At 43.8% G+C, this 64,498-nt stretch overlaps 1 protein-coding gene across 2 annotated transcripts; it reads left to right on the plus strand.

The window, feature by feature from the left end:
- Positions 1 to 13,184: 13,184 nt before the first annotated feature.
- LOC311525613 (ovostatin-like) lies at positions 13,185 to 60,572 on the plus strand (the record flags this gene model as incomplete). 2 transcript variants are annotated; one of them, XM_084637923.1, is made up of 36 exons in its annotated part: positions 13,185 to 13,306; positions 15,282 to 15,465; positions 16,753 to 16,909; positions 19,240 to 19,292; positions 19,795 to 19,815; positions 23,575 to 23,743; positions 25,059 to 25,143; positions 28,076 to 28,190; positions 29,956 to 30,070; positions 30,346 to 30,455; positions 31,281 to 31,439; positions 32,786 to 33,010; positions 33,633 to 33,690; positions 34,707 to 34,852; positions 35,305 to 35,454; positions 36,910 to 37,080; positions 39,116 to 39,233; positions 40,498 to 40,588; positions 42,150 to 42,378; positions 43,151 to 43,277; positions 44,588 to 44,691; positions 45,885 to 45,936; positions 46,551 to 46,634; positions 47,718 to 47,894; positions 48,178 to 48,259; positions 50,430 to 50,586; positions 51,084 to 51,158; positions 53,628 to 53,793; positions 54,302 to 54,522; positions 55,135 to 55,350; positions 55,483 to 55,607; positions 55,886 to 55,976; positions 57,646 to 57,714; positions 58,815 to 58,917; positions 59,946 to 60,045; positions 60,473 to 60,572. In XM_084637923.1, the coding sequence occupies 35 exons, from the start codon at positions 13,185 to 13,187 to the stop codon at positions 60,023 to 60,025; spliced, it is 4,407 nt and encodes a 1,468-aa protein (XP_084494049.1). In that variant the 3' UTR covers positions 60,026 to 60,045; positions 60,473 to 60,572. The 2 variants fall into 2 exon arrangements, with proteins under 2 accessions (XP_084494049.1, XP_084494048.1); XM_084637922.1 differs by having other exon boundaries at positions 59,946 to 60,021.
- Between the last annotated feature and the right edge of the window lie 3,926 nt (positions 60,573 to 64,498).

The following is a 64,498-nucleotide window of genomic DNA, read 5'->3' on the forward strand; positions in this document are numbered from 1 at the left end:
CTCACCCTGTCGTGTCCCCCATCTAAAGGCATGTCTATGCTACAGCTAGGAATGAGCCTCCCAGCCAGGTAGCCAGACCCACACTAGTGGGACTCAAGCTAGCACCCTACAGCAATGTAGACAGTCTGGTTCAGAATAGATTTCAGTGTCTCAGCCCTACGGGTTTGCTTGAGAGCCTGAGCTCTTTTTTGAACCAGATCATCAACATAATGTGTAGCGTGCTAGCTGAAGCCTTGCTAACCTGGGTATGTCTACCCAAACTAGGAGGCTTGCTCGCAGCTGCAGTGTAGAAATACTCAGCAACTGCTCCATTACACCTTAGCAAGTCTGTCAAGTGACATCTCTCCTCTCCTTGGCTGACCCTGCAGCTCCTTAAACTAGGACAGGTTTCCTTACGACCCAGCAAGTTCTGCCACTCCCTATTTCAAGAAGAACTCTGTGCAAGCTTGAAAGCTTGTCTCTCTCACGAACAGAAGTAAAATAAAATATATTACCTCCTCCACCTTGACTCCCTATCTCAGGCAGTTCTGAACAGAGTTAAGCAGGTCACAATGGAAACTTTAATTACTAATTGCTTAATACTTAAACAGCAATCATCAGACAATGAAAACACAAATTATCTGACACAATTGTGTCATTTGGGCACAGCTCAGGGGAAGAGAAGATCTGAACTGCACTGGAAGAGGTCTAGGGGGAATATACGGGTGGCTACGTTCCCTTGTGGAGCACACTTTGCTGTTTCTGTGTACTAGGGAAGGCCCTACCTCCTTCTCACCCCTCCTTGCTTCTCTTGGGGCACTTTGTGACCTCAGAGGTGTATGGCAGGAGTGGTCTGGGTGCTCCCCCAAGTGATGATGATTGTAATTTGTCCTTACACAGGCTGTGCAAGAAGGGGAAGGCCACACATACATTCATGTACAGGCCAGGCATGTAATCCAGGACAATTAAAACCTTAAACACTATATGGAGAACCAGTCCATAACAACGGAAGTTCATAAACTCTTCTAGAACATAAGAATGGCTGTACTGAGTCAGACCAATGGTCCACCTAGTCCAATATCCTCTCTTCTGACAATGGCCAGTGCCAGGTGCTTCAGAGGGAGTGAACAGAACAGGGCAATTTATCAAGTGATCCATCCCCTGTCATCCGTTCCCAGTCCTAGCATTCTAGCAGTCCTAAAATATCCTACCTGTGAAAGCTCCCTATGTTAGTGTGCAGAGCCCTCTCATATAGGTGTATGTGTGAAGTTTGGAGTGCTTAAATTTATCCAGTATTCAGAAAGTCAGAAAAGAATCAAACTATTGTAAAATTTAAAATGCAGCCATCTTCCAGTTTCCACATTCTCAGGAAAAATTCTGCTAAATTACTCTGTGCAAATTTAAAATAGGCTTTCCATGAATACCCAGGTATGTGTGTATAAAGCTCAGTATTTGTGATTACTTGTGAGATTAAAAGGCACTCAAGTGAATATCTGCAGAGAACGCACATAAATGGGACATAAGCCAAGCTATAGAGGAACCATTCTAAAATTCAAACAAATAAACTAAATCCAAAGCCTAACTATAAACACGAACTCAAAAGGTTTGACGACTCTGTGTTTAGGGGATCTGAATTTAACGCTTGTTATTAATATTACTTCATCTTCTTTTTTATTTTATAGCTTTAAGAGGATCATAAGTTGATCTGTATAGAAAACAAGAACAACCATGTCCTCTTCTAACTGGAGAGCATAAGTTGTGGGAAAATCACTCTCCTTTTTATAGTGTCTCTTGTTTGGGTGTGGTTTGTTTGATTGTTTTTGTTCATGTTTTTTAGAGTTCTTTTGAGAAAAGAAGCATAAACAAGTACACTAAAGTGGGTGAACAAGGATCCCGTTGGCTGGATGGGATTAGCTAAGGGGAGATCAATTTGTTTGGACCCTAACTTCATTTTGGGATCCCCTCTGCTCATCCCAGTGGAAAATAATCTGTATTCTAAGCACCCAGTTTTGATGCAGTTCCTTCCTTTCATTTCCAAGTCTCACAGTAAGAAATCATTTTCTCGATCTCAGTTGAGCAAGAATGTCCTGTGGCCAACGTTACATCAGCTTTAGTGCTTATCTATGGCCTGGTCTACACTAGGGGGGCGGGATTGATCTAAAATACGCAACTTCAGCTACGAGAATAGCGTAGCTGAAGTCGACGCGTCTTAAATCTACTTAGAATCGCTTACTTTGCATCCTCACGGTGCAGGATCGATGGCTGCCGCTCCCCTGTCGACTCTGCTTCCGCCTCTCGCCGTGGTGGAATTCCAGAGTTGACGGCAGAGCGATCGGGGATCGATTTATCACATCTACACTAGACGCGATAAATCGATCCCCGATAGATCGGCGGGTAGTGATCGATCTGGCGGGTAATGTAGACATGGCCTTAGACTACTACAGAACAGGTAGTTAGCCTTGTTGCACCTGTGCCAATTTAAAAAAAAATAGCAAACTACTGAGCACAACTTTAGCAAGAGAGAAGCAGCTGATTTCCTTAAAATTACTGCATTTCTTCAGCTATTTCCTGGGCTTCTGATCTAGTTTCTGCTTCTGTATCCTAGTGAAGGTACATATAAATCAGAATTCTGGAGTCAAATGTGCCAAAATGTTGTAGGAGTTCGGATCTGAATGCAGACTCTGTCACTCAATCCTATCTCAAAGCCACTCTTTTTACTCCCTACATAGCCCAATAAGCCCAGAGAGTTTGAAGATAGATAAAAATTAAGTTTATTTGGGGTCAGGATGGCCACTTCTCTAGCCCCACAAAGTCCTACCACACTTCCATTTTCTACCCTCCTGGATTCTCTTCCTCAAAAGCCACCTCCCATCTCTACAATGCCCCGAAGAGCGTTTTAAGATTACTCCTTAATTTTCACACTTTGCCAGCTCCTGAGGTGCCTACTGAGAACAAAGCTTTGCCCCATCACACCCTTTCACTAGACAGATGGGGTGGGAGGGGGCCCACTTGTCCACAATGCTGCCACTGCACAGCAATGACTCAGCTCTGTGCTTCGCAGAAGTCTGGGCTGTACAACAGAGTTAGGTTGACATAAGGCAATTTACATCAGCCTAACTGTGTAAGCATCTACACTAAAATGTAGCTCTCACAGATGCAACTCTCCCACTACACCAACTTAATAACTTCACCTCTGCAAGAGGCGTGGTGCTTAAGTTGATGTAGTTAGGTTGATACGGTGTCAGTGTAGACAGTGCATTGCTTACATCAGCTGTTGCTGCCTTTCAGAAACTATCCCACAGTGCCCCACGGTGGCAGTTAAATTGGTGCAAACGGTCTTGGTGAGGACATGCGTCACCGACACAAGGAGCGCAGTATGAATATGTAAAACTGATTCAAATACTGTGGTGGATGTATGTTGACATAACTTAGGTTGACTTAATTTTGTAGTATAGACTTGCCCAGAGTGTCATCAGGGCCTGTCTTCAGAGCAGCTCAAGAAGTACAACTATAATTAAAGCATGAGACAGAGTCAGGCTTATGTTTTGTTCCTGGCTGTGACACACTCACTTTGTGGCCATGACATGGTCATTTCCCCTCACTGGGCCTTGGTTTCCCAATATGTAAAACAGGATATTTGCCTACCCCCCAGGAAGGGTTGTGAGCCTTAACTTATTTTTGAGAGCCTCAGATAGAAGGCATTGTAAAATTACAAAGTATTATGGAGCTCCTCTACCTCTCAACAAACTAGCACAAAAAATAGAATGTAGCTGTGGCAACTGGAGCAGTGGGAAGAGCTAGCTGCCCCAAAGACATACCTAGCATCTCTGATGGACACATATGTGGGGTAGCTAGCCCCTCCACCACTCGCACTTCTGGGTTCTTAAACTGTGGGTCAGGACCCCAAAGTGGGTCACAACCCCCTTTTAATGGGGTCGCCAAGGCTGGTGTTAGACATACTGGGGTCCAGGGCCCAAGCCCTACTGCCTGGGGCTGAAGCCAAAGCCCGAGGCCCTCCTCTTCCCCCACCTAGGGAAGAAGCCTTTGGGCTTCAGCTTTGCCCCCCGCACTCGGGGCGGTGGGGCTCAGGCGGGCTCTGGCTTGGGTCTCCCCTCCTGGGGTCATATAGTAATTTTTCTTGTCAGAAGGGAATCACGGTGCAATGAAGATTGAGAATCTCTGGTAGACATATCCTGTGTGCCTGTGCATTCTACTCAAGCTGTGACATCACAGACGGCGTCAGTGCTGGGTGTTGTGCCAGTCCTTGGGGTGGTTCTACTGGAATTTATCAGTCACTGACCACATGTTGTTGAAGCAGTAGTGGTAAAACTGAGTTCACACTGGGACATATATATCTTCCTTGTTCCAGATAAATATGCTGTCAAGGTTCCTCCCCCACTCTGAACTCTAGGGTACAGATGTGGGGACCTGCATGAAAACCTCCTGAGCTTACTTTTACCAGCTTAGGATAAAACTTCCAAGGTACAAATTAATTTTATCCTTTGTCCTTGGAATAACCACTGCCACCACCAAACTAACTGGGTTTACTGGGAAACGTAGTTTGGACACGTCTTTCCCCCCAAAATCCTCCCAAACCTTGCACCCCACTTCTTGGGAAAGGTTTGGCAAAAATCCTCACCAATTTGCATCAGTGACCACAGACCCAAACCCTTGGATCTGAGAACAATGAAAAAGCATTCAGTTTTCTTACAAGAAGACTTTTAATAGAAGTAAAGGAATCACCTCTGTAAAATCAGGATGGTAGATATCTTACAGGGGAATTAGATTCAAAACAGAGAGAATCCCTCTAGGCAAAATCTTACGTTACAAAAAAGACACACAGACAGGGATAGTCATTCTATTCAGCAGAGCTCTTTTCTCAGCCATTTAAAGAAATCATAATCTAACACATACCTAGCTAGATTACTTACTAAAAGTTCTAAGACTCCATTCCTGTTCTGTCCCCGGCAAAAGCATCACACAGACAGACACAGACCCTTTGTTTTTCCTCCCTCCTCCCAGCTTTTGAAAGTATCTTGTCTCCTCATTGGTCATTTTGATCAGGTGCCAGCGAGGTTACCTTTAGCTTCTGAACCCTTTACAGGTGAGAGGATTTTTCCTCTGGCCAGGAGGCATTTTAAAGGGGTTTACCCTTCCCTTTATATTTATGACATATGCCCTTTCTGAATACAGCACAGCCTGTAGTCAGGCTTCCTGCTGACACCAGTAGATAGCTGGAAAGGGTAACAGCGGGTGAAATGCTAGCTGGGGAAGGGGAAGGAAGTGGTAGGATAGAAGGGTGAATGGTGTAGAGAGAGAGTAAAGATGGATAGATAAGATGGTTGTAATACCCTGGGAAGATGTCCACCATAATATTCCCTCAAATTTTTTATATCCATTTGCGGAATTAATTTTGTTATGTGCACCAATATGGAGGTGATGAGTGGTAGAGGTGGGGCCGAGGGGTTCAGAGGGTGCGAGGGGGTTCAGGGCTGGGGCAGAGGGTTGGGGTTCAGGGGCATGTGGGCTCTGGGGTGGGGCCAGTGATGAGGGCTTTCGGGTGGGGGAGGGGGCTCAGGACTAGGGCAGAGGGTTGGGCTTGGGGTGTAGGGGGCTGAGGGCTCTGGCTGGGGGTGCAGGTTCTGGGGTGGGGCCCAGAATGAGGGGTTTGGGGTGCAGGCTGCCCTGCCCTCTCTCGCCACAGTCCTGCATGCCCCAAATTGCTCCCCGCACACCCCTACCTCTCTCCTCTCCAGGCCCCTGTGGCTGTACACCTGAGTGGCCCTTGATAGCCTGCTGTGTAGCCATGCAGCTTATGCAACTTCAAGGGAACTTAGGTCCACCCTCTCCTTTAGACTGCTAACCAGAGCTTTACATTCCAGGTCTTTCTCTGGGTAGGCTGTGACAGAAGTTTAATCAGTACTGCCAGGGTACCTGTGTAATGCAATAAAGCCCAGAATGTGATAAATAAATGTCATATCTCAGTGCTGGACTGCAATGCCATTCTGTTAATCAGAAACAAGCTATGGAGAAGAGCAGAAGGAGTGATATGAGCTCAGTGCGTTTTGTTCAGATAACTCTCACATCTGCAGGAATATCTTGCTTTTCTAAGAGAAAGGGAGGGCATAAAGTCATCCTCTCAGCCCCACTGACAGAAGAGTGGCCCTAAAATCACTGATGTTTCCCAAACTAACTCATCCTGCTAATAAATTGAGACTCTGAGATCAGCTCCTGAAGTGCTGGCCTTCCCAGAGCCACACTGGGTACCATAGCTAGGGTTGATAGCAAAGCAGCAGGTGTTGTACAGCTATTTCACTGGCTAATCAGGAAGGAGAGATTTTCATTCTTTCAAAACTAATTATAATTTCTGGTATCAAAATAATTTTTATGGGTGCTAACACACCTTGCAATTGTGTAACTGAGGTAGTGGCAGAAGGTGTGGCCATTACCCCAGGCATTGATCAGATAAATAATATTTGCATGATAACAGGGGATAATCCACTGTCCAGTTACAGCAGAAGAAAGTGACTATATACAAATGGAACCATCTTATTCACTATATTGTCTCTATGCCTGAGATGTCCGATTTTACTCTACTTGGTGCTTACAAAGCAATCTGTGGGAGAGCAAGCTGGATGCTTTCCTGGCTCATGCACCACCCTCAGGTACCTGCTGAGCTCAGCTTGCAGAATCTCTGTTTGCAGACATTGTCATGAAGCTAGAAAAGTATAGATGGATTTTCAGATCTCTGGCTCATTTTCTCTTGACTTTTAAATGGAGTTACACCAGGGCTGAATGTTCCTGAGGGAGGGTAAAGGTGAGACTCCATAATGTGAAATGGGGGCCCAGGGGTGCTGTGTGCTTGTGGGCTGGGTCTTTTGTTGGTTGGTTGGATTCTTTACAGAATGTTGCCCAGAATTAGAGATGGACTAACAATAGATTCCTGAATCCAAACACATCTGAAGTTTGGATGATACACAAAATCTGAACCTAGATGCAAATTATACACATTACTTAGTTTTATAACAGATTGAACCCAACACTCTTAACACACTTGTGTTTGTGTTGTGTGTTTGAAAGCAAGCTCCAGATCTTAATCCTGTGTTTTAACCCCATCTCAAATCAGAATATAGCCTCACTATAAAATCAGATATTTCAATTTGCTCATCTCTATGGCCTGTGATAAACAGGAGGTCAGACTAGATGATCACAATGGTCCCTTCTGGCCTTGGAATCTATGAAATGTATTATGAAAGAATCACATGGGCACTGTGTTTATTAACTATATGCAAGCCTTCTGGAGCATTAAAGACGATTAGAGGACTCACAAACTATTTGAAGGGATAGTACCCTATTTTTAAAAATTACAGCCTGTGTTTTTGAGTGCCCAATTTGAGAAACCTGATTTTTCAGAGGGGCTCAGTACCTGAAGCTTCTGTTGAGGTAAGCAGAATTGAGTGTTCAACATCTCTTGAAATCAGGTTTGTAGTCTCAAGTCGGACACCCAGAATGATTGGCCACTCTTGACAATTTTGGCCTTAGAATGAATGAGGCAAAAATTATCCAGCCAGGGTATCTATTTTGGCACCTAAATGAAGTGGCCTGCTTTTTTTAGGTGCTGAGCACCTTCAGATGTCTTTGATTCTGCAAATCTACTTGTCGGCACCAGCAGCTCTCCAAGCAACCTTCTATTTGGGACACAGCCTAAACAATTCTGGAGCTGCCAGTTATGGTAAGTAGATTTCTTTTCCACACCCCAGCAAAGAAAACAGGATTGTGCTTCAACAGACTGAGACTCCACAATGTGTATGAGTCCCAGGTCATAGCCATTTCATCACAGGCAGAGAACAGACCGATGGATTTTTGGACTCATTGACACATGATTCACATAAAGCAATCCATTAGAAGGGTGTAGACAATTATTTTCTGAGGTATGAAGGGTGCCATGTAGCAGCTCTTCCAACAGATCTCCCTGACTGAGTCAGAAAAGTTTTGCCTTGAGGTGTACAAAGTGTTTGCAAGAAAGAGGTCTGGATAAGGCAAGAGTAGGGGGACTTCATTTTTTCCAAGGAAAATTAGGTTTAATCAGTGACCTTCAAAGGCATATCGTCACAAGGAAAAAAGTGTGTTCTTAATTTGAATTAGCTAACATGAGGTTAAAAGTTTAGTGAAGACAAGGCAATCTCTAGTTTTTACACGCGTTAGCTGGTTAAGTTAAAAACTTTTAGGGAGTCTAGAATCATAGAATATCAGGGTTGGAAGGGACCTCAGGAGGTCATCTAGTCCAACCCCCTGCTCAAAGCAGGACCAATCCCCAACTAAATCATCCCAGCCAGGGCTTTGTCAAGCCTGACCTTAAAAATATCTAAGGAAGGAGATTCCACCACCTCCCTAGGTAACACATTCCAGTGTTTCACCACCCTCCGAGAGAAAAAGTTTTTCCTAATATCCAACCTAAACCTCCCGCACTGCAACTTGAGACCATTACTCCTTGTTCTGTCATCAGCTACCACTGAGAACAGTCCAGATCCATCCTCTTTGGAACCCCCTTTCAGGTAGTTGAAAGCAGTTATCAAATCCCCCCTCATTCTTCTCTTCTGCAGACTAAACAATCCCAGTTCCCTCAGCCTCTCCTCATAAGTCATGTGTTCCAGTCCCCTAATCATTTTTGTTGCCCTCCACTGGACTCTCTCCAATTTTTCCACATCCTTCTTGTAGTGTGGGGCCCAAAACTAGACACAGTACTCCAGATGAGGCCTCACCAATGTCGAATAGAGGGGAACGATCACGTCCCTTGATCTGCTGGCAATGCATCTACATAATGCCATTGGTCTTCTAGGCAACAAGGGCACACTGTTGACTCAGAGAGTTTACCTTGACCTGCTAACTCATATGAAAACTACAAATTGCCTTGTTTTCACTCGGATTTTACTTCATGTTAATGAATTCTAATTAAGACACACCTTTTCCCTAAAAAAAAAAAAAGAAAGAACAAACAAGGAGTCCTTTTGGCATCTTAGAGACTAACAAATTTATTTGGTCAAATTTTCGTGGCTAAAACCCACTTCATCAGATGCATGGAGTGAAAAATACAGTAAGCAGAATATATATTATAGCACATAAAAAGATGGGAATTGCCTTACCAAGTGTGGTGTTAGTGCTAATGAGCCAATTCAATTAAGGTGGAAGTGGACTATTATCAACAGTTGACAAGAAGGGGTGAATACCAAGGGAGGGAAAATTACTTTTATAGTGCTAACGAGGCCAATGCAATCAAGGTGGCCCATTTCCAACAGTTGACAAGAAGGTGTGAGTATCAGCACAGGGAAAATTACTTTTTGTCCTGACCCATCCACTCCCAGTCTTTATTCAGGCCTAATTTGATGGTGTCCAGTTTGCAAATTACTTCCAGTTCTGCAGTTTCTCATCCCAGCGCTCTAAAAAACCCACTTCGACGAGGGGCGTAGCTACCAGCACAGGGAGTGCGGCTCCCAGTTCTGGTGCACTGTCTACACTGTCGCTTTACAGCGCTGAAACTTGCTGCACTTGAGGGGGGGTGTTTTTTCACACCCCTGAGCGAGAAAGTTGTAGCACTGTAAATTGCCAGTGTAGACAAGCCCTTAGAGGATTCCTTCCTCTCCTTTTCTTTTTCTAATGAGAAACAGTGAATGAGCAAATTCTGCTACTTTTGAAATAAATTGTTGTGAAAAAGCAACACATGAATTTCTCAGATGAGGTCTTTGTATTTTAGATATATGAAAGCAGCAAGTGGAGAAAGCACAAATATAAAATCCATTGGAAGAACGAGCAAAAGCTATGAATGACTTGGTAACATTCTGCATCTGAACTGAAACAGAAGAGGGCAGCTTGCCTCCCACCTGCCCCACAGCAACAAGGTAACTCTTCAACAGCAAAAGGTGTAGCACACAGACAACATAATGACAGCTTCTCCCTTCAGTTACATAGCTTCATGCACCACGCTCTTTTCCTGCAATTCATTAACCTATACATGTTTAGTCTTTTGGGAGGTTTGCATTTCTATTCTGTCTGAAGATATCAGTCACGAAGGGCATTTGACACTTGTTCCTCAGCTCTACCCTTAGGTTCACCCATTAGAGTAACTATTAAATACAAGGGCCATTTTATGTCAGTAAACATATTTGCAACATCTTCAATCTCAGGGCCTTTTCTGGACCTCTGCATTTTAATATCAGGACAATACGTTTCATCCTTAGTGCTCCCTTTTTTGAGCCCAGTTTCCATATTTTCTTAATGACCCTAACTTTGGGTTGATGAATTCTGATACATTTGGGAAGAGTCTTCCACAGTCAGTAGTTTAATATTGCCACCAAAGAACTCAAGCTTTTAAAAATTTTGGGGGACAGCTACATCCTGAATGTCTTGTCTTTTCTTTTTAAGGGATGGAACTGCCTCTGCATCTGTGTTATGCCCCCTCTCCCCACATCAAATCATCCTGGGTCTGGAAGAAAGCATACTTTTTCGTACTTCCTTTTTACCCCCATAGTTTTGTAGCCTTTTTCAGTACTTCTCTGTGGTTTCTTACCCATTCCTCTGTATCTCTCCCTAGTATCGATAGACCGTCCACCTAACTGATGGCACCATTTAACCCCGGGCATGCCAGACCCATGTTTTCCATACCCATGCAGGTGCACTGGCAATGCAATGGGAAAACCTTTCTTACCGGAACATAGATCAGAGAGCAGAGTGGCCCTGAGTGTTGCCACCTTAGGCCACAGTGTAAGGTTCACAGACCTTCCTTCAGTGCTGGCAGCTGAAGAATGGTCAGTAGCATCTCCCCTGGAGGACACATCATCAGCACTCAACAGATACTGTAATAGTAAGACAATCTCCAAGAATGATCCCACTTAGGAAACTGGTGCAATGTGATGGGGGGGGGAGGGGAGAGAAGAGGAAAGTTTGGTCCTTTTTCAGACAAATGATGATTTTTTTACTAATATATGTGGTGTCCAGGTATTGTGGTGATGGAAACATTTAGAAAATGCTCTAAACAAATTGGATAAAAAGAAGTTTAATGAAGGGACTTAAGCAGAGCACAGAAGTAAAAAAATGTGCATAATTGTTTCCCACTATTCCACAGTCTACGCTGGCTTCCAGTTTATTTCTGGGTGAAGCTGAATGAGTTGGTTTCTTTTCATCTACAAAACCCTCATTGCTTTGTAACTTGGCTACCTTAGAAACGCTTTCTCCCCATGTGATACTCTGGCAGTTGCAGTCAGCTGGGGAGCTTGAGCGAGGAACCCCCGTTCCCCCCAGTTATAAACTAGAGGGGGCTGGCTGCAGGGCATATTCAATGAGGGATCCTTTGCACTAGAATTTACTCCCCCCTTGGTCAGAGAGTCAAGATGTGCTGAATATTAGAGCCGGTTGGAAAATGGGGAAAATGTTCTGTGGGGAATTCTGATATTTTGAAGTTGGTTTTTGTTCTGAATTAAAATGAAAAGGCCAAATTTAGTAATTTTTTGAAGAAGGGAAATTCTGAACAATTTCACTTTGGAAACATTGATAATGTCAAATAATTTTGTTTCAATGATGTCAAAATATTATAATATAAATTATATATAATACATTTAAAATTAACATTTAATTATACTATAAAAATTGAAAAAATTAATTGAAGTGGTAACGTTAAAACAAAACATTTTATCTCATCAAAATGAGACACTAATATTATCAAACGAAATAAGAAAGTCAACAATTTGTTTTCACTTTTTCCCACTGAAAATTCTCAACATTGAATCATTTTGCAGGAATGAGTCAATCAAAACTGCATTTTCCAACAGAAAACTGTTGTGTTGAAATTTTTCCAACCAGTTTTATTGAATGTGCTCTCAGGCTTCTCCCAGGAGGTTTTCCCAGAGGGTGTGGTTGGAAGAGGGTGTGACACTGCCAAACCAGGTGCCAGCTCATGCCAATGCCCTGGCCTCACTGAATGCTTGCAAATGCATAGCAGGGCAATTCACTTGTGTATTAGTCTAGATCAAAATTATGATTAAATGTATGAGAGTGTATTTTGTGTTTAATCTTCAAGAAAGCTAAAGGGATATAACTTGTATTGTTTTCACTTTTCTGTATCCCATTATAATGTAATACCAAACATTTACTCCTGTAAATTAATAACCCATTGGATGAGAAAGAAGCCTTCTGGAATGCAAATGAAGAACTTGAACAACAAAGTGCTAATTTCAAAGCAGATGGTCATTGTGTGGGACGACTGGAGGTCAAACACTCCAAATTCATCCCTCACTCTCCATCAGAGGAAAAGCCCACATGGGTAGTGGCCCTGTCAGTTTGTTTTCAGTGAGAAGAAGCTATAAGTATGGATTCAGGGAAAGATCCTTCATCTCTGGACTGTTTGGACTCTTACAGGGAAGTGCACCAGATGCAAAGCAGAGATCCCCAGAAACACAGGCCATGGGCACTGGTGCATGTTGATCCCGCCTATTCTCTGACTGTGGCACATAATAGTTTAGACCCGATGGCTGTAATACTTTGGTGTCATTTCATTTGTTGGGTTCAGCGTGTGGGTGCTGAGTTGTACTGGTGGCCTGTGATGTACAGAAGATCAGACTAGATGATCTGGTGCTCCTTTCTGACCTTAAACTCTATGAAACACCACGATTACAAACTCAGTTTGTAGGGCCTTAATAAGTAAATGAAGAGTTGCCTTTCTTTCATCCTTATGTGTTTGAACCTCTTTTAAAAAAAAAAAAAAAAAAGAAGGATGTTTGGGATTTTCTTCCCCTTCCTTGTTGAATTTAACCACACCCTTTGTGCATGTTATCATCATCCAACATTCCAGGCCTACGACACAGCAGTGTTGTGGGAGCTTTGTGTCCTGACACAAGCACTTCAGCAATGATACATGTTAACAAGCTGGAGCATCAAGGAATCTTCAGCTGATGACAAGCCCTACTGCAGAGAAAATCAGAGAGGCAAGCACAAGTGAGACATTAAGAGAATCAGGAAGTGGCTTGGCCTGTAAAAATGAATTAATTGGCAACACTGGAACTCCCCTAAACTATATTTATGAAGCAACACCTGAAAGGGTGTGAAGAAAGGCAGGACAGAGGGAAATTATTCTATGCAAATTTTTTCTGTGTCTTTTCATTGGAATATGAGTGAGGAGGAGGAAACAGCCGTGGGCATTTAAAAAGCCAGAAGATATGCTCTCTGTGAGAGGTTCCACCTTCAACTTTCCCTTTTCATCTCCGTGGACGACAATGTGGTCAAAGATTTTTCTGAGTGTTCTTGTCTTTCATTTGACTTCGGCAAAATCTTATGGGCCGTAAGAGATCACATATTATTTGCTTTTACTATATAATATTGCATTATTTTTCCATCATTTAATTTGTACTGGGGGCATTGTTGTATGATGCACTAAGACTTTTGTTTCTGGAAATTTGGGTTCAGATTGTAGTTAAAGGTGTGGCTGAAATGAATTTGGTGGATGTTTCAGTGTAGAGTGAATCTCTCTCATTTTCACAAAATTGGTATGAAATGTGATTTGTTTAGTAGAGATCCAGGGCTAATAACAGGCACTAATGCAGATGAGGATTGAGGTGCAGCAGCAGAAATGAGGAGGAGGCCTAGGACTAGATAAGCAGACAGTGCTGATGGTCAGGAGTAAGGTGTATTGGCAAGACTGGGTGAGTGGTAGGACTGGAATAGCAAGGGGCACTGTAGGGGCCTCTCAGAGCTGTGCTGGAGTCTGATGGTATCATGTGTTGCTTATGCAGCACCATAACAGTGCTCAGGGTTTTACAGAAATAGAAGACTTGGGGTAAAAATTTAAAAATCACTTCAGTGATTTAGGAGTCTAAGTTTCATTTTCCTGAGGGACGTATGGGTATAACACCCTATGAATGTTCATGGGACTTGGGCTCCTAAGCACTTAAGCATTTTTGAAAATTTTACTCCTGGTCTGTTCTCTGAGGATTGTGCAATCTAAGCCAAGCAAGATCAGTTAAAGATGAAAACAATAAAATAAGTGGGAGGGAAGGGTGGGGCCAGGATTACAACAAAAATATGATGTGATTCATTTTAGGTTGCATGTCCAGTTTCTCAGTTCTGACTTTTATTTTAATGAAAGAACCAGGGGAGCAGGGGGAAGGCTAGCAGCAGAAGCCTAACCAAACAGAGGAAGGGCTTGGAGGGTGAGAGTGAGGATGCCCTGGGAGTGGGAGCCTGTTCTAACCATAACAGGCAACATTTTTAAAAAAGGCATAATGGCAGGAGACAAAGGGAGCAACAAAGTGAGAGGGGTGGGAAGAGGATAGAGTGATAGAAACAAAAGCTGAGTTGGGTAGTCTCTCCTCCTGGAATAATCAAGCGTTGCATGCCAAGACTGAAGTGCATTTCCTGTGTATTATGGCAAATAAGTTGTGACATTTCAGTTCCTTTCTTGATGGAAATGTGCCCAGATCTACCACCACAATTAGCATTAACTGGTACTTTTGTCGATAGTCTCAGAAAATAAGCTCATGGCTGACTAGGCCACAGAAACAGAATTCTCTACCTGGGGATGGTCTGGTGGTTAGGGCACTAGTTGGGGACATGGGTTCATTTTCTTGCTCTGCCACAGATTTCCCGTGTGACCTTGGGCAAGTAATTTACCTTCCCTGTGATTCAGTTCCTCATTTGTAAAATGGGGATAACAGCACTTCCTTCCCTCACAGAGGTATATACATCCATTAGACAACATGAGATGCTCAGATACTATGGTGATGAGGGCCTGATAAGTATGATACATACCACCCCTCAAGCTTGTCCCTCCAGTTCAAGTTTGAGGTGAGGGGGTGTGGAGAATCATCTAATAGTGGAATAGCTTGAGGGACAACACACTGTGCTCACTTAGGGCCTGATCCAAAGCCCATTAAACTGGAGTCTTTCCGCTGATTTCAACAAGCTTTTGATCAGGATTCCCAGTAGCCACCTAGAGCTAGTCTACACTGGCAACGTTAAAGCACTGCCATGGCAGCACTTTAATGTGGCTTGTGTAGTCAGGTCAGAGCGCTGGGAGAGAGCTCTCCTAGCACTCTTTAAAAAAAAAAAAAAGAACCTCTCCACGAGGGGCGTAGCTACCAGTGCTGGAGACTTCCTGCGCTCAACGGTGTGTTTTTTCACACCCCTGAGCGAGGAAGTTGCAGTGCTGTAAATTGCGAGTGTAGACAAGCCCTAAGTTTTTCTCCAAATGTATTTTTTGTTGTGCGTCCCGTCCTTTCTGCTGACTGACCTGGCTGTTTGGCTTTGTTTATCTGTAGTCAGTATGTCCTGGTGGTCCCTTCGGTGCTGCAGAGCATCTCTCCGCAGAGCCTGTGTGTACAGCTCTACAACCTCAGTGAGCCACTGTCCCTGAATGTTCACTTGAACTATCATGACATCAAGACCACGCTATTTGAGGAATCTGTGACAGAAAAAAATTTCTTCCAATGCAGAGAGTTCAAGGTATTTCATATTTTAATTCAACTAAAGAGAGACAAAGGGGGACACATCCCTCCTGTGGTCCAAACGGATCCTACTCTTGAAGAACAAGAGGAGAAAGGCTCAAGGAGAATGGGGATGGGAAATGAAAAACAAGACACAAGGTATGTCTACACTGGAGCTGGGGGCGTACATTGCAGCTCAAGGAGACATACACTAGTTCTGATCAAGCTAACACACTCAAAATAGAAGTGTAGCCACAGCGGCACAAGTCACAGGAGGGTATAGCAGCCCAGAGCACAATCTTGTCTGAACTCCCAGGTATATACTCAGGTGGCTAGCCCCTCCTGCTGTTCATGCAGCTGCAGCTAAACGGCTATTTTTAGCATGCGAGAGCTGGAAGTTATGCCTCCAGTCTCCGTGTAGATGTGCGCAAAGACAGACTGCAGGGAAAGGAAAAAAAAAGATTAGAAAACGAGTCTGAAGAAGAAAAAAAAAAATCTATCAGAGTGTGTGGGGAGAGGGGGAGAGAGATCAGGGAGTGTGTCAGGGAAAGACATTTGACTTTCACCCCAGGGTGTAGGCGGATTTGACTCGATCTAGCTCATAACCCAGTTGGAACACAGAAGTCTCCTTTCTCATTACAGTGCAGGGCCAAAAGCCACAGAAGAGCCCATAGTTAGGTGATCCCATACGCAGCAGGAGAAGCACTTTAGAACTTGCTAATAGCCTGACAGTCCTGCACATCAATAGGGTCAATACACAGTAGTCCGGAGAGATTAGGAAACATTTATGCTAGCTGTTCTGTGTGTGGATTTGAACTGCGTGTGGAGGCCACAGCCTGGGGATAAAACTAGTGCCAATCCATAGCGTAGACTGTAAGGGGACATAGAGCTGGAGGTGTAATTTCCAGCTTCACTAAACACACACGCACTAGCTGTGATTGCGTTAGCACACTAAAAAACAGCGGTGAGGCTGCAATGGCACAGGCAACAGCTTGGACTAGCTGCCTGAGTACAACCCCAGCTGAGATTCTCGGTCACCCACTGCTAGTATTGCTGTGGCTACGTTATTTTTATTATAGTAGCTCAATCAAAGCTAGTGTGTGTGTATATGTTTGCCAGAGCTGGAAATTACACCTCCAACTGCAGTGTAGACATACTCTTAGAACTTGTTTTGGTGGCTGGCAGACAGACAATCTATCACCAGACTCAGCATGATTCACTTAGGGGTCATCACCCTCACTTGGGAACCCATCACATAGACGGACCCTAAAACATTTTCTGTCTTCGTTTTTTTGTTCCCTCCCAGGCTCCTCTTGCCACCTCTGACCCTTTGGCTTTCATCACTTTCTCTGCCAGAGGCCACACAGTCCACCTGTCAGAGAAAAGGTCGGTGGCAATTCAGAACGTCGACAGCATTGTCTTCATCCAGACGGACAAACCCATTTACAAACCTGGACAGACAGGTGAATGGGGGGGGGGGCGGCATGAGTTAATTATTGAACTGGGAGTGTGGATGTCAGGGGGCAGGGAGGTTAGGATGGAGTCTCATTGCTAAGGAGGAGAAGAACTGGAGCAGGATGTCCATAATCAGTCCCGGAGGTGGTCTCTGGCTGCAGCCCCAGATAGGGATCATCAAAAGACAGCGGGGAAAGTAGCTTATTCATAGAATTTTAATGCATAAATAGCATTTATATGTTCCTAATTGAATGAATTTCCTCAGAGATCTTATGGCTTTCTGGATTTACAGAAATCCATCACTTCAGGAATATCCAGATCTTTCGTTGTTTATGCTTATCTGAGTCTGAGATTCGGATTCAGTCATCATTTCTACAGGGCGTACAATACAAAAAATAAAGAATAAAGACAGTGAGATGTGTCCAGAAGAGAAAATCAATTCTTCTTCCTACTCTGTGGTTTCTATCATTGAACACATGACTGGGTTTTCTTCTACTCTTTTCTTTTGGGGAATGCTCTGATGAAGAGGTGAGTCTTGGAGCATAACCTGAAGACAGCAAGCAGTGATGGATAGGTTTTTCCTGATTCATTTAGGACAGTGATACCGAGCTGTGTTGGTGCTAGAGAGGAAGGATGGTCTACTGGTTAGAGTGCTAGTCCTGGATTTGTGACATGCAGGTTCAGCTCCCTGCCCTACAACAGACCTCCTGTGTGACCTTGGGCAAGTCACTCAGTCTATCTGTGCCTCAGTTTCCCATCAACGGGGATAACAGCACTGCCCTATCTCACAGGGGTGTTGTGAGGATGAATACATTAAAGATTGTAAGGTGCTCTACTACTATGGTGATTGGGGCCATATAAGTTCCTAAGATAGAGAGGGCCCTGCCAGTCCTTCTACATTTCTACTTGGGCTATTCTCATGGTGATGAAGTTGCTCCCCTCTTTTCGGATGCTTCATATTTTCTGGAAAATACCTTTGGAGCAGAAACCTGTGGTGCTTCTTAATACAAGCAACATTTGTTTTGTTAGTTTGAAATAACCTCATTCAGCCATATTTGAAATATCCAAGCATGATTAACTGCCAAGCAGTGTTCTACTCACAACAGGATGGCACCTCCTCCTGGCCATTCTGGGGATTAGCTCTGCACAGCTGATACCCCTTCCTGCAGTTGCACTTCATCTCTTCTCTCTCTGCAGCCTCTCTCTGCCTCCAGGAGCAGCTGTTGCCTCTTTGTGGCTTGGCTCTCCCTTTCCAGGGTATCAAAGTCTCTTTTTACCAACAGGCTTGGGCAGTCTTCCCATTCCCTGCCCAGCCAGTGTCACTTCCACAGTGGCTGGTAGGGGATCCCAGGTCTGTGCTGTACTCTGGATTCCAGCTCAGGGACCCTCTAATCAGCAGCTCAGGTCTGTTCCCTCCCAGACCTTGCTGGCTCTTTCCCTGAGCCTTTCCTACCTGTCTGGCTTCCACCCCCTCTGGGTTTGCCACCCTCCCAAGCTCTCTCCTCTCAGGATCTAACTGTAGGTTACCTGCCTCTGTAGCCTCCAGACATACCTCCCTTCTCACAGGGTGTGACTGAAGCTTACTTCCCTGCAGCCCCTTTCTGCCATCAACTTCCAGGCTTTATAGAAGCCTTGTCTGTTTTCTCACAGATGAACTTCCTCCTAATTAGCTCCCTCCACATAGCCTGAATCTCCCTTGTTTGCTGCTTGATTGGCTGATTGGGCCTGCCTGGCCTAATTCAGCCCTCTCAGAGTCAGTGTGCGGAGTACACCCCATCACACTAAGTACAGTTAATTTGTGATTTTATTTAAATGAAAGGGTTTTAATTGTTGTTGTACATGACAATAAAACATGTAGCAAATAAAATGATGCATGATAAACAGTTTGAATAGTCCACATTTGATTTAGGGTGGGAAAGTCAATTATTCTCTCTTCTTCCAAACTTCGAATAATTTTATCTTTAGATTTATCTTTCCACTGCCCCAAGATTTAAGTTCAGGAAGTTCAATAAATAATATGTGGGCTAAAATTACCCCTGGTATAATGGAGTAGAAGCTGAGAGATGATATGACCATGTGTGTTTACTTTTTAGATATATTTGACCCAAGCTGATACATGGAGGAAATACTTTAGTTGATTTTTTTTCACCAGTTAAAAAATAACATTCAAATACTTTTTGCTTCTCCAATAACTCAAAAGGCTTCTCTTTAACACTTCAAACTTTCCTTCAATGATTTGTCTGAAGAAACTTAGTTTCAGAACATATATTAGAAAATGGTATTCTGCTGCTAACGTTGTTCATTTTTTTTCTTTCCCCATCACCTCCTTTCTTTTCAGTGATGTTCCGAGTTGTCTCTTTGGATAACAGTTTCAAACCTGTCCAGGAGATGGTGAGTGTGACTGGGAGTCAATATTTTTCAAGGACCTGTTATAGATTCACTTAATCAGCCACTATCTGACCTTTATATCGGGAAAACAGGTTGAATAGATCTCCTGATGTCTCTCTAGTGAATATACTCCTTGAATTCACATCACTAGTCACTGACCCACCTTTGTATGGGGGAAAGGGCCTGGGACATCCCTAGAGAACGCAGATCTGAAGGGGAGAGTCACCTCACCACTCCCCATATCAAGAGACTGTGGAAATCTGTAAATATTTTAGACTGTCATCTTCACAGACAGGTGACATTAGGGTTGTAACCTTAACACACTGAACTTCTGGTCACAAGTTGAGATAGGCCTGAACGAAAACCTTGTGCCTTTTCTCCAAACTTGTGCACCCAGAAAACGAGCAGCCAGAGTCTTGCCTTATCATCCAGTTTATTTCTAAATCAGTAACTAATTTCCTTGAATTCTAACCGGTTTTTTTTTTTTGCCCTTTATCTTTTTCAGTATCCCCTGATCATCCTTCAGGTAAGAGGTGCATCGTACCATAAACCATGACTTATTTCGAAGGACAGAGTTCTCTCAGCTTCCAGAATTGGAGTGTTTGCTTGAGAAATTGTCACCCTGAAAGCAAATACTCCCCAGTGCAGATGGAACCCATGCAGAATGTGTTGAGAATGAGTGTCAGGCACTGAGCATTGCAAGAAATTGTCAATAAAGGGTCCCAGGAAGGGAAGAAAAACCAATCCCCCTCCATAGGTGCATGAGTACTTACCATGTACACAATGCTTCCTGAATAAGCTAGGCCCCTCTATGGTTTTCTTTTATACAAGACAATCTGATTAGAAACAAAGAAAGGAGCAGGGTTTTTCATTTATATGATTGTGTATCAGCTTCCTCACTATTATAGGGAGGAGCCCTGGTTATAGGAGATGACTGTGAGTCAGGAAGTCTAGATTCGTTTCCCACCTCTGCCACAGACTCTATGTGTAACCTTGGACTGAACACCGGTGGCTCAGTATTCCCATCTGTAAAGTAGGGACAATAATAATTGTCTCCTGGGGTTATTTTGAGACTAAATTTCATTAGTGTTGTAAGGCATTTTGAGATCCCCAGACGGATGGTGCTCTAGGAGTACAAAATATTATAATAATAATAATAATGAATATATTGTTCCACACACTCTGTTATGTTATATAGGAAATAACAACAGAGGGCTAGATCATTCTTAAAGATTTTTGGTGAAGAGTGTAAACTACAATAGCAAAAACCCATGTATTATTTATTTTTAAAACATAGATACTTATTGTAAACTACAGCATTTAAATCCAACACCTATGTCCCCACCTCTCCTCACTGACCGTTAGGATGGGTGTCGTTTTCTGTGCTTTCACAGCCAGGAGTACCGCTCCTCAAAAAGGGATTTCCCAGAGCGATGTTATATTGACTGTAATGGCAGTGGACTAGAGCAGGGTTGAGTAAATGCCAAGTGACTTTCAAACACTAGAGGGAGCCACAGGGAAGGAGTCCACAGAACTAAGGAGCGTAACACACATGGTAGTTGTGAGGGGGCTTGAATAAAGAATCCAGTTTAAATTTACCTCAGTCAGACTACAGCAGACTGGCTGATGTGATGACATCACTCCCAAGCTTACCATGTATGTATAGGAGTTGTCTTTCCCTGTAAGATCATGTCCTAGAAAGGGCAAATGCAGATAATACAAAGCTCTTATACAGTGCTTTTCAACTGTGTATTTCAAAGTACTTTACAGAGGAGGTCTGTGTTAATATCCCCATTGTACAGATATGGAAACAGGCACTGAGCAGTGAAGTGATTGCACAAGGCCACCCAGCATGCCAGTGGCAGGGCTGGGAATAAAATCCAGATCTTCTGAGTCCCAGTCCTGTGTTGTTTCATGTAGATTGGCAGCTTGTGTATCTGATATCCAGTGTAGCCTAATCTGAGGGTAGTTTAGTCCACACACAGTCTCATCCTAGGAAGCAACAGGGGTTCAGAGCACTCAGCATCTATAAGACTGAGTCCTTAGTCACATCCTATATGTTAAACCATCCCCCACACCCCAGATAGGACCAAGTGTAATAAAAAAAATCCCCCATGCTAACAGATAATGAGGAACGGATCATAGAACAAAAAAAAAAAAAAGGTAGCTTAGATACAAGTAATTATGACTTGATCCAATTTATAATGTGCAAGCAGAATAAAGTCTAGACCAGAAATAGGTATACTTAGTGCTTTAATAGGGCCAATTTCACAAAACTGAAAACAATTATGAACCAAATCATAATTTGGGAGAAAGTATTTAATAGAAAAATGTGAATGATAAGTGGGAATAATTTAACACCTTACTAGATGCCCCAAAATCCACAATTGAAGAAGAAGATCATGCTGGTTAAAAAGCTGACCTGATTTAGAAGAGAGAAATGGCCAAAAGAGTAAAGGACAATAAGAAGGAATTTTTAAAATATATTGGGCACAAAAAGAATCCTCACAATCGTATTGGTCCATTACTAGATGGAAATGATATAATTATCAATAATAATGCAGAAAAGATGGAAATGTTCAATAAATATTTCTGTTCCATATTTGGGGAAAAAAGAGATGTTACAAGTCTCATTGTATGACACCACTTTTTCCATTCGACTAATATTTCTTGAGGATGTTAAACAGAAGCTATAAAGTTAGACATTTTTAAATCAGCAGGTCCAGATAACTTGTATTGAAGAGTTTTAAAAGAACTGGCTGAGGATCTTGCTGGACTGTTAATGTCTTGGAGCACTGATGAAGTTCCAGAAGACTGGAAGAAAGCTAATGTTCCAATTTTTACAAAGGGTAAAAAGGACAACCTGGATTATTATAGGCCTGTCAGGCTGACATCAATCCCAAACAAGATTATGTTAGGGATTAATTGAATCCTTGCTGTTAAGGGATTCGATTAAGAAACAATTCAAGGAGGTTAGTAAAATTAATGCAAATCAACATGGGTTTATGGATTATAGATTCTGTCAAACTAACTTGATATTTTTTGATGAGATTAAAAGTTTGGTTTATAAAGGTAATACTGTTGATGTAATATACTTAGAATTCTTTAAGTTGTTTGACTTGGTACCACATACTATTTTTATTATAAAACTAGAGCAAAACAAAACTAACATGGCACACATTAAATGTATTAAAAACTGGCTAACTGATAGGTCTCAAAATGTAATTGTAAATAGGGAATCAACATCTAGCAGGTATGATTCCAATGACATGGAAGACAGCATAATATCATCACTGATAAAGTTTGCAAATGACGCAAAAATTGGGGGAGTGGTAAATAATGAAGATTACAGGTCACTGAATTGGAGCAATCATGATCACTTGATAAACTGGGCACAAGCAAACAATATGTGTTTTAATACCGCTAAAGTTAAATATATATGTCTAGGATCAAAGAATGTATGTCATACTTGCAGGACAGGGGACTCTGTCCTGGGAAGCAATGACTCTGATAAAGATTTGGAGATCGTGGTGGATAATCAGCTGAACATGAGTTTCCAGTGTGATGCTGTGGCAGTAGAGCTAATGCAATCCAAGGATGCATAAACAGAGGAATCTCCAGTAGGAGTAGAGAGATTATTTTATCTCTGTATTTGGCACTGGTATGACCACCGCTGGAATACTCTGTTCAGTTCTGGTGCCCACAATTCGGGGAAGGAGGTTAGCAACTGGAGAAAGTTCAAAGAAGAGCATCTAGAATGATTAGAGGATTAGAAATCCTGTCTTTTAGTGTTAGATTCAAGGAGCTCAACCTATTTATCTTAACAAAGAGAAGGTTCAGAGGTGAGTTGATTACAGTCTATAAATATCAACACAGGGAACAAATATTTAATAATGGGCTCTTCAATCTAGCAGACAAAAGGTATAACATGATCCAATGGCTGGAAGCTGAAGCTAGATAAATTCAGACTGTAAATAACGTGTAAATTTTTAACCATGTGAGTAATTAATTGTTTGGTCAACTTACCAAGGACCATGGCAGATTCTCCATCACTGGCAATTTTAAAATCAGGATTTGATGTTTTTGTAAAAGATCTGCTCTGGGGAGAATTTTGGGTAAGTTCTATGGCCTGCGTTATACAGGAGTTCAGACTAGATGATTACAATGGTCCGTTCCAGCCTTGGAATCTGTGAATCTATGAAATGTAAAGGAAGGAAGAAAAAAAGTGGGAGGGCCTTGAAGAAGATGATAAAAGCATCTGTATTTATCTCCCCACACCTACTAGGATCCCCAGGGCAATCGGATCTTTCAGTGGCTGGATGTAACATCCAATAATGCCATTGTCCAGCTCTCATTCCCGTTAATCCAAGAGCCAATCCTGGGGAGTTATGACATCATCGTCGAGAAGACGTCAGGTGACAAAACGTATCATTGGTTCACTGTGGAGGAATATGGTAAGCACCTGCAGTAGATCTAATCTGCATTAGTTAATTATGTCTTATATGGCCAAGTCCCACAGCCTGAGTCTGTGATGGGCTGTTTGTCTAACACAGGCATGAGGACGTGCAGACCTTATACACTATATAACATGATTTTTCTTATTGAACTCACTGGTTAAGACAGGTAAGCCAAGGCATGGAAGCAGGGAGGAGAGACTGAGGCCAATGGGGAGATGGATAAATAGTGGGTATCATGATAGATACTAAGGAATGTGGCCTACTGATCAGAGCAGAAGGCCGGGAGTCAGAAGTCTGGGTTCTTTTTCTGGCTTTGTCACTAAGTTGCTGTGTAACTTTGGTCAAGTCATGTCACCTCTTTGTGCCCCAGTTTCTCCATCTGTACAATGGGAAATAATATTAAGTTAAACCTCATATGACCGGGTGAGATTGATATTGCGTGTAAGGCATATACTGTGCTCTAGAAGTCTAAAGCTATTATTCAATAGACTATATTATATTATTATTATTTAATAGAATGATATCTGGCAGCTGTGGTGGACTGCAGAGTAAACTGTGGAAGGATACTATGGGCAGATAGAAAAATAAAAGCTACCAATGCCTGATGATCTGTCTAGTATGTGTCATTTTACATATGGAACAACTCCCTTGATTTGTTTTCTTCTTATGAATTTGCCATCCCTCATCTTGTCACTGGGACTTTCACCTGTCTCCTGTGAGCTCGTTGGGTAGGACTTTGACAATCTCAAGCTTCCTGTGTTAGCAGGGAAAGCTCCTTTCCCACCCCCTCCTTTGGAAAAGCCTGTTTCCAACCAACTGAGATGTCCACTTCCCTTGGGACACTATACTCCTAACCTTCCTAATGGAGTAGTGCAGGCTAGTGGATCAGCACTGCCCTGGAAACCAGGAAATGTTGGTTCTATTCTCAGGTCTGCCACTGTCCTGCTGGGTGACCTTGGGCAAGTCACTTTAATCTTTCTGTGCCTCAGTTTCCATACCTGTAAAATGAGGATTGTGACACTGACCTCCTTTGTTAAGTGCTTGGAGATCTATAGATGAATATGCTGTATGAGTATTATAATAATACAGCTCCTTGTAAAGAAGAATTTTCATACTATTAAACCTAAATTTTCCTTTTCTAAAAATATCATTCCCTTACTCTTAGTTATACCTGTCTGTATCCCTCTAAACAATTAATCTCTCTCTTTGGTGTTCATACCCCTCAAATGCTGATGCAGTTAGGTTTCTGTTTCTTCTTCCCCCCTCACAACTAAGATGTCACTTAGCAATGATATTTACCTCACATTTGCAGTGTTGCCAAAGTTTGAAGTGACGATCAATGCACCAAAGAGGATCTCTTTCTTGGATCAAGAACTCAAAGTGAATGTTTGTGCTGTGTGAGTATCAAGCGGGAAAGAGTGTAAATTCATACAAGCAGCAATGTCTTGTGGATGGAGCACAAGACCGGGAGACAGGAACTCTTGAATTCTAATCCTGACCCTGCTAATGATTCACTTTGTGACCTACAGCAAGCTACTTAACCCCTGCATCTGACTTTCAATCTCTGTAACATGATCATAATATTCACCTGCATTATGCAGGTGGGGCTGTGAGGATAATGTTTGCCCAGTAGTTTGAAGACACAAAACAATATAGACATACTAGGTATTGTTTTTTTATCACTATAGAGACATAGGAAGGGGAGAGAAAGGAAAGAAAGAGGGTAGGAGAGGTACATAGGTTAATAAATTAGGATGCCTAGCATTAAGGTCCCTGTGTACTTCACTGTCACAGATCCACAGGATCTGTGCTACACCCCATTTTTAAACAGTCTCTTGGAGGAACCCCTTCAGCGTGCACTCTTCCTTCAGGAGAGGCCCTGCCGCCTCACCACCTCCGAGACTGAGCCTCTGGGCTCCAGCACTCCTGCTTCACACCATGAGCTCTGCCCAAAGAGTCCAATTGAGACAGACTCCTAGTCAGAGATCTATACGCTCTGAAGACCAGTACACCTCAGCAAGTATCTGCAGTGACACCAGACAGCCTTTTCAACACAGAGTAGGTTTTATTAGGCAACTGGGACAGAGTATCAGAATTCTTTATGTTGGTACAAAGAAATGAAAGCTCAGGCTATATCTACACTAAAGACCTTACAGCAACACAGCTGGACCAATGCAGCTGCGCTGCTGTACGATCTCCCGTGTAGCCTCTCCATGCTGAGAGGAGAGAGCTCTCCCGCTGGTATAATTAAACCACTCTCAACGAGCGGTGATAGCTATGTTGGCAGGAGAGTGTCTCCTGCTGGTGTAGTGCTGTCCACCCCGGTGCTTATGTTGGTAAAACTTATATCACTTATAGGTGTGTTTTTCACACCCCTGCGTGACATAGGTTTTACCAACAAAAGTGCTAATGCAGACATAGCCTAAGACATAGTCCGTCTGGCCAAGCCAGTCAATTAGCTAGCCAAGCTGCTGTGGAATCCATTTCTGGCTTTGGCTTTCTGTGCCTTTCCCAGGTGAGAGCAGCCCAGCCTCTCCCCAAAATCAAGTCTTTATCCCCTGCCTGTCACCTCTCAGTCCTTTGTTCTGGAGCTGGCAAGCTGGCCTCTGCTCAGCTTCCCTGCTGCGAGATGTTGGGCGGGGGTGGGGGAGTGGAGGGGGAACCTCTTTCCTCTTGTTCTTTGATTGCTAGGTGTTGATGTTCTGGAGGGGTAGCCATGTTAGTCTGTATCAGCAAAAACAATGAGGAGTCCTTGTGGCACCTTAGAGACTTACAAATTTTGGGGGGCATACACTTTCATGGGCTAAACCCACTTCATCAGATGCATGGAGTGAAAAATACAGTAAGCAGTATAAATATTACAGCACATGAAAAGATGGGAGTTGCCTTACCAAGTGGGGGGTCAGTGCTAACGAGGCCAATTCAGTTAAGGTGGAAGTGGCCTATTCTCAACAGTTGACAAGACGGGGTGAATATCAAGAGAGGGAAAATTACTTTTGTAGTGCGAACGAGGCCAATGCAATCAAGGTGGCCCATTTCCAGTAGTTGACAAGAAGGTGTGAGTATCAGCAGAGGGAAAATTACTTTTTGTAATGACTCCTTCCACTCCCAGTCTTTATTCAGGCCTAATTTGATGGTGTCCAGTTTGCAAATTAATTCCAGTTCTGCAGTTTCTCTTTGAAGTCTGTTTTTGAAGTTTTTTTGTTGAAAAATTACCACTTTTAAGTCTGTTAATGAGTGTCCAGGGAGATTGAAGTGTTCTGGAGGTTTCCATTGTCTTCTCCGATTTCCCATTGATATGGGTCAGTCTCTGCCAGTCCTTTAATGACCCATACGGTTCATACCAGATGGCTAAGTGACATGCACCTCATGTTTCATGCACTGCTACAAGAATAGATTTAACCGTTTAGCCCTCACTGGGTAGCAAGGCCATGTACAGGGGGAAACTATGGCACACATGGGATTAATAATAAGGTATTACAGAAAATTCCCATTTCATCACTTGCAGGGCCAAGGGAAAAGTGTCATGCAACCCTGTGTAATAGGGCTTAATAGGCACCTTCATGGGACATATCTTGTCCTGTGTAGGGTTGCCAGGCATCCGGTTTTCGACCGGAATGCCTGGTCGAAAAGGAACCCTGGTGGCTCCAGTCAGCACCACTGACTGGTCTGTCAAAGTCTGGTCAGCAGTGCAGTGGGGCTAAGGCAGGCTTCCTGCCTGCCCTGGCTCTGCGCAGCTCCCAGAAGCAGCCAGCATGTGGAGGGGTGATCAGGGAAGCTCTGCTCGCTGCACCGCCCTGAGTGCCGCCCCTGCAGCTCCCATTGTCTGGGAACCCTGGCCAATGGGAGCTGCGGGGGGTAGTGCCTGCAGGCACAGGCAGCACACAGAGCCACCTGGCCACCCCCTACTTCACCCTGAACCCCTCATTTCTAGCCCCACCCTGGAGCCCTCACCCCATCCCACACCCCAACCCCCTGCCCCAGCCCAGTGGAAGTGAGTGAGGGTAGGGGAGAGCAAGTGACGGAGGGAGGACGGATGGAGTGAGTGTGGGCGGGGCCTCAGAGAAGGGGCAGGGCAGCGAGAGGCAGGGGTATTCGGTTTTGTGCAATTAGAAAATTGGCAACCCTAGTCCTGTGTAAGGCAATAATTTCCATGAGAAGCAGGGAATGAGGAGGGAAAGATGTCTGAAGCCTGGGTCCAGCAGAACTAGCCTTATCTGGATTTCAGCTTTTAGTCCATAATCTGTTACAGCCTATACTGGTTTCCTGACAGCCCTGGCAACTGTGATCTTGTGAGCTGATTCATTTGTGTGTTTCCTCCTCCTCTAGCTACACCTACGGCCAGCCTGTGCAGGGAAGAGTCCAGCTCAGTGTGTGCAGGAAACACTATAACGACAAGTGCAACGAGACCCCCAAAGGATTCTGCGAAGCTGTTACTGGACAAGTATGATAGGGGCCTGCACTGCTTGCCCTTCTTTTCTTACAAATGTTATCATCCAGGACATTACATGGTGCCTGGAGGCTTTATTGGCTCCCTTTCCTATTTCTTGGGATGGGACTAGAGGCGCTGTCAGAGGAAGGCATGTTTTCCCCAATATCTCATTGGCATGGTTGGAGGGTTGGATGGAAAGGTTTTTTTAATACACGGTGGATGAATTTGGCCCATTATGTATGGGAGCCACAGAGAGGTGGGTTAGACTGGGAGTGCAGTGACTGTGCAGGCAAATTCAATGACTATTCTACATTTGCAGCCTCAAACACTATAGCCTATTTCACTGAGTAGGGCACTTTGGCCAGGACACTGGGTTTGTTTCTTCAGCAAAGAGTGTATGAATCTACAACACTCTATCCCAGGAATAGGTGTGCTAGCAGCTGAATTGTGTTTTACCAGATTTAACACCAAAAATGTTAGCCTGTAGATTCAAAGAGAAATAATCCCACTTCAGGGAAGACGGTAGGAGAAAAGTAGTCACCTCTTCTCTTTGATAAACCGATCTTTATTGCTCTTGTTTATGTATTGAAGGCAACCTGCAAAGGGTATAAAACATTGGCCTTGTGCCTTTTTGTTTTTTTGTTTTATGAACTTTATGATGTGTAAGGAAGGCCAAGAAGGTGTGATTTCTTCTTGTTCTTTTCCCCTAAAACATTTTTTTCTGCATCTTCTCTCTTTCTCTTTCTTTAAAAACCTTTAGATATTCCGATTTTATCTGCTTTGGGAGATTCCATCAAGAAAGAGAGAACTAATATAATTCTGTCAGTACATGAGTCGAGAGAACGAAACTGAGAGTGGAAGGGATTTGCAATCAGACTATTAAAACATTTTAGGCCAGATCCTTAACTGGTGTGAATTGTTGTAGCTACATTAAAATCAGTTGGGTTTACTCACATGCTTTAAAGTTAAGCATGTGCATAAGTACTTTGCTGAATCAGGGCTAGAGTACCCAGCACCTTGCAGGATTTAACTTTTGCTGAGCGAACTAAGGGCTTGGCTACATGGGAAAATATTCCAGAATAGCTATTCCTGATTAACTCTGTGTGGACACCTTTATTCTGGACCAAAGCCTGATCTACACTTAAAAGTTAGGTTGACCCAGCTATACTGCTCAGAATGTGAAAAATCCACACTCCTGAGGTGCATAGTTAAATCCCCCAGTGTGGACAGAAGAATTCTTTCATCGACCTCTCCGAGAGGTAGATTAACTGCGGTAATGCGAGAACCCCTCCCATTACCATGGATAGTGTCCACGCCAAAGTGAAACAGCAGTGCAGCTGTGCTGCTGTAGCATTTCAAGTGTAGACAAGTCCTAAGAGTGCCCTACTTAGCTTAATTAATTTTAGATTAAACTAATTTAAAATAAGGCCATATTCCAGGATAAGAGTATCTATGCATGGTGTTAATCATGTATAGGTAAGTCCTAAAATATCACACAAGAAGTATATTTTGAGAGGGGACCGGAAGACATAGAGGAGCAGGTCAAGGAGGGAGAGGGTTTCAGGCAGAAGAAGGCAAAATAGTGGTGAAGGATTGGTTAGGTGTCGAGCAAGAGAGGAGAAATAAGACAAGAGCAAAGAGGTAGGTGAGGGAGATGAGAGCAGGGGTGCTAAGGTCTGAAGAGCTTTACAGACGAGGTCAAAGAGCAGTAGTTTCACCATTCAGAGACTTGGGCTCTTTTCCTATATGCTCACTGAGTGGTCCCTTCACTTTTCAGCTGGGGAAGGATGGCTGCATCACAAATGTCATCAACACCAAAACATTCAAGCTTTTTCATCCCAGGATGTTCTGGTTCCTTGAAGTGGAGGCAATCCTCACAGAGGATGGAACAGGTAACACTGGTGGGAAAGGAGACTAGAATATGGCTGGGGTATGGGCGGGGGTTGCAGGCTGAGTTTGAGAGGCCACTTTGAGAGCTAGTACTCTTTGATGGGAATCTCTGATGGCCAAGCATAAGACTCAGTTCACCATCAAGTACCATTTTATAAGCATAATTATCCCCTCCAGGGTGCTGGAGCCTGCATTTGATCATTCAGTGCAACTTTCTTTAAAACCATATCTTCCCCCCAGCTCTGATTCTTATCTCTTCTTCTGCACCCTTCTTCAGGTGTACAGATTATAGGTGCTGAATACATTTCCATCTACCAGGCAAGGGAGAGAATGTGGTTTAAGAACATGGACACGTACTACAAAAGAGGAATTCCTTACTATGGAGAGGTAGGACAGCAGAGAGAGAATGTCCTGGGCGAACTCTGCAGTCGCAAAAATGATCTCCGTGATGCTGTATATGGCCATCCCCCTACTCCCAGTTGCAGGTTCCCTCGGTAACACCACACGGCAATAGCCCCTAATGCACAGTTCTCCCATTGCATTAGGGGCTTTCAGAGAAGATGAGGAAACCTGTCTGGGTCATGGAACCTTGCGTTATCATGTGTGTGTGTGGGGAGGGGGGGCGGCAAGGGGCTGTACAGTCAAAATGACATGAGCCCTGTGGGGACAAGGAAGAAAGAATTTATACTGGGGGGTGGGGTCTTTGTTAAGGCACAAGATAAGTTCCGAGTCCCCTAAGCACTGCAAGTTTCACAATCTAGCATCCTGCAAAGAACACCACCTTTGCAGCCATTCCATCCCGGCAGGCCCAGCAAGCAAGAGTCTGAGGTCAGGTCTGAAGAAGTGTTTATATACAGGATTAGATATAAACCAGGTTACCCTGGTTTGTACCTAATCCTGTATATAAACACTTCCTTCTCTCCACAGCAGGAATATTCCTCCTGTCTTCCTTTGTCCCTCCTGTGAAGCTCCACAGGGAATTTCCTCTCCCTGCCCTTCACAGAACCCACACAAAATACTCTGACCAGTGCATGTGTTTTAAGTACACTTGAATATTTGATGACAACACCTTCTGCTATTCACTGTAGCCTCCACACAAGTTGTCTTCAATACCGAAGGCTTTGAAGCCAACCTAACATATTAAGGGGAGTAAGTGGGGCTTTATCTGTCCTGTATGTTTGCTGAACACCTTGCACACCTTTATTTATTCAGCTTCAGATGGAAAATGAGGAGGGCATCCCTGTTGCAAATGAGACCATCAAGCTACATCTCAATGAGAAGCATGTGGCTGACTATATCACAAATGAGAATGGCACTGCTCGGTTTTCCATCGACACCTCCGAATTCTTTGAGCCCAGTTTTAAGTTGAGAGTAAGTAACTGAGAGAACTAAGGGGAAAGGCTCTATTCCCCCAGAGGGTCATTCAACTGGGGGAGGAGGGAGAAGCAAGCTGGTATTCTGATGGAAAATACTGTTCTGAGTTGCAATGTGTGGGAAAGTAGCTGGTCCCTCCAGTGACACCTGCGTCCATGGGAAGGGTAGTAGAGAAGAAGGAAGAGGAAACATTGTTTTTAGAGGAACTCAATAGCCTTGTTTTCATTTGGTCTCCCAGTCCTGTTCCAGCAGCAACCTCAGATGTGGTTATCTAAAAGGATGAAATGAGGACAATATTAATCAGAGAAGATAACCAACTCACTTTAATATGATGGTTTCAGCTGTTTGGCTGTATCCCCCCACTGTGTATCCGTATTCTAATTGTCTCCTCTCCCTGGACACAGAGCTCTGCCTTCATTGAGATGAAATCTCCCCTCAATGCCTGCAGCCCACGCTCCCAGCTCCAATCTTTCCAGCTTGCTCTGCAGTTTGGTACTGACCCCTCCTGTGTGGTTCCTGCCTCCTGTGATTTTGGTGTTGTCCCCAGTTTGATTCTGGGTTAGGTTGCACCAAAGAAACTATAAAATGCTAAGTAGGCATACAGGGGGCAGAGGATCTTGCTGGATTTTGTCACTTGGTCAAAAAGGCCTGTAGAAACCCCAAGAATGGCCTGGCTAGGGGGACAACTAGCGGACAGCATCAGTGCTTGGAGAGTGACTATGAAGTGGTGAGGTTCAAGCAACCCCCAGTTCCTTCCTACCTTCTCCTCAGTGTAGAACTCCCTCCCTGCCTCTTTGTCTTTCCACATCCCACCTGGATGCACTGACCTCCAAAACCAACTATTTGTTTTGCTGTTGCTTCTCTCGCTCCCTACTGGGCTGCTCCAGAGATACACACATCCCTTGACACATGTTCACTTTTCCCTGGCACGGGGAGAAGAGAGGTTGCAGCAAATCCAGTCTGTCTGGGACTGGTGCAAAGCCAGCCCTGCAGAGTCCCTTAACAGCTTATGCAGCCCTAGCCAGCCCCACAAGGATGTCCAGTGACCTGTCTGTCTAGGCACACCAGAGGGGACAGGATGTGTTAAGGACTCCAGAGGGCTAGCACAGCATGCAGCCTAGCTGGACTGGACTTGCTGTGCAGGAATGTTCACACAAGCTCACACACAAAATATTGGTAGATCTATTAGACTAAATAGCCTCTAAAGACCATTTTCCACTGCTTTACCCCGATTATCTTAGAGACAGCTGTGAAGAAACATTTCTGCCCCAGCTGCCCTTTGACTCTTGAATTTCCTCTTCATGAAATCCTCTGTTTGCTTTTTTCTCTATGTCTCTTGTCAGGCCACATATGCAATAGATGACTGTAGAGACCTTGGCTGGATGGACTCTTACGAATCTCAGACGACCTACTACATCCAGCGCTTCTACTCCCGCACCAATAGCTTTGTGAAGCTCGAGCAGGTCCCGGAGACGCTGAACTGTGGCCAGCAGAAGAGGATCATGGTGCACTACATTTTGAACAAAGAGGGATACAGGGATGCCACCAGTGTGAACTTCAACTATGTGGTAAATGTTGGGTGGCTGCACTGCTTCCCTGAAAGTCTCTTTGCTTTTAACCTCGGTTGAGTATTGATCAAGTCAGAAATACGTAACCTAGACAAGTCAGTGGTAAAAAATCAGAACCAAGCCATTATCTTGTCAATGGGTTCCACCAGGGCTCTGCCCATTTAAACTTGGAACAAATTAAACATTGATCTCTGAAGTCACATAGGGCACTGTGAGCACCAGTCAGTGGAGAGCATAAATTACCACTAGGGGGACTATTCCTCAGTCCCTTGTGCTGCACAACTGCCACGCAGGAGAGGCCAGGACAAGAGTCTCAGGGCAGGGCAGGACTGAGGGGCATTGGCAGAGCTGTGAGGGGAGCCCAGGAGTGGACTAGCAGAAGGAGGAAAGGAGCTGCAGGGCAGGGCTGAGGGGCATTGATACAGCTGTGTGTGAGGAATGCAGGAACTAGCACAGGATCTGCCTGCAGCTACGTCCAACGATCATGAGGCGATCCATCCCTCATTTTCGTGAGCACCAAACATTACAATCCTGATCATCACTAAATAATAGATATTTACTAGCCCACTGAAACAATTTTAACTTTCTCTGATCCTGTCTCATGGTGTCTTTTTGTGCACAGGTGATGTCAAAAGGCAAAATTGTTCTGAATGGCCAACAGCAAGTCAGCATCGAAGGTGGTAAGTGCAGAGATGTTAGAAAACAAAGATGGGAACTCCAAAGCATAAGTATCTTGAGTGAAATGGGCTAAAAATTGAGTACAGCAGCTGGCTGGAATCTGTTTCCATGTGGTGTTAGTTACTAGACCTATCTCCGACATAAGCCACAATCACAGCATTATTAGCACTGGAAGGGGACTTTAGTGCATCATGTGGTCCATCCCCTGGCATCACAGCCAGATTAATCTTGTTGTTTCTAAATTGAATGATTAGCTAGGAGTGATACTTGGTGTGAATTTGTCCCTTTCTTTCTCTTTAATTTCTCCTCAAGGGGTGTTTGCAAACTGTTCACTATGACTCCTCATTATTCAAAATTTGAAGTATGTGAATGATCACCTAAATCACATGATATTGTTTCTGATCCCTGATTGGATGACTAACCTGTCTTTAGTAGTTGGTTGTCAACAGTAAGTTCGTGCATGATTTACTCTTGGTGTAACAGAAACACCCATGTTGTGTGTTTCTCATGCCATCATCCTGCAGGTTCTGGTGTAATACACTAGGCTTGTGCAAATAAGGCTGTCTTCCTCTAATGATCATGAGAGCCTGCTACTATACTATCTCAGCCAGGTAAAGGACCTCTCCTTTCGCTCAGGAGGTGGAGTCCTGGGCTGTTTGGTGCTGAAGGTCCTGATTTCAATCTCTGTGAACAGTATTCTCAGTGTGTGCCATGCTTGTAGCACTCATACCCACATTTCCTACCCAGAAGTGAAGCTAATAGAATTCTTCTCCGACTGCAGCTCACCTCACACTCTGCAAGGTGCCTGGTGCTCATCATCTTAATGTTGGCATCTGGTATCTCACTGAGGGGAGCAGTTTGAAGGCTAGTGAGAGCTGGGTCTCCCAACAGCCAACTATCTCCTTTTAAAGAAGCTTTTAGCTTACAGGCAAAAATGTTAGTTCATCCACTAAAGCCATGATTCCTCCTGTCTCTTCTTTTGGCTTTTCCTACTACTGGCTTCATGTTCCTCCTGCAGCTCCTTATGGCACATTCTTCATCCTGCTGACTGGCAGTGAGAAGCTGGCTCCCACTGCCCAGATACTGGTCTACACTGTGCACCCTGGTGGTGAGCTGGTGGCCGATAGCACCAGAGTCCAGATTGAGAAGTGCTTCAAGAACAAGGTGAGAGCTCCGCTTTCTCTTTGAGGCCCACCCCAGGTTGCCACAGGCTCGGGGAACCGAGAGGATGTGATTCCAGCCCTGTACTCAGGCTTTCCTTCAAGGGCAGAGAGCAAAGAAAGGGCAAACACATCTGAAGAAGTGAATGCCAATGCTGGCATTAGAATAGCAGGGAGACAGGAGGGACATGGATAGATGTTCAAGCAGAGCGAGGACTGCCAGTGAAGTCGGGGAGAGAGAAGAGCAGGGATGCTTTGCAGGGCCTTTGAGGTCATGTCTGGCCCTAGAACAGGGACTCTGGGAGATTCTTTTTGATAGTGAGGCCTTTGCCCTGCAGAGAATAGAAGGAGGTTGTGGAGAAGAGTGAGAACCTATTCATCATCTCTCCATGAGATTGACATTTACACATTAAAATGATTCTCCTAAGGGGCTCTGATTTCTCTGCTCAATTCCAGGTCCAGCTGCAGTTCTCCAAGAATCAGGGGCTCCCAGGCTCTAACATCAGCCTCCACCTTGAGGCTGCCGCCAACTCCTATTGTGCCCTACGGGCTGTGGATCAGAGTGTCCTGCTCCTGAGACCTGAGCAAGAGCTGTCTGCTGATACCGTAAGCCCTGCTGCAAATCCTCTTCTCTCTCTACTCAGAGTTGTGCAGAATATTGTGCTTCCCAAGGGGGTTTATAGCTTAACATGGCAGGGAAGTGCCAAGAAACAATTCTGAATTCTGCTTCATTACTACGCTTCCAAAGTTCCTCTCTCCAGTAGCCACACACTGGATGTAGATGGGGTACGTACCTCCAGGCACAGAGAGAAATCTTCAATTGTGCTGTTGCTTATTGCAATATCTTTGTTACTTTTTTGCAACACGTGGCTATCTAGTCTCAGTTCATAGGTGGCCTGCAGGACACAGAACTGGATAGGGACTCAAGACACCTGAGTTCTATTCCTGACCCTGCCACATGTTTGCTGGGTGACCTTGGACAAGTCTCAGTGCCTCTGTCTTCCCATCTGTACAATGGGCATAATGATACTGACCTCCCTTTGCAAAGCGATTTGAGATCTACTGATGAAAAGTGCAGTATAAGTGCAAGGTATTACTGTTATTATATGGAAATACCAGAAATCTGCATTGTCAGGGCCACTTAATGCACTCAAAATTGGTATATAGTCTAGAGAAGTAAGTGATTATGTAAAATGGCATCTTCTTACTCAAGTAGGCTTGCTGGTTGGGCCTGATCCAACACCTGTAGAAGTCATCTGAATCTTTCAATTAACTTCAGGGGCTTTGAATCAGGCTCTTTGTGCAGAAACATTCAGGCTCATATCTACTCACCTTAATGAGAAAAATATGTTTGCTGATTTTTGCTCCTGTGCACCCCGCAATGCCAGCACAGCTCAGAGAGAAGGTGATGGAGTCTATTCCTTCTTGTGCATCATCAACAAAATTGGTTACTAAGTTCCAGCCGGTTACAATTGTGCAAACCTACTGCAAGCAATGGGATTGCACAGGTGTCACCAACAGCCTGCATTGTTTGTATTACTAGTGAGGATATTCAAGAAAGAGAGGACCCAGCTTGACACTGAGATCCCAGGGCAAGTTTGTGGAGCTAGCAATTTGAAAAAGAATCTGGAATTGTTGGGAAACCCCTGGTACCATTTTTACAGAGTCACTTTTCAGAGAACCACACTATAATAGGGGCAGTTTTCTCATAAAGTTGGAGCATACATGTACTGTATTGGAGGAGATTTCTGAGGTGGTCTCTTAAAGCAGGAGGTTGCATAATACAGGTGGTCTCTTCTTCACTGTGTTTTCTCTCTTGTGGTGCTCCAAAGCCACTTTTAGTCCACTCTGTATTAAGAGGCTGAGCATGTGAGTCTAATACAGCCTGAAGTATCCCAGGATAGTTTTCTTACTGAGCTGGAACACTTCTTGTACCTCTGTTGAAGGGCAAAGGGTCCAGCTTGGAGTTTGCTCATGCCTGGTAATTGCCAGTGGTGACACAGGGTTTTACACCTCTGAGACGTTTCCTTGTGCTCACCTGATTTCATCCCCTCCCACCAGGTATACAGTCAGCTCCGTGTGCATGAGAATTATGGCTATTACTACAACGGGCTCAACCTGGAAGATAATGACAAAGAGCCGTGCATCCCAGTCACAGAGACCTTTTTCAATGGCTTATACTATGTGCCTGTGAAAGTTACTTCTGATGGGGACGTCTATGGGGTTTTCAGGGTACGTCTTCTGAATGTTTCCCCAATGTTGCTGTCATTGTATTGGCTCCACAAAAGGGACAACAGAGGAGGGAAAAGCTGTAGATTTATGTCTCAGATTTTAAAGCCCTGCTCAGGCAATGGCTCTCCACTGCTAGGGGGAGGGTGGATTCACTGGAAATGTCTGCCATATCTCAGGGGGTCCTCCGTTCTCCCCCTGCAGTGACTTTTGTTTAGACTGTCCCCTGAATTATGCTCAGTTATATTTATTATGGTTGAGCCCACAGTGTGGTAGCCATTTTCTAAAGAGGACACAATCCCTGTTCCTAAGAGCCTGCAGTCTGAAAGACAACTGATAACTTCCACTCAATGTGCAGCAGTTGTCAAAAAAGCTAACAGAATATTAGGAAATTTTGGATAGAAAATAAGACAGAAAATACCATGATGTAACTATATAAATCCATGATCTGCCCACACCTTGAATACTGTGTCCAGTTCTGGTCACGCAATCTCAAAAAGGATATAGTGGAACTGGAAAAGATTCAGAAAGGGCAACAAAGATGATCAAGGGTATGAAATGGCTTCTGTCCAAGGAGAGAATAAAAAGATTATGTCTGCTCATCTTAGAAAAGATATATGACAGAAGTCTATAGAATCATGAATGGTGTGGAGAAAGTGAATAGAGAAGTATTATTTAGCCCCTTCAAACAATACAACAAACTGGGGCCCTCTGATTAAATTAATAGGCAGCAGGTTTAAAACAAACAAGAGGAAGTATTTTTTCACATAGCACACACCTAACCTGGGGAACTCATTGTCAAAGGATGTTGTGATGCCCAAAAGTATAACTGCACTCAAAAGAGAATTGGATCAGTTCATGGAGGATAGGTCCATCAATGGCTATTAGCCAAGATGGTCAGGGACACAACTCAGTGCTGGGGGAAAGCCCTAAAACTCTGACTCCCAGAAGCTGGGAGTAGAAAGACAGGGGAAGATTACACTATAATTGCCCTATTCTATACACTCCCCATAAGCTCTGGTATAGGCCAATATTGGAGACAGGATACTGGGCAAGATGGACCATGGTCTGACCCAGTACGGCAACTCTTACGTTCTTACTAAAAAAATGAAAAATGGCAGGGGAAAGGTATGCAGCACACAAGTGGAATGGAGAGGGAGATAGCTGTTGGTTCCACTTTTAGCTTCTGTTTAGCACACATCAACCACCTGCAGCAGCTCTAACTGTTAGTGGTTATTAGCTTGCTAATTTGTTATTGACATCATGGTAGCTCTGGGCCTTGAGGAAGGAACTGAATGACAAAAGTAATGACCTAGGCTGAAATCCTAGCCCCACTGAAGTCAGTGGGAGTTTTGACATTGACTTCATTGGGGCTGGGATTTTATTCTTGGTATTAGCTCAGCAGGGACATTCTATGTCTAGGAGGTGGCATGGAGACAGTTTCAGCAAATTGGTCACAGATTATATTAAGGTTCCATCTATATATGGTTTATAAGGATTAATAAATGATTAATCAATATTGTAAGCATATTATGGACATGAATAGTATGTTATAGATGGTTATGAGCACATCAGAAGAAGGTGTTTAAGATGGTTATAAGCCATGGTTATAAGCAGTTTATTGACCTGTTGGACTCTGTAATAATCTATAACTGATTCATTTTTTTGAAAACATTTATTAATAGTTTATTAACCCAAATACTTACTAATAGTGAATGAAATGACAAGTGTGGAGTGGTTTGGGAATGATTTGTGAACAAAAAAAAGACCTAAGTTCATCAAACTTTTTTCTCATCAACTAATATACAACCAATTCTGTTACTCATATAGCCCCCTAAATCTACATTTATGCCATGCTTCACCATAATATTGAAGTGCCCCCATGGATAGCTGAGCACTGATCTCCTGAGCAGACCAAACTTGTGGCGTTAAATGGGATCCACTGCTAGTAATGAACAGGGAATGGGAGAAATGAAGTTGTTTGGTTCTATTAATACGTTGAACAATATAATTAATTGTTTTATTATTTTATTTTAAGGATATGGGTCTAAAGGTTTTTACTAATTCTACAATACGGAAGCCGGTCCTGTGCCCATCTGACAACGCATGCCCGAAAGATTCCACGCCCCACTATACTTTAGGTGGTGGATTTTCCGGTAAAGATAATGTGTAAAAAAGGGGTGGACTGGATGGCTTGGGAAATGTGGTATGGTCTTTTCACTTCCAGGTCACCAGTTCCAATCTGGCTGCACCTCAATAGTGTCCCCTATGTAGAATGAATTGGCCAATCAGTGTGTCTAGTTCCTAGTGGGACAAGTTTCCACATCATGGTTTGCCTCTGTTAGTGCTTCCGTTGTAGTTTCTGCAGAATGGCCAAAGGACTGACTGGAGTCTGACTCAGCTTGTGTGCCGGGGAAAATGAGGGAAAAGTTGCAATGCTGCCTCTTTTCAGAGGATGATAAAGATTTCATTCTCCAGGGTTCATCGATCCAGAGCTTTTCACAAGCTCACAACTGACTTGAAATCTAAACAAGGAAGTATCAGAAAATATAATGGGGCTACTAATGGTTTAGATGCCCTATACTGTAGTACTTAGCACTCACATGGCCTTTTTGCAGCCCTGGATCTCAAAGCATTTTACAGCGGACAATAAGTATTACAATTATCCTTCTCTATAGCCCAGGGAGAGGTAGAAGGTATGTAGAGCCTCATATTACAGATGAGAAAGCTGAGGCACGTACAAGTTAAATGACACAACAAATCCTGCATCTTGGCAGTGGGTTAGACTAGGTGACCCTGGTGGTCTCTTCTAACCCTCGGGTTCTATGATTCTGTGACTTGCTCAATATCACAAACAGGTCAATGACAGAACTCTGACTCATTACCCCACCTTTAAATAGGGAACAGAGTCTTGGATAGGACCCCTAGGATCTTTGTAGGGAATGCCGCTCTGGAAGTCACCTTTCCAGCTTTTGCCCCACCTTTGACTATAGAAGGGGGCTTGGGACAGATCACAGGAAACATGTCCCTCCAATTACTCTAGCCAGTGGACACAGCTGACTTTCCAAAAGGAAAAAAAGTGAAAAATAGTCAGAAAGTATAAGACACTGGAGAAAAAATACTTTTCACACCTCCTTACTGTTTTCCAACTGGAAACCAGTAACAAAGAGTTGGGTAAACCTAAGCTGTTACTGTTTTCTAATGTTTGCAGTTGGAAAACAAAAAAGAGTAGTTCCCTCCCCCCCATAGTTCGTTATTTTTTAGAATTTTCCTGCAAGAAATCCCATGGAAAAAATTCTGTTTCCCTCAGCTCAGACCATGCTCAGTGGAGTTTCCAGGCAGATCCCATTAGATATCTCTACCCTATGCTCCCTAATATGACACTTTTACTATATATACAACTCCTTTCTTCACCTCTAGATGAAAGCAGGATAATAGGTGGGTCTTCTGTGATAAAGACAGTTCGGAAATTCTTCCCTGAGACCTGGATTTGGGATCTAGTTCCCATCAAGTGAGTGTTCTTCTTTTCTGTCCTTGACTATTTTAAGGGTCTCTGAGTCACTTCCCAGTGCTCACCGGAAGTCACATGGAAGGTGTTGGAACATGTAACTGCTTCCCAGACCTCTATGTTCTTACCCTTGTTGTCTTTCTTCCTATTCAGTGACAGATGGGCTCCCATTTGTTACCCATCTCCAAGCCCCTGGAGTCTGATAGGTTCTAAATTATGCCCTGTTGGATCTTTACCTGGTCCTTGTTTTCAGTACAATGCAAGCTACTTCCTGCTGGGCAGAAAGGTGGCCCCCCAATCCTCTCAACTCTACGACAGCAAAGGCTTTTGTTTAAAGAACTAAAAAAAAAAAAAAAAAAAAGGCAGGAAACCATTTTTGATTTTCAACAGCCAGGTTGCTTTCAGTATTCTCCCAAGGCTGCCAATAGCATCTGCAACAAGAAGGCAAGGAAAAGCGCCTCAAAAAGATACTGATCTTAATTATGAATTTCCGTGGTTTAATCTATTTGGAATGTCAACCATAATGTATCATATCTGATTTGTGGTTTTGGATTTTTTTTTATTTTGTGTTACAAAACTACAGCATTCTTTTGTGTTTCTTTAAAAAAACAAACCAGAATTCCCTACTTTTCTAATTAAAAAAAAAAGAGCAATTCCAACATCCTTGCAAGGGATTTAACATTATGGTCATTGATATGAACCTTCAGCTCTACCTCCAGCTTAACAACATATTCTGAATATGGAGGGTGTCACGGGGTCAATCACCACACTGGCACCTCCTGCTGCCCGTTTCGGGAATGAGCTCTGGTCAGCAGGTGTGCCATCTGGTGATGGTGGTTCTCCCGTCCTTGTCTCCACCTGCAGACCCACTGCAGTTTCAGTCTCACTGCCTCTGCTTTGTAGCACAGCCGTCCAGCCATGTCACAATCCAGGTTCCCCCCTTCCGGGGGACTCCTTCCGCAACAGTCTAGTCACTCCTTGCAGCAGCTTGGTAGTCCATAGCCTGGCCGCTTCTTCAGTGGCGAGTGGAGGGAGCGAGACCCAGGCCCGCCCACTACTCTAGTTCCCAGCCCAGGGTCCCTGCAAACAACAGCTTCCTGCTGGCCCTCCTTTCTTTCTCCACCAGTTTGTCTCAGCTCCCTGGCCCACTTCCACTCAGCCCCAGCACTTTTGGCTTCTGCCTCTGGCTGCTTCACCCTCTTCCCAGGGCCTTGGGCTTGCAAGTCCTAGCAGCCCTCTAGGAAGCCAGTCCCCTCCCTTCAGCTTCCTGCAGCAGACTGACTTGCTCTGGCCTGCAGCTTCCTTTTATATGGGCTGGCTTGGCCCTGATTGGCTGATCCAGCCACTGCCCAAATTGGCTGTTTTCTTGCAGCCCTCCAGGCTGGGTTTTAACCCTTTCAGGGCCAGTGCAGGGCAGACGCCCCATCACAGGGGGGTATATCCTGTGGAACCTAAGTGGGAAAGGAGAATATTATTTCAGCTTGGGAGTCTCTTCTTTTGATTATCTGTAAGATACCCTTTGAACAATCAGGTTCTTTTCTCACTTTGTCTCTTGTACTTTTAGTTCTAATGGAAAGGCCAGTGTTCCGTTCACCATCCCTGACACCATCACGGAATGGAAAGCCAGCGCCTTCTGCCTGGAAGAGGAGGCTGGGTTTGGCATATCCCCATCTACCTCCTTGAAGGCTTTCCAGCCCTTCTTTGTTGATTTGACCCTGCCCTACTCCATTGTCCGAGGGGAAAAGTTTAATTTGATAGCCAATGTCTTCAACTACCTGAACAAATGTATCCAGGTACAGTATGTCCTTTCCTTTCCTTCCTGAACCCCTCTTAGTAGTGTTTCCAGCAAGGCTCTACCTCTTTCAGCTAGAGCAGAATGCAGCAGCAATGCAGAACGAAGCATTCACAATCCCATTCCAGCCACTCAGCCTTCTTTACACTGGCTTCCTACACAGTAGTGGAGTGATTTCTTTTAAGCTGGGTTTAGCTACAGGATGCTGATCTATCCTTTAATGGAGAAGGAACTTATTATAACTGAGAACTCATTCTGGCAGGTATTTACATCCTGATATAACCCTCCTTTCAGGGGTCTATCCTTTGGCATTTGGTGTTCTTTGACATATCGCTGTTTGAAATGGGAGTACGTTAAAGCGCAATACAGAACTTTTCATGGTAGCATGGTCCACACAGACAATTAGTGCATGGTATGCTAGTGTGTTGTAGATTCATACCATAGCTTGCCATGTACTACCTTGCCTTGTAGACAAGCCGTCAGAGAGGATATTGGTCAGGGTATTGGAATAAGTCATTTTGCAAAGTACAATTTGCTTTCTACTTGAATGGCCACAGTAGATGGGCATAAGGGTCAGGGTTTACTATCTCCTCTGAAGAATGCCCCATCCCTCCTACCTGTGTTGTACCTCTCTACCCCAGGACAGCTCTAAGGTGACGTCAGTGGCTACACTGCAGAATCAGTCTCTGGAGGAGATCAACAAACCTTCCTTTTGTCCCCCAGCCAAGCATTAGGAACAACCTGTGCAATATTATTTTGTCTCCCTCTCTCAGATCAGTACCATACTGGAAGAGTCCAGGGATTACAAGATAGAGCCCCTTTCCCAAGAGGGCAACACTGCAAAGGTGTGTGCCAACGAGAGGAAAACCTCCTCCTGGACTATTATTCCTCAAAAACTGGGTAAGCTTCTCTGCCTTTGTCTTTCTCATGGCACATTGCTGGTTTGTCCAGTCTCACTCCGGAGTTCTCTATCACACGATACCCTGCCCGCTAACCTACAGACAGGAACTGCTGCTATCTGTACCAGACTTCACTGAAGCAGCTCTGCTGAACTCCCCTGGCACAATCTCTGCAGGCACATGGCAGTGAAGTAGGACCCCGTGTTCTGCCTCTGTTCTTGTTCCTCACAGTTCATTCCTCTCATGTCCCAGAAAGGACCATTCAGCTCATCTGGTTTTATGTGAAACATTTGCAGGAGTCCACTTGCCTAAGATATTTCTGTGCATAATCCCCACCTCTGCCCAAACTTGGGAACTTGCTCCTTGTCAACAGAGAATTTTAAATGCCTGAGTCTCGGTCTTAGCTCACTGAAACCCACAAATATCTAAAGCTTTAATCACCAGGGTCTGGACATTGAAAATTTACACATCAACAACCAAGATCAGAAATCATTCAATAACAACAAAATGTGCAAGGAATATTGGACCAGAGATTGGCATAGCTCTATCGACTTCAGTAAGGTTCCAGTGAGGATCTGGCTTTAACTATTCAATACTTTCTTTTCAAAAGTAGCCTTTGTGTGAAATGGTTTGGAGATTTGTATGAGTAGAAAGATGGAAGTACAACATTATTTTTTAATTTACAAAAACTTCCCCCAAAGAGTTTGCCATTGTGGTTCAAATTTCATAATAGGATCATTTTTAAAGTTCAGAAATAAAAACAACAGATTGATTTACTTCAAACTGGCATTCAAAAAGCCTGACATGTAAACAATTTTACTGAACCTAGAGAGTAATCATGAACTCTTAGAAGCTAAAATAATTTTTCTGTCCAAAATTATAGCATGGTAAAGAGCAGGCTTATAATAGATCCCTGGCTGCAAAGTTAACAATAGAAAAGCTACTGTGTCTCCAGAGTAAATTGAATTTTTGTTAGGTTACAGTTTGTACTGATTAAAAAGATATTGGCATCTTCTTCCCATTTCCATGGTGCTGGTACTTGCAAGAGATTAAGTGAAGTTCTGCCAAGCTGCCCTATAAGTGTCAGGTGGGCAGGATTCACCAGTCGTTGTCTCTTCATTGGTGAATTCTGTCTGTGATGAGATGTATTAAACAATGACCAGAATTCATTCACACTGCTGGCTGACTTGGAAGAGAGGGAATTTCCCAGAGTTCCCTCAGGCCACCCTAGGAGGAGTGAATTCATGCCAGTATAATTCTAGGCTTTCAGGATTAATTTTCTTTCTTGGGCTTGTGGGGGGTTTCTTTCAGGTAATGTGAGCTTCGCGGTTACTGCTGAGACAAAGTCGAGTGACACATCTCGGGAGCAGGGGATAGAACGTGTGGACACTGTCATGCAGATGCTGTTAGTTGAGGTATGATAAAAAATCCCAACTCTGTGGGAGAGAGAAGTGGTCTCTCTGGGGTACGCATCTCTTTTAATTTGATTTGACTCTCCCTCTCCAAAACATCCTGTGAGAGCATCGACTCAGGGTCTGAGGCAAGTTCTATTTTTTCCCACCTGTCTTGGGGTAGGTCAGCTGGCTGATCGGTTGAACAGTGACCCTGAGACTCTGTCCAAAATGCTGTCCTGGGAAGCCCATGGGATGCCTGTGATCCTTGGAGGAACTAGTGAGCCAAGCTGCAACCCACAGAGCAGTTATGGCATCAAAGTTCAACCCGCTTTCTCCAAACTAGTTGCCAAACGCTCTACCAACATGGCCAGTACTGGAATTTCACCATCTCCCATATCTTGTGACTGGATTCACTTGGTTGGATTCTGCTGTCAGTTAAGCCTTACATCCATGCAGCTGTAATGAAACCAGCACATATTGTCAGCAGAAACAGAACTAGGGACCTTCATCACCAAAAATAAAAGCTCTTCCACGTGAGCTAAAGGAGCACCTCCTTTGGCTATGTGCAAGGAGCAATCTGTCTTTTATCCTCTTTCCCACTAGAGGGAGACATTTTTCCAGGTACATAGCCAGAGTGGTGCACAGGGGCTATTAGTGGGCTTGTCCAGATGTAACTGAGGACAGAATTTGCACTAATTTATGACATCTGGCATATTACTGCAGCCAGTCACTCATGGGGTCAAAATTTGCCTTCATTTACACCTGTGGAAGCCCAGTGAAGTCAGTGGGGAAGAGATGATCTCAGACTTTGGGGAAGTTCTTTTCCACACATTTGGTGCCTTTGGCCCATTTCTATAGGGATGTTGCAGGGGTGCAGAAAAAGGGCCAGGATTTGTCCTATGATCTCTAGGGCAGCTGCTGCACCAAAGGAAGCTGGAACTGTGACCAGCTCTCCTCAGCTGTGAATTTCTGCAGCACATCTCCCAGCTGCCTTCCTGGTGGAGAGGAATGGTACACAAAGACCAAAGGCTGCTGGGTGCCAAGATGGGGAGGGAGTGATGCCACTGGAATGGAAGGCCAGTCACCTTCACTCAGTAGTCTGGGGGCAGCCTGTTACAATGCTGCACGCTACAAATTTGCGCTTTCCAGCATCATTTTGTTTCTGGTTTCATTGCTATGTCTTCCTCCCTCTCCACTTCCCTGCTGCCAACCAGCCCGAAGGCATCAAAAAGGAGGTGACTGAGAGCTCCCTCATTTGCACAAAAGGTAAGGGCATCTCTCCAAGTTCCCTCCTGTAAGGCAGCCATGGCTACAAATTCAGCAAGTGATTGCTATCAGAGAGATTTCCAGATTAAAACACTGTTCCACCAGGGCCCTTCCCTGCCCTAATTAATAGCCCCTTAGTTCTTTGAGATTGAAAGAGTTGTCGCAATGTGTTTCACCCTGTGGTTGTTTGTTTGCTTTTCACGTCAGTCCTTTTGGATCATTAAAACGATGGGGTTGGTTTTGCTTGCAGGCCCTCAGGCAGTGACACTACCCGGGTCTATTCTAATTCTGTCCATGGGAGGTAATGGCTAGTGTGTATATGCACAGCTACCCTCCAACGAGTAGAATTAAAACCACTCAACTGTGTGTCTATATTGCAATCAGAGGTGTGAGTGTAGCATATGTAGATTTACCCGAGCTAGTTTAATCTAACTACAGCAAATAACAATAGTAATGAAGCCATGGCAGCACTGGCTAACCACTCGAGTACATAGCCAGGATCCCAGGCTTAAACTGTATGACCATTGTTGGAAAGAAGGTACTATAGAAGGGAAAGTTAGTGGTTCAAAAAAAGAGATTTCTTATTAATTGTTATTATTATATCTTACCAACAGGCAAAGCTGTCTCTCAAATGGTGTCTCCAAAGCTGCCAGCGAACCTGGTGCAGGGATCAGCCAGAGCTTCTTTTTCTGTCCTCGGTAAGTTTAATGTTTATACTAAGAATAAAGGTCTTGAGTCTCCCCTGGCCTTAACCTCGTGTTGTCACTGACACCAGTGCAAAATGAGTGTAGAGTGGGTATACAACACTGTCAATCTGAGTTGTTAGCATTTCACATCCCCTTTGCAAAGCTGTGAATAACTATAAGAGCTGGTCCGAATTTTTCCAACAAAATGTTTTTCCATTGGAAGATGCTGATTCAACTAAATTGCAACATGCTGCAGGAACATATCATAATTTTGACAAAAAAAGTCAAAACATTTAGTTTCAATAAAGATCAGCCTTGTCAAAATGAAAAGAATGTTTTGATAAGGTTGAAATAAAATGTCATTTAGATTTTTCTGAAGCAAAACTCTGGAGTTTCATTTTGTAGGAAATCTTGAAATTTCATTTTTTCATTCCAATTTGGAATGAAAAGAAAATTGGTATTTCAGAATTTCCCACTGAATGGGAATTCCAGGATCTGAGAAGCTCCAATAACTACGCAAGGTGCAAAGAAGTGGAAATACTGAACCATGGGAACTGTTGATCTGAAATTAATGAGCATAATTTTGAACTGAGTCTGGTTCTTTAAAAAGTGTCTTTCTGGCTCAATGTGAGGTGCAGTGCGGCTGGCCGCAGTGACCACACTGGAGAAATGAATCCTAGCAATGACATATCCACAGGCTAAATGCTGCTCTCAGTTAAGCCCATGCAACTCCCCGCAAGTCAATCACCTTGAAATTGCAGCATGGGGAGAATGTGGCTTCAAGAACACAGCCTGTTTTTTAAAAGGGTAACAGCTATTTCTTAGCTCCCAACTCAATACTGATGCTCAGATGTTCTTTACTCTTGATTCCTATTTCCTTAGATCTTCCCTATTTGTCTTATTTGTCTGCAGCTCTATATTTTAAAAATTAATGGCCTAAGAAGCTACCCATGCGGAGTGTTCTGCACTGTAATTTCTCTGTCAGTCAGTATCTGTCTGCAAATTCATGATCTGGTAAAATAAAACAGTGTATACTGTAATGTATTAAATACCAACTCTGAACTCCACTGACTCCCTCTGTCTCCCATTCCTCAGGGGACCTCCTGGGCATGACCATGAGGAACATGGAGAATCTTCTCCAGATGCCCTATGGCTGTGGGGAGCAGAACATGGTCCTGTTCGCTCCCAACATCTACATCCTGGACTACCTGAATAAGACAGGGCAGCTGACTACAGAGATCAAATTCAAGGGTATTGGATACTTAACAAGCGGTGAGAAGTTTAAGATTCCTCCTTATAATCCTGTGGCCGATTTTGCTGAAATGCCATTCTAGTTCCAGTGTACATGCAATAGTTATTGATGGTTTAGAAAGCCCCAGAGGTGTGCATGATGGTACATTACAGGACACAAGCTGTTAGAATTCATAGCCAGTGAAATAACTCACTAAAACTGTTTTTATTCTTCAGTCCAAAACTCTTCAGCCTCAATTTATCAGAGAACAAAACAGGTCCATTACTGGGGTTAGAAAATATGTTCTTCTTGTTTTGGTTGCAGGATACCAGAAGCAGTTGTCATACAAACACCCAGATGGATCCTATAGTTCGTTTGGGACCAGAGATGAGGAAGGGAGCACCTGGTGAGAGCTGGGAAGCTCTTTAGGGACCTGGGATAGGAGAGGAAGCTGTTTATGGTGTGGAACGGAAATACCTCAACAATCTGATTCTGTAGTTAGGGACAGAAGTGCCAGCAGGTGGACTGCTGACTCAGGGGGGTATGGAGCCTTTCACCTCTACGGCACTGGTTACAGTCCATCACCAGGATGGGGGGAACTGATGGCCCAGGACTAGGGAATGGGAGATAAAGCCTTTCACCTCTAAGACATTGAAATAATAGAATCATAGAATGTCATGGTTGGAAGGGACCTCAGGAGGACCAATCCCCTGCTCAAAGCAGGACCAATCCCCAATTAAATCATCCCACCCATCTCAAGCCTGACCTTAAAAACCTCTAATGAAGGAGATTCCACCACCTCCCTAGGTAACCCATTGCACTGCTTCACCACCCTCCTAGTGAAAAAGTTTTTCCTAACATCTAACCTAAACCTCCCGCACTGCTATTTACTATTTACATGTGTATAGTGTCCTGTCAGGATAATTTCCCATCACCAACAAAAGAGTCATAGAATATTAGGGTTGGAAGAGACCTCAGGAGGTCATCTAGTCTAATCCCCTGCTCAAAGCAGGACCAACACCAACTAAATCATCCAGCCAAGGCTTTGTCAAGCCGGGCCTTAAAAACCTCTAAGGATGGAAATTCCACCACCTCCCTAGGTAACCCATTCCTGTGCTTCACCACTCTCCCAGTGAAATAGTGTTTCCTAATATTCAACCTAGACCTCCCACACTGCAATTTGAGACCATTGCTTCTCGTTCTGTCATCTGCTACCATTGAGAACAGCCTAGATCCATCCTCTTTGGAGCCCCCTTTCAGGTAGTTGAAAGCAGCTATCAAATCTCCCCTCATTCTTCTCTTCTGCAGACTAAACAATCCCAGTTCCCTCAGCCTCTCTTCATAAATCATATGCTCCAGCCCCCTAATCATTTTTGTTTCCCTACGCTGGACTCTTTCCAATTTTTCCACATCCTTCCTGTAGTGTGGGGCCCAAAACTGGACACAGTACTCCAGATGAGGCCTAACCAGTGTTGAATAGAGGGGAATGATCACGTCCCTCGATCTGCTGGCAGTGCCCCTACTTATACATCCCAAAATGCCATTGGCCTTCTTGGCAACAAGGGCACACTGTTGACTCATATCCAGCTTCTTGTCCACTGTAACCCCTAGGTCCTTTTCCGCAGAACTGCTGCCTAGCCATTCGGTCCCTAGTCTGTAGCAGTGCGTGGGATTCTTCCGTCCTAAGTGCAGGACTCTGCACTTGTCCTTGTTGAACTTCAACAGATTTCTTTTGGCCCAATCCTCCAATTTGTCTAGATCCCTTTGTATCCTATCCCTACCCTCCAGCATATCTACCTCTCCTCCCAGTTTAGTGTCATCTGCAAATTTGCTGAGGGTGCAGTCCACGCCATCCTCCAGATCATTAACGAAGATATTGAACAAAACCGGCCCCAGGACCAATCCTTGGGACGCTCTGCTTGATACCGGCTGCCAACTAGACATGGAGCCATTGATTACTACCCATTGAGGTGGACTGGATTGCTTAAAGGAATAGGGCAATGGCAAAGGGAGCCTTTCACCTCCAGATTTTGATGCAGATTTTGGTGTGGTGGGTAGGTGAGGGGAATGGCTAGCTCGGTGAAGCTTACACCACAGCAGTGTGAATTGTACCTGTTCTGTGCATGAACAGAGAACATCACTCTTTAGGGTTTGTCAGTCTAGTCTGCAGGGCTGCCTGTCAATCATGCAGCTTTCACTGCTAAGTGTTTGGGGGCATCCTACCCTTCTGTGTGTGGGGTGTGGCACACTGCCCCAGCAGGAAACATACAGGTGTTCATGCCCTTTCTCTAGGAATTGCTCTGCTGAGGGAGAGTTCTGTGGGTCAGGAAAATTAGCCTCGAAACATGGTGCCTCTACTCAAAGTTCTCTCAGTCCCACCTCTGTGTCTAGTGTGCAGACTTCTGCAACTAGCACTGCTTTCCAGGGGATGGTCATGGGGAAATCATGGAGTGGAGGTTTAAATGAGACCAGATTGGGCTCTGGATTCTGCCTCCTCCAGCCACCCCTGTGGAAGGTGGTAGCAGAATAAAGAGATATTCCCTGCTTCTCATTCCTGTTGTGTGGTTCACTTGCAGGCTCACTGCTTTCGTATACAAGTCTTTTGCACAAGCCAAACGCTACATATATATCGATGACGATGTCCAATCTCAAACCCTGACCTGGCTGGCAAGTAAACAGAAGCCAGACGGCTGCTTCCAAAATGTTGGGGACCATTTCAACAATGCCTTGAAGGTGAGTGATCTTAGCTTTCTCCCAAGCTTCCAGTCCTGCCACAGGGATAAAACTGTCCAGCCACTGCCAAATTGCTATCCTTATCCCCAAATGTTCAACCCTTTCATTGGGATAAACTGCCCTCTAGCAGCTGTCCCATGGACAGAATATAATTTCTACTAGTACTGATAGACAATGCAATAGAAACGGGTGTGTTTATGAGCCAAAGGTTCTGGGTTTTATTCCACAATGCTGCATATATGCATTTATAACTAAGGACCACGGGGCCATATTCTGCTGTATTATCCAAGTGTAAGCTCTGAGTAAACCTACTGAAGTCCTTCTGCCTTTATATTGGTGTAACCGAGAGTAGAATTTGACCCCCTGTTTTTTGTATGTGCACCCAACACATGGATTCCTTATAATGTCTAGTCTGGCTGGTAGTTGAGGATTTCACTTGTGTACATTTTGGTTTAGCAAGGGCATATTGACCTCCTTTTTCCTTGTGTTCTGCTCAGGGTGGAGCAGAAGATGGACTTTCACTCACAGCCTATGTCACTGCAGCATTGCTTGAAGCCGGACTCCCCAGCTCGGTATGAATTAAGTGCTACCCTGCCTTATTAGATTGGTCAGTCATATGTCACAAACAGCGTGGAAGTGAGAATCTGTGCCTCATCTCTACTCTTCAGTGAGGTCTTAAATACTGGCTTTTGCACACTGAGTGTCTATATGGCCATATCAAGGGGTCTGTACCCAATTATGTAACATAATTATTATGTGTAAATGGCCTCACAAATGCACTGGATACTTAATGCATTATATCAATTAGTCATGTCTTGTGTCCCCAGTTTAACTGCAGTTATGGATTCACACATCAGTAGAAAATCTTAGCTTTCAAGAACAGTCCAGTTGTGTTAGAAAACAGAGTTCCTTAAAGGCAGAATCCAGCTCAATTTTTTTTAGTGTACACTATACAGCTGTTCTAGCTTCTAGCCTTGCAAACTCATTCTAGGACCTTAGCCTGAAGCTGTGTTTCCATTTTTCAACATCATGATTGCAATGGAGAGGAAAGAGGTGGTCTGGGTGCTAGCCGGGACATGGGAGGCCTGAGTTCAATGCCCTGCTCTGCTACAGACTTCCTGCAAATCACTTCCTCTCTCTGTTTCTCTTCTAAAATGGGGATGATGATGATAACATAAGAATGGCCATACTGGGTCAGTCCAGTGGTTACTCTAGTGCAGGATCCTGTCTCCCAACAGTGGCCAGTTCTAGGTGCTTCAAAGGGAATGAACAGAACAGGGCTATTTTCAAGTGATCCTTCTCCTGTCATCCAGTCCCAGCTTCTGGCAGTCAGAGGTTTAGGGACATTTGGAGCATGGGGTTGCATTCCTGACCATCTTGGCTAATAGCCACTGATGGACCTGTCCTCCATGAACTTATCTAATTCTTCTGTGAACCCAGTTATACTTTTGGCCTTCACAACATCCCCTGGCAATGAGTTCCACAGGTTGACTGTGCATTGTGTGATGAAATACTTCCTTTTGTTTGTTTTAAACCTGTTACCTATTAATGTTATTGGGTGACCCCTGATTCTTGTGTTATGTGAAGGAGTAAATAACACTTCCTTATTCACTTTCTCCACACCATTCATGATTTTATAGACCTCTATCAGATCCCCCCTTAGTCGTCTCTTTTCAAGCTGAACAGTCCTTTTAATCTATCCTCATATGGAAGCTGTTCCATGCCACTAATAATTTTTGTTGCCTTTGTCTGTACTATTTTCCATTCTCATATATCTTTTTTGTGATGGGGCAACCAGAACTGCACGCAGTATACAAGATGTGGGCATACCATGGCTTTATATAGTGGCATTATGATATTTTCAGTCTTATTAACTATCCCTTTCCTAATGGTTCCTAACGTTCTGTTAGCTTTTTTGACTGCCACTTCACATTGAGCAGATGTTTTCAGAGAACTATCCATGATGACTCCAAGATCTCTTTCTTGAGCGGTAACAGCTAATTTAGACCCCACCATTTTGTATTTATAGTTGGGATTATGTTTTCCAATGTGCAGTACTTTGCATTTGTAAACATTGAATTTCATCTGTCATTTTGTTGCTCACTTATCTACCCCTTTTTCTAGATAATTTATGAATATGTTGAATAGGACCGGTCCCAGTACAGACCTCTGGGGAACACCACTATTTACCTTTCTCCATTCTGAAAACTACCCCTTGTTTCCTATCTTTTAGCCAGTTACTGATCCATGAAAGGGCCTTCCTTTTCTCATGGGGATGTTGTAAGGATAAATACATTAAAGATTGTGAGGCACTCAGATACGATGGTGGTAGGGACCAGATAGGGACCCAAAAAAGACAGTAATAAAACATTCTCCAGGATCAATTTGTTTCTTTAGTTACACCTGTGCAATCCCATTATCACCATATTAACACTCACCAGATGTATCTGTGACTGTGCAGGTGGAAGATAGTTAATAAGTCCCGTGTTGATGTATGAGCCGGAATAGAGTCCAGCTCATTCATCCAGAGTTGGAATAATTCTGCAAGGCTGATAGAAGTGAAAATTTATTTTTGTCGCTAAAGTCAGCAAATACATAACAGTAATAATAATAATAATAATAACAATTAATAATGCCTAGTTCTAATCACACTTTTCATTGGTTGATCTCAAACTGTTTTACAAAGAGGGCACTATCATTATCCTCATTCTACAGATGTGAAAACTGAGGCACAGAAAAACAAAGTGACTTAGTCATCAAGCTGGTAAAAGGCAGAGCTGGGAATAAAACCCAGGTCCCCCTAGGCCTAGTTCAGCAGGTGTGTTGGTAAGAAGGTGCCATTTCTTCATGGTCACTTTTCAGAAGAGACCTCCTCTTTAAGAGATCTTCCTGCACTCTGCAGCCCCTTTGGAAGTGAACGTGCCATATGCTCAACATGAGATTCCAGTGGTGGATGATTAAAGAACAGTTGAAATCTGTAAGGAAAAGCTGATGCACTAAACTGAATACCAAACAAACCTAAACCACATTTTTATTGATAGCACAAATTGGTCCAGAATGGTCTGTCCTGCTTGGACGCTGCATCTGTCAGGAATGTGGACAATGTTTATTATCAAGCTCTGCTGGCTTACACTTATGGGTTAGCTGGTAACGAGGAGAAATGGAGATTCTTCTTGAAGGAGCTGGACAAATCGGCTACAAAAGTTGGTGAGTGTCATCTGAGTTTTCCCATGAGATAACCATTGAGAGTGGTTTGAGAGCAGAATAGCCTGTGGTATGAAAAACGTCAGTCTTTGATGTCCAGCCCCTGCTACCTTCCCATTCCACAGCAACCTTGGTTGGACTTATCTCCAAAGTGGAATATGAATTCTGTGAATGTCTCTTTACCTTGTGGACTATGCAGAAGGGGAAACTGAGGCCTAATGTTCTTGCAGCTTCATTTTCCTTTCTTTTTATAGACCCCTGTTTGCACTCCTTCCCTTCTACCACGCCCTCTCTCTGGAAATAGATCCTGGGTCTCTTGCAGTTCAGAATTCTAGCTACTGAGAAATGAGGTTGCCCTCTACAACCTCCCAGACCTGCTAGACTTGAGTGAAAGAGGGATGGGAGCAAGGGACCAGCATTGGGAATCAAGCTGTATCCCCCACATGGCAACATTGCACATTAACCATTAGGTAACTGATCAAGCTCCTCATAATCTCCTTTCTGTTCTCAGGCGGCTCAGTGCACTGGGAGCGGAAAGAGAAGCCCTTGGCAGAAATATTCCCCTCCTTCAACTCCCGTGCTGCCTCTGCTGAGATTGAGATGACCTGCTATGTGATACTGGCACTGCTCCAGAGCCCCACCCTGACTCCAGAGGAGTTATCATACGTAGCTCAGATCGTGCAGTGGGTCGCTAAACAGCAGAATCCATATGGAGGCTTCTCCTCCACACAGGTTAATATTGCTTCTGTTGAAAGGAATAGACCCTGAAAACAGTCAAGCTCTCACGCTGGATCCCCATGCCCCTCCACTGCTGGGAGAGTGCCCCAAGAGAGGACCTAGGGATTCTGAAACTTCCCTCTCCCATTGTTCCAAAATAGACCAAATCTGGTGCAAAAGCCATTTATCTGACAGGGGTTTTGGAGCAGGTGGAGGGTATGGTCCTGGAAGCGGGGGAGTGGGATGCTTTTTAGGAAATGATTCACCAGCTGGCTGAGTTAATTTGTTCCATTGTCTTTAATCCTGCTGGATGTCTTGTGCTCCTGTAACATTAATTGTCAGTGCACAGAGAGCTCTGCTATAGATGTCTTGGTAACCACTATTTAAATGTAAGGAAATGATGATTTGCCTGAGTTCTCACAACAAGTCAGTGGCAATCAGCAATAGAATGCAGGTGTCTTAATTCAGTTCAAGCCACAAAACCACCTTCTCTCCGCTCCACTCCTTCCATTCTATCCCAGAACAGGAGGTGACAGGCTCTCTGGGGTGTATAGGAGCTGTACCAGTCTTATGCATTATATCCCAGTGGAGACTCTTTCTAATGAGGGGCCATGTTGTACTTTACAGGACACTGTTGTCGCTCTCCAAGCACTAGCCCAATATGGGTATCTCACCTTCTCAAAGGATGGTCAAAACACCGTCGACATCAGCTCCAAGGAACTTCTGAATAAGGTTTTCCAGGTGCATAACAGGAACCGCTTACTGCTGCAGCAAGTGTCCCTGCCCAGTCTCCCAGGGAATTACAGCGTAGAAGTAAAAGGCAATGGCTGTGTCTATCTGCAGGTAAACAAGGCTTCCAGCCCTTTCAGCTGATAACTCAGGAGATCTCCTCTCCTTTCCCTTCAGCAGGACTGCAGCATTACCGCAGGTGATGCAGGGGCTCCTGTGCTACATGACAATTTTTATCTCTTCTAGACAACCCTGAGATACAACATCTACCTTCCTCAAAAGGCCTCTGGGTTCTCTCTCTCTGTGGAGACAGTGAATGCCTCCTGTGCAGGCAGCTTCCTGCCAAAGTTTGACCTTGTTCTCTCAGCCAGGTAACCCCTTCCCACTGCCCTGGCTCCCTGAATGCCACATAGGGTAATGTGTTGGGGGAGGGATTTAAAAAGAGCACACTGCAGCATACTATTGTGTAGCTGCAGTAAGGCATGCAGGACCTTCTGCTGAATGACACTGACTCCTATTGCTAACCTTTCCATCCGCTGATATAACTGAATGGGAAAGAAGGGCCATACAGTTCAGTGAGATTTCATAGGGTATTTGTGCATGTCATTGTGTTTCCTCCCAAATCGTGATCCAGTCTCTCTCGTTTCAGTTATGCTGGGAAGCGCAGTACCTCCAACATGGCCATTATTGATGTCAAGATGCTCTCCGGCTTCGTCCCTGTCAGATCGTCCCTGCAGAAGGTACAGAAAGGGAATGTTGTCAGTAAGCCACCCAAAGGGCAGCGGGGGTTAGATGATATTACACCAGGGATTGGTTAAGAAGAGGAACTGAGTAACAAACTGGTGTCCTGAGTCATGTGGAGAATTCAGTTAAACCACTTGGGCCAGGGATCTAGCCACATCCCCTGTGCTTTAGCTGCCCATTTGATGAAGTGAGATTTACACAGTAACTACTCCTGGAGAGGTTAAATGTGCTTGGCCTTGGGCACTGTGCCTCATCATCCATGTGATGTATGTGGTTCCCCATGCCTACCTGGACACCCTGCCATGTGATGTTGCCAATGTATGTGTAGCACAGTTTAACAAACATGGAAGAATCTATATTTCCCTTTCCCCACTCTCTCTTGTACTATCTAACCCCCCAGGTTATGATTAATAGATTACAGGATCAGAAGGGACCACTGTGATAATCTAGTCTGACCTCCTGCATAACACCGGCCAGAGAATTTCACCTAGTAATCCTGTATCAAGGCCATATCTTGTGGTTAAGCTGAAGCTTATTTCCTAGAAAAACACCTGATCTCATGTTAAAGACTTCAAATAATGGAGGATGCAAGACATGCCTTGGTAAATTGTCCCAGTGGTTAATATCCCTCACTGTTAAAAATGTGCACCCTATTGGTAGCCTGGATTTATTTAGTTTCAGCTTCCAGCCAAGGACTCTACGGCAGTGTTTCTCAACCTTTTTGATATCAGGGAGTGGGTTGCTGCCTTCCTAAACTGTCTCAGGGAAATCTCAGGGATCACTTACCCTGATCCTTGAGAAACACTGCTCTAAGGCATTTCACACAAAGGCATGGAGTAGGATGCGATTTACACTTGAATGAATCCCGTAACAGGCTCAAATCCCCAGATCAAACACTCTCAAATCTGGGCTGGGAGTGGGGTTTCAATCTCAGGCCCATCTCCAGATTGGCATCTTTCAACAGCAGCTGTGGCTGGCGTATAACACAGAAATGTTTGTGAACATCAAACTATGCAACTTAACTGCCAGGGAAGTGAAAAGAGGAAGTGTATGTGATAGAAAGCATTTCTTCTCAGAGTCTGTTCATTCCCTGTCTGCTTTTCTCTGTGTATGTGTGTGCATTTAGAGCACATTTATCACCCTGTGATTGGGTTTATCCTTTGTGTCTGGAGCTGTATGAATTCCAGAACTTGTCTTTGGCAGTACTTGGCGTGGAATTTTTTTGTACTCTCCACATTTTCCTTTTGGGAGCAGTTAAAACAAAATTGTTTATTTTTACCATTTTTTTGCCTTTTTTTTGGCCTATTTTTATAGTGGAACTATTTTGCTCAAACAGCTACCTCACATTAAAGACCTTGCACTTTTCACTAGAAAATCAGTCAGCTTGAGCTGAAAAAAATGGTAACATGCAACATTTTCCATTCAAATGGGTCCAATGTTGAATTCATAATAAAATTAAAAAAAAAAAGAAAAAAAGGGTGAATTTTGAGAAGTCCTGTGTTTCATTGTGGTGATTGTTTAATACTCCTCTTAGGACTTCAGCAATAAATACCACTTTTTGTATTACCAATCGTGACCGTCACTGTGGCACCACAGACTTGCTGTTTGTGTAGATTTGGGGATGTTTCTTGTGTTTAAAGTTGGTATTATTTGCCTTGTTTAAAGCTTCAGGATGATCGTAAGGTGATGCAGGTGGATACCAAGCACAGCCATGTCTTCTTCTACTTGTCAAATGTAAGTGTGTGGAAGAATGTGCCTTTTGTTGTTGTTGTTTCTGTAAAATTTGGAACTTAAAATGCACTCCTAAATGAATGAAATAACACATCATCAGCCAGCCTGTGTTTATTGTTGTGTCCAGAGAGATTCAGGTGTCTGTTGCCATCTCATATAATTATGAGAAAAATGATTCTGAAAAATGATGAAATTTATGAAAATTATGAAAAAATATGACAAATTATGAAAAACATGATCAGGGGGCTGGGGCACATGACTGACGAGGAGAGGCTGAGGGAACTGGGATTGTTTAGTCTGCAGAAGAGAAGAGTGAGGGGGAATTTGATAGCAGCCTTCAACTACCTGAAGGGAGGTTCCAAAGTGGATGGAGCTCGGCTGTTCTCAGTGGTGGCAGATGACAGAACAAGGAGCAATGGTCTCAAGTTGCAGTGGGGGAGGTCTAGGTTTGATATTAGGAAACACTATTTCACTAGGAGGGTGGTGAAGCACTGGAATGCGTTACCTAGGGAGGTGGTGGAATCTCCTTCCTTAGATATTTTTAAGGTTAGGCTTGGGATGATTTAGTCAGGGTTGGTCCTGCTTTGAGCAGGGGGTGGGACTAGATGACCTCCTGATGTCTCTTCCAACCCTGATATTCTATGATTCTAATTGGTAAAGTGAGCTGTTCAGATGACTTAGTCACACTATATAAATCCATATAGAATAATAGCAATTAAGTTATACATATTTTTTCTGTTGTCCCTGAGACCTACAAATGAGTACAGTGTAACGCAGAATATAACAGCAGTATAGTGCCATGGAAAGGGAGCTCTGTGCATTTATTATTAATCTTTACAGAAGAGCCGCACATTTCCACAGCATTTTACACATGTAGATAAACCTCCATCCCTGCCCCTAAGAGCTGATGGTCTAAATAAAACACAGCACTTTAAAGTGGGATTTGAACAATTAGAGAGAGGGAAGCTGGCAGAAACTAGACACTGTTTATGGGGGGATGGGGAAAGAGAGAGAAGGGCTTAGAAATCTCTGCTCAGAGCAATTCAGTGAAGTAGACATTAAACAAAACAAAGTCTGATGCATTTTTTCTCTCCCATTTCCAGGTGACCCAGGAGGAAATCAGTTTCTCTTTCTCGGTTGAGCAAAACCTTCCTGTGTCTGATATCAAACCTGCTTCAGTGCACCTCTATGACTACTATGAAACAGGTAGGCCTCCCTGAGCCTGAGAAGAGATCTAGTGAATCAAGCTTTAGGATGACCCAGGCTGCTGAATAACTGTAAAATCTGGTGCATTTCCCCAGCTGCAGGCCTGTCTTTCCATTTCTGCATTTGCCTTTTTTTCGCTCTCCGAGCAACAGCGAGTGGAAAGTGAGGCTTCAGTTTTTACTGATTTTATCAGCATTTACTGGTTCTACCAATTCTCAGAGGTTATGATACAGCACACTGGGCCCCAGAGGGGTCATTGGGAGTTCTCTCTCTCCACATTCTTGTTTAATTTGAATAAAAAGAAGGATGAACAGTGGCACTCCCAAGAACTACTTATTACAAACCACTACAGGGACGTTTGCCCTTTATCTTATTCAATGTGTGGCTTAGCCCTCGTGCCATAGATTTGGCATGATGGTAAAAATAAATGACCCAGGGTAATTATTGTCTAGTCTCTTGTCTAGTCTGGCCTGGTTCACCCACCAACCATATCATTGCCATAATAGCTAGCAGCTAAGTAATCATGGTTGTATCAGAGAGACAAGGTGAGTGAAGTAATAGCTTTTATTGGACCAACTTCTGTTCTTTCAGTCATCATCAAGTACCAAAAGCTATAGTTACCATTACACATTAAGGTCCCATGTTGTTTGCCCAGCTTTGGGATAAACACCAGGAGCTGACTCTGCCCAGATCAGTAGAGCTGTCCAGAGGATGGGAGGGTATATTCTGCTTCCTGTGATTGTACACACTACCATCTGATCAACATAATTAGCATCAGAAATGGCTCCTCTAGTTACTGATAGTCCTCCCTTCTGAACATTGTCAGTAGGCCCAGTGGAAAGCATTGGGCACTGACCGTGCAGTCTAAATCAGCCATGGAAACACGTCCCTAAACAGCTGGGGAGGCCACAACAAGATCCGTTCGATGCTGGTGGAGCTGGAATATGTGTTAACCACAGATGTGCATGCACTGGGGTTGGAGCGATTTGTCACTGGAATATGAACGTTTTCTTCCTTTTCTTTTCCAGACGAATACGCTCTTGCTGAATACAATACGCCCTGCAGTGAAGATTCAAGCGAAAACCTGCTAGGAGTCAGGAAAAGGTAACTGAGAGCAATAGACACTAGGTAGGTGTGAATGGGGAAAGAAGAGCAGAAGAGAGTTGATTCTTTGTGGAGGGGAAAATGGAATGTAGAGAGCTGGATGTGGGATAAATCCACACACACTGCTGTGGATCAGGAAAGCCTGATCTCTGCCAACACTCCCAAAGATCCATCCTGGATCTTACCTTCATTCCCTGAAGATCATTGCCACAGTTGCTGGTCTATCCTAACAAAGTTGAGATTGTGTGCTTAGTCCCGGAAACCCTCTCCCACCGAGGTACCCAGGTGCACACTATACATAGGTGTTTCTTTTAGAAGACTGGATTCCTAGAAATCACATGTATGGCAACAAATTCCTCCCAAAATTATAATTTGTAGAGAGAAAAATAATTTCTGCATAAAAAAAATAATCTATAGATTTTAATCACTCTCTTTTTTTCCTTTTCACCAGGAGAAATGACAGCTGTGGAAATGTGATTTTAGATCCTCATTGCCCTGAGTGATTGAGTTTGGCTCGAGCCATTTCAATAAATATCACACTCCTAATCACAGTGTGTGTGTGGATTGGTTCATTTTAATGAAGTGACGCTGACAACTCTTCTCAAATGTTGTTTGTTCAGGTAGGGGAGAGTTCTGTTCACAAAGATAATTGTTCATCCACAGCCAACAGGGCCCCTTGGCTGGCAGTTGCTTCTTGGCTGGTTTGCCTTCAGCTCAGGGCATCGATTTCTTAGGTGCCCAGAAGAGTTTCATTGATAGCAGTTTTGGGGCTCCTCACCCCTTTCGGGAGAGTTGAGAGAGGAATTACCAGGAAAGTAGTGAGTGTTTAGCCTCCCAACCATGCTTCTTCTTACCAGGGGTAAAACAGGATCCCCCTCTTCCCCCTAGGTTTAAAACCCTCTTTCTGCAGTTTACTCTCAATAGATGACTGGGTTTCCTCAAAGGCATCTGCCAGAGTGGCCATTTCTATCACAGATTTTACAGCTTTATCCCCGATACGTTGCTTCACAACATCCTTACCCATCCTCAAGAAATATTCCTGAGCAGTGACATCAAGCAATTGTTCAAAATCTTCAACACCTTTTCCCTTAACCCAGATTCATTATTACTCACACCAACACTCCTCTTAAGATTTCTAAATTTTACCCTCGTCACCTCAGGAGTAATTTGGAACATTTTTTCCAAACCATTTCTTCAAATTTTGAGTTATACTAAAGCATCCTGAATTGGCATTTTATTAAATACATTTTGAACTTTACCAGACAATTTTGCAGCCAGTGTGGGGACTCTCCTGTCTTCAGGTATTTCATGGACTTCACACAGCTTTTCAAAAGTAGTGAAGTATTCCTCAATGCAGTCAGACTCTTTGTATGCAAGACACAGCTGGTCCCAGTTGTGGAGTCTCAGAATGATGGGATCTGTTGGTGACACAGGGATCTCTTTCTGCTTTTCTAACAGTTCCAATTGGTGTTCCATTCCTTTTCTTTCTCCTCAGCCTCTTTGGCTTGTAGCTCCATGACCCTTCTGCGTGTGGCTTCCTCTCTGGCAGCCTCCACCTCTGCAGCCTCTTTGCCTTGTTTCTGGGTCTTAGCTTCCAGTTGCTTTAGTTCCAAGGCTCGCTAGTATGCTGCTGCTTCTAAGGCAGCGGTCATTTCCTTCTCCTTCAACTTCAGCTCTTTCATGTTCATTTTTATCTCTGTGTCCTTTAATTGACACTTTCTCTTTTTTCCTCTGCCTCTAACCTGAACGTGTCTAACTTTGCAATTGCTTCACTGCTGCTGCTCAGTTTTATGCCTTTCTGTTTCTATTTCCCTTTCCCCAAATAAGCAAACAGAAAATAAAAAAAAACTTTTAACCTGTTCTTTACTGTTTCCAGCCACCACCCTTTAATTTATCACTTAAAATCACTACACTAGTATTTGAGGTATAAACCTCACTCAGAAGAAGTTGTGCTCACGGTGCCATTCCCCAGGTGTGGCGGGGCGACGAGTCACTGGCGCAGTGCCTCTGGCTGGTTGTCCAGGGAATTAGCTCTTTCCAGCCCCAGAGCGCCGTCTGCCGGCTGATGTCTTGCCGGCTGCTGGCCCCCATGTCCCTCCTGGACCCCGGTGCCCTTTACCCAGGGGTTCTGCCCACCACAGCAACCCACAATCTTGGTCTCCCCACTCAGGGGAACCTCCAACCCCCTATTCCCACCTCGCCTCAGTGGCTACTGCCCGTCACCTTCTAGTTCCCGCTCACTGGGGCAGACTGCAGTCCGTAAAGGCCACTCATCATTTGCAAAGGGGGTTTGGACCTGCTGCCTCTGCCTGTCTCTGGGCTGCCCTTCTGCAGCCCCAGTACCCTTTGTGGGCCCTTAACTTGGCCTGCAGCCTGGGGTTTTGCTAGGCTGGAGCTCCCTAGCTCCCTCTGCCCTTCCCCAGCACTGCTCCCTCGATATGGAGAGGGCATACACTAGCCTTTGTAAACTGAGCTGAGATTTCCCAACCACTTCAACCAAAACACACTGTTTTAAGTAAAATATAAAAGAGGTTTTATTAACTTTAGAAAGATTTTAATTGATTATAAGTAGCAAGCTTAGAGATTAAAGTTGGTTACTTAAGACATAAAAATAAATTTACAGTCCAAATTCTACAAACTAAACAGGATTTGAATCAAGCAGTGTCTCACCCTGACAGTACAAGCAGATTATAGATCCTCAATACACAGGCTGGGATTCTTTTCCAGCCTGGGACCACCCTCCTCCAGTTCAAAGTCTTCGTCCTCCTGACATTCCTCCAGATATTGAGTTGTCAGGGGGAAGGGTGTGGGGGGTGGAGAAAGAGGCCAAGTGATGATGTCACTTCCCCTCTTTTATATTTTATTTCAGCTTGCTGGAAATATCTTTACTGTGATGTGGGGATCAGGCAGTCCCCATTGGTCAGGCAATCTCCATTGTATACAATCTCTGGGACAGAGAATTCTTTCATTAATGGGTGTTGATGAGCCATTAATACTGTCTGCCTATTGATGGCTACTCCATTGTTGTACCTAAAAGGCTGGTTGTGGGTGTTTCCAACCTCACAACATATTTCAGTAACACACACATAACAATACTTTATAACTTTGCATATGATGAAAGCACATACATCCAAGAGGATGTTAATGTTCTCCAGATCAAGACTTTTAAAATGATACCTCACAAGACATACTGTGTACAAAATATATCATAATGATATCACATTGGTGATCTAGAGGGGGGCATGGTGCTACTTTGAGGTACAGAGTGTCACACTAGATCACACTTTACTATTCAAAGTTAGGAAGTTGGGGATTTTTCTGATAAATTGCTACATTAAGCACATTTTAGCAATACTACCTTTCACTAACACACCTGTAATGGAGTTGTATTCCTCAATAGCACAATTAGGTTATTGTTTGTATACAATAGCCCATTTGTGATGCGTACAAACACAGTCCCTACATATATATTACACACACACACACATGCACACACCAAGTTAAAAGAACATTAACATTGAAAAGTCAAACACTTGGCAGATAGATAGGAAATGGCAGACTTATGGGTGCCTGTGGAATCTTAATGTGGTCCCTTGAATGTATGCATTATGATACAGTCATTAATTACATTATCACAAACTATTTTTTCCACAGCTCCCTTCCCCACCCCCTTTTGACACATATGTAATGTAGCTTCCACTGTCTCTGACCTCACCTTTCTCAGTTTACATTGGAGACACAAGCAAACAGGAAAAACAACATTCCTTTGTCTAGGACAAACTTGTTTATCAAGTCTGTCCCCAAAACATATTTTAGGAACATCTTTCCATCACACATACATAACTCTAATCGCCATCTGCATATACCTCACACAACGATATCCATAACCAGCATGTTGCCAGTTTTTATATGAAGTCTTACCCAATACACTCTTATAGTACAATAATACTGTATACAAACAGTTGTTCCAATTATTTATTCTTTGGGTTTCAGACCCACTGGGCTTCCCTTGGAGCCTCTGGACTCTGATTGTCACACTAAGGGCTTATCTTCACTACCATGCTACATCAGCGCAGCTGTATCATGCTATGTTGACAGAAGAGCATCTCCCGCTGACATAGCATGGTGTAGACATCGCTTTAAGTCGATGTAACTTACATCATTCAGGGAAATGGTTTTTTCACACCCCTGCATGACATAAATTACACTTACTTCAGCGGTAGTGTCGACAAGCCCTCAGCTACTTAAGGTACTAGCTGAAGTCATCTTGGAACCATTAGCAATTATCTTTGAGAACTCATGAAGGACATGTGAGGTCCCAGAGGACTGGACCACTATCTATAAACACTGAAATAAAGAGGTATCAGTCAGCTTAACTTCAATACCTAGAAAGACAATGGAAGAAAGATTAAACAATCAATTTGTAAGCACTCTGAGGATAATAGTGTTATAAGGAAAAGCCAGCATGGATTTTTCA

Source organism: Lepidochelys olivacea (genome assembly GCF_965140295.1).
Source record: "Lepidochelys olivacea isolate rLepOli2 genome assembly, chromosome: 1".
Lineage (NCBI taxonomy): Eukaryota > Metazoa > Chordata > Testudines > Cheloniidae > Lepidochelys > Lepidochelys olivacea.